This window comes from Microchirus variegatus (assembly GCF_963457635.1).
Source record: "Microchirus variegatus genome assembly, chromosome: 10".
Classification (NCBI taxonomy): Eukaryota; Metazoa; Chordata; class Actinopteri; order Pleuronectiformes; family Soleidae; genus Microchirus; species Microchirus variegatus.
In genome coordinates, this window is record NC_139811.1 from 27,263,181 (window position 1) to 27,335,269 (window position 72,089).

The 72,089-nt window shown below is 41.0% G+C and overlaps 4 protein-coding genes across 4 annotated transcripts; 3 read left to right on the forward strand and 1 right to left on the reverse strand.

Annotated features, from left to right (window-relative positions):
- Nucleotides 1–6,353: 6,353 nt before the first annotated feature.
- On the reverse strand, nucleotides 6,354–16,993 carry LOC310932760 (actin-related protein 2/3 complex subunit 1A-A). The gene is made up of 10 exons (XM_083896111.1): nucleotides 16,871–16,993; nucleotides 16,110–16,242; nucleotides 14,112–14,216; nucleotides 13,499–13,721; nucleotides 12,515–12,622; nucleotides 11,838–12,044; nucleotides 11,167–11,242; nucleotides 9,947–10,137; nucleotides 9,085–9,175; nucleotides 6,354–6,516 (listed from the first exon to the last, which is right to left on the reverse strand). The coding sequence occupies exons 2-10, from the start codon at nucleotides 16,171–16,173 to the stop codon at nucleotides 6,511–6,513; spliced, it is 1,071 nt and encodes a 356-aa protein (XP_083752237.1). The 5' UTR covers nucleotides 16,174–16,242; nucleotides 16,871–16,993; the 3' UTR covers nucleotides 6,354–6,510.
- A 1,053-nt stretch (nucleotides 16,994–18,046) lies between these two features.
- LOC310933177 (cAMP-dependent protein kinase type I-alpha regulatory subunit-like) lies at nucleotides 18,047–37,239 on the forward strand. The gene is made up of 11 exons (XM_083896601.1): nucleotides 18,047–18,160; nucleotides 20,535–20,721; nucleotides 22,007–22,174; nucleotides 22,971–23,062; nucleotides 23,148–23,209; nucleotides 23,289–23,335; nucleotides 27,764–27,922; nucleotides 28,008–28,068; nucleotides 28,464–28,585; nucleotides 29,123–29,204; nucleotides 32,501–37,239. The coding sequence occupies exons 2-11, from the start codon at nucleotides 20,548–20,550 to the stop codon at nucleotides 32,671–32,673; spliced, it is 1,140 nt and encodes a 379-aa protein (XP_083752727.1). The 5' UTR covers nucleotides 18,047–18,160; nucleotides 20,535–20,547; the 3' UTR covers nucleotides 32,674–37,239.
- Nucleotides 37,240–39,508: 2,269 nt separating this feature from the next.
- On the forward strand, nucleotides 39,509–45,994 carry LOC310932809 (ras-related C3 botulinum toxin substrate 3-like; the record flags this gene model as incomplete). The annotated part of the gene is made up of 6 exons (XM_083896173.1): nucleotides 39,509–39,594; nucleotides 41,965–42,036; nucleotides 42,136–42,253; nucleotides 42,674–42,736; nucleotides 44,871–45,030; nucleotides 45,861–45,994. The coding sequence occupies exons 1-6, from the start codon at nucleotides 39,560–39,562 to the stop codon at nucleotides 45,992–45,994; spliced, it is 582 nt and encodes a 193-aa protein (XP_083752299.1). The 5' UTR covers nucleotides 39,509–39,559.
- Nucleotides 45,995–48,510: 2,516 nt separating this feature from the next.
- On the forward strand, nucleotides 48,511–49,224 carry LOC310932580 (zinc finger C2HC domain-containing protein 1A-like; the record flags this gene model as incomplete). Its single annotated transcript, XM_083895906.1, has 1 exon — nucleotides 48,511–49,224. The coding sequence occupies one exon, from the start codon at nucleotides 48,511–48,513 to the stop codon at nucleotides 49,222–49,224; it is 714 nt and encodes a 237-aa protein (XP_083752032.1).
- Between the last annotated feature and the right edge of the window lie 22,865 nt (nucleotides 49,225–72,089).

Genomic DNA, 72,089 nt, shown 5'->3' on the forward strand with positions numbered 1-72,089 from the left:
CTTGTTTTATTTTACAGATACAGTGTGATAACTGTGACAGGTGGTTCCACATGCAGTGCCTGGGGATGAGCAAGGACCAATTCCGAGACGCCAGGACAAGCCACTGGAATTGCCTTGTCTGTACATAAGACATTTGGTAGATGTTGTCCTAGATTTTTTTTTGTTTTGTTTTGTGTGATTTAAAATGTAAATAACTACATGTATATAATTCAAGGTGTTCATATTGTTTAATTGAAAAAGAGAATCTTTAACTATACTTTCATATTTTTGTATTAATTTATTTTAACAATGTGCAAAAATGTTAATAGTATTTTTGTATGTGCAATAGACCGTTCTAATTTAAGCTTGCTCTCAACTAGTCTTGGCAGCGACACTGTCTTGCCTTCCTCCTGATTGCCAGCTAAAACCAGCTGATTGCTTCCTTGCCACAAATCCAGCCCAAAATGAAGGTGAAAAAATACAACTTCAGTAGTGTATGAATCTTTTTGATAGCTGACTACTCAAAAAGTACACAGTAAAAGTACTTGATATTATTCACGTAGGTAGTCTAGGAAGTACTCAGTCCAATAGTGTCTGAATCTTGGACTACTTATGGGAAATAAGATTTTTATTCCATGTCAAAGTTGGGTGAAATCAACTTAATCATGTACTCTGTAAAGGATTTTGATATCTGCCCGAGAGGTGACGACATGGGTTAATTAACATAAACGTGCTGATTGATCGTGTCAGACAACCAACCGGTATCACCGAGAGGAATAAGCCAAAAAATAAAATAAAAATAGATAAAGCGGTAGATAATGGATGGATGGATGGATGGAATAAGTAATAGTTGAGAGGATTATATTCAAGCAGATTACTCAAAAAGTACACAGTAAAAGTACTTGATATTATTCATGCTTTTTATTCAATGTCAAAGTTGGTCGAAATCGACTTAATCTTGTATGATGAAAAGGATTTTGACAGAGGATTACTCAAAAAGTACACAGTAAAAGTACTTGATATTATTCATGCAGGTAGTCTAGGAGGTACTTAGTTGAGTCGTGTATGAATCTTGGACTACTTATGGGAAATAAGCTTTTTATTCCATGTCAAAGTTGGGCGAAATCGACTTAATCGTGTACTCTGTTAGGTATTTTGACAGAGGATTACTCAAAAAGTACACAGTAAAAGTACTTGATATTATTCATGTAGATAGTCTAGGAAGTACTTAGTCCAATAGTGTCTGAATCTTGGACTACTTATGGGAAATAAGCTTTTTATTCCATTTCAAAGTTGGGTGAAATCAACTTAATCGTGTACTCTGTAAAGGATTTTGATATCTGCCCGAGAGGTTACGACATGGGTTAATTAACATAAACGTGCTGATTGATCGTGTCAGACAACCAACCGGTATCACCGAGAGGAATAAGCCAAAAAATAAAATAAAAATAGATAAAGCGGTAGATAATGGATGGATGGATGGATGGAATAAGTAATAGTTGAGAGGATTATATTCAAGCGGATTACTCAAAATGTACACAGTAAAAGTACTTGATATTATTCATGCAGGTAGTCTAGGAGGTACTTAGTTGAATCGTTTATGAATCTTGGACTACTTATGGGAAATAAGCTTTTTATTCCATGTCAAAGTTGGGCGAAATCGACTTAATTGTGTACTCTGTTAGGTATTTTGACAGAGGATTACTCAAAAAGTACACAGTAAAAGTACTTGATATTATTCATGTAGGTAGTCTAGGAAGTACTTAGTCCAATAGTGTCTGAATCTTGGACTACTTATGGGAAATAAGATTTTTATTCCATGTCAAAGTTGGGTGAAATCAACTTAATCATGTACTCTGTAAAGGATTTTGATATCTGCCCGAGAGGTGACGACATGGGTTAATTAACATAAACGTGCTGATTGATCGTGTCAGACAACCAACCGGTATCACCGAGAGGAATAAGCCAAAAAATAAAATAAAAATAGATAAAGCGGTAGATAATGGATGGATGGATGGATGGAATAAGTAATAGTTGAGAGGATTATATTCAAGCAGATTACTCAAAAAGTACACAGTAAAAGTACTTGATATTATTCATGCTTTTTATTCAATGTCAAAGTTGGTCGAAATCGACTTAATCTTGTATGATGAAAAGGATTTTGACAGAGGATTACTCAAAAAGTACACAGTAAAAGTACTTGATATTATTCATGCAGGTAGTCTAGGAGGTACTTAGTTGAGTCGTGTATGAATCTTGGACTACTTATGGGAAATAAGCTTTTTATTCCATGTCAAAGTTGGGCGAAATCGACTTAATCGTGTACTCTGTTAGGTATTTTGACAGAGGATTACTCAAAAAGTACACAGTAAAAGTACTTGATATTATTCATGTAGATAGTCTAGGAAGTACTTAGTCCAATAGTGTCTGAATCTTGGACTACTTATGGGAAATAAGCTTTTTATTCCAATTCAAAGTTGGGTGAAATCAACTTAATCGTGTACTCTGTAAAGGATTTTGATATCTGCCCGAGAGGTTACGACATGGGTTAATTAACATAAACGTGCTGATTGATCGTGTCAGACAACCAACCGGTATCACCGAGAGGAATAAGCCAAAAAATAAAATAAAAATAGATAAAGCGGTAGATAATGGATGGATGGATGGATGGAATAAGTAATAGTTGAGAGGATTATATTCAAGCGGATTACTCAAAATGTACACAGTAAAAGTACTTGATATTATTCATGCAGGTAGTCTAGGAGGTACTTAGTTGAATCGTTTATGAATCTTGGACTACTTATGGGAAATAAGCTTTTTATTCCATGTCAAAGTTGGGCGAAATCGACTTAATTGTGTACTCTGTTAGGTATTTTGACAGAGGATTACTCAAAAAGTACACAGTAAAAGTACTTGATATTATTCATGTAGGTATTCTAGGAAGTACTTAGTCCAATAGTGTCTGAATCTTGGACTACTTATGGGAAATAAGCTTTTTATTCCATGTCAAAGTTGGGTGAAATCAACTTAATCGTGTACTCTGTAAAGGATTTTGATATCTGCCCGAGAGGTGACGACATGGGTTAATTAACATAAACGTGCTGATTGATCGTGTCAGACAACCAACCGGTATCAACGAGAGGAATAAGCCAAAAAATAAAATAAAAATAGATAAAGTGGTAGATAATGGATGGATGGATGGATGGAATAAGTAATAGTTGAGAGGATTATATTCAAGCGGATTACTCAAAATGTACACAGTAAAAGTACTTGATATTATTCATGCTTTTTATTCAATGTCAAAGTTGATCGAAATCGACTTAATCTTGTATGATGTTAAGGATTTTGACAGAGGATTACTCAAAAAGTACACAGTAAAAGTACTTGATATTATTCATGCAGGTAGTCTAGGAGGTACTTAGTTGAGTCGTGTATGAATCTTGGACTACTTATGGGAAATAAGCTTTTTATTCCTTGTCAAAGTTGGGCGAAATCGACTTAATCGTGTACTCTGTTAGGTATTTTGACAGAGGATTACTCAAAAAGTACACAGTAAAAGTACTTGATATTATTCATGCAGGTAGTCTAGGAAGTACTTAGTCCAATAGTGTATGAGTGTTGGATTACTTATGGGAAAAAACCTTTTTATTCCATGTCAAAGTTGGGTGAAATCGACTTAATCGTGTACTCTGTTAGGTATTTTGACAGAGGATTACTCAAAAAGTACAAAGTAAAAGTACTTGATATTATTCATGTAGGTAGTCTAGGAAGTACTTAGTTCAGTCGTGTATGAATTTTGGACTACTTATGGGAAATAAGCTTTTTATTCCATGTCAAATTTGGGCGAAATCAACTTACTCTTGTACGCTGTAAAGGATTTTGACAGAGGATTACTCAAAAAGTACACAGTAAAAGTACTTGATATTATTCATGTAGGTAGTCTAGGAAGTACTTAGTTCAGTCGTGTATGAAACTTGGACTACTTATGGGAAATAAGCTTTTTATTCCATGTCAAATTTGGGCGAAATCAACTTACTCTCGTACACTGTAAAGGATTTTGACAGAGGATTACTCAAAAAGTACACAGTAAAAGTACTTCATATTATTCATGTAGGTAGTCTAAGAAGTACTGAGTTCAGTGGTGTCTGAATCTTGGACTACTTATGGGAAATAAGCTTTTTATTCCATGTCAAATTTGGGCGAAATCAACTTAATCGTGTAGTCTGTTAGGTATTTTGACAGAGGATTACTCAAAAAGTACACAGTAAAAGTACTTTATATTATTCATGCAGGTAGTCTAGGAAGTACTTAGTTCAATAGTGTATGAGTGTTGGACTACTTATGGGAAAAAACCTTTTTATTCCATGTCAAAGTTGGGTGAAATCGACTTAATCATGTACTCTGTTAGGTATTTTGACAGAGGATTACTCAAAAAGTACACAGTAAAAGTACTTGATATTATTCATGTAGGTAGTCTAGGAAGTACTTAGTTCAGTCGTGTCTGAATCTTGGACTACTTATCTTCCTTCAAATTTCTTAAAACCTTTCTTCAACAAAACTCCTATTTTGATGCATATCTGTTGATAATGAACCAAAGCGGCTTGAATTGTGTGTGTGTGCTGCTGTGTGTGTACATAATTCAGCCCAATGATATTTAGTTATATATGATAGTTTTAGCATATTCACGCTATTTCATAGCATAAAATTGCATTTATCCTGCATATTCCATCACATTTTTTAAAAGGCTCATCGCCAGGTGAACACCGGCAACAAACATAGCGTAGCTAACGTTAGCTGGCTACGATTTCGCTGGTGGATATAAATACAGTACAGTAATATTTGAGTCACAAAATACAACCAATATTAATGTTCAATCCTACTTGTGAAAAGTAAATCCCTCGAGCCCTGTTTTCAAACGTCCGTCTATTAAAGGTGAAGTAAGTAGTTTATAGTGCTAATCTAAAGGAGAGGCTGAAATTTACAACAAAGAACTGCTCCTCTGCTCACCCCCTCCCTGCCCTGAGTGCTACGGTATCCGCAGCTGGTCAAATGTCGTCCTCGTCGTCTTTCTCCGTGTCAGCAGATGAGGTTCGTGAGGCGTGGGAGAGGGCGAGCTACCACGGCCGTAGCAGACGAAGCGGAGAAAGTGGAGGCGGGACTTCCGCTACAAGTAAATCGACGCTTGATTTGTTCTCTTGCATTTGTCTATACAGGCTCCCGTAGAAACATGGTGTCTCGCAACAGTGGCAATGCAACCGCGGCCCGCGACCATGTTATTTTACATGACACTACGAAAATTAGTAGTGTCATGTCTAGTCGCCGTAAAAACTATTTTACGGCGACTAGACAATGCAGGAGCACATAATATGTATAAAAAAAGTGGATTTTGGGTTATATAAACCCATAAATACTACACAGTGTCCCTTTAACGCAGGAATATGCTGCACAATGTTCTGGCATCGTATTGCTTCCTCTGCTCAACTAATTGTAGAATGACCGGTCCAAGATGGCGGCCGCATTTCTTGCGCTCCAGCAGCGAATGCGGCGTCTACTCTTTATATGTCTATGGAGGAGACGGCCTGAAAGCAGCAGCTAACTAGCCAGCACTAGCATTCCTTTCTTGATGTGCATCCATTAAACCTCTGCACTGTCAGAGCGACTGTTTTCTGCACCGGAAAATATTACATCACAGTGCAGTTCTGAGTTCTGAGCATGTGGATAGGTTTACTTTCCTTCATTTTAACCACATTATAAACTCACTCACTCGTACACACACACACACACACACACACACACACACACACACCTGACTGTTGTACAAATGTAACAGACTGTAATCTTCTATCAGTTGACAAAAACTGTGGGTAATCATTGGAAGAAAAAATCTATAACCATCAATAGTTTGAGTTAAGATAAACACTGACAGCTGCTGTCACTATCACTATGAGGACTTTTGTTTTTGTGTTTAATCCTTTACTCAAATGTTTTAAAGTTAGGCTCATTTTAGGCATGAGGAACTGATTCTGAAAGTTAAAGTTTTAAGTTAAGATTTACAACCCAGTGTTTGGCACTGGGATTATTGTTGAGAGTTGAGGGTAAATTTCAGAGAAGAGTGGGTGGAGAGAGCTCTGTGGTAAACATCATAAGCACCCTTGCTGAGATGTCATTGGGCCCTGGAGCTTTGCCTAGCTTGCACCTACAAAGTTGTTGTTGCATGTTTCTCTGAAAAGGGTCAAAAGTATGTTTGCAGTAATAACTTGGAATCACTCACAGATACTGTATATATACCAACAACATACATCAAATATGTAAAAACAGTGATTAGACAACACAGAAATGCAAAGAGCACATTAAACCAATCTTTATTTATGTGAAAGATTCTTTATTCACAGACATCACAAAGCACATACGCTGATGATGTTTTCAACTTTCTTACAAGCATATGCTTAGTTCCACATACAGTACGTCTTGGGTGACTAACAGATACAGTCCTTGGTATGGCTGCAATTCTGCAATTCAATTCTTCTCACTTCAGTGCTGCAAAGTAAGAGTAGAAACATGTTAGAACAGTTGATCCTTCATGGTTATGCTGACAGCTAAGAGTCACTCAACAATGAGTTTGCATGCAGAGACGAGGAGAAGCCTTTGATCAGTACTTTAAAATTAAGTTATTATTGGTTGTGGTGTCAATCAGTTTGTAAAAATAAATGGCAAATTTGACTTGGTATGTGGGGTGTGGCCTGTGCTGTGCCCGATGGCCGTGTGGTGTCATAATGGTGCGATAACAAAGAAAGAAAGCGTACGCGACTAACAGACAAGAATGGAGGACATTCTGTCATGGGTGGAGTGTCACGATCCACACTCTCACATTTCCACAAGTTCCTTGTTTTGTCCCCTGCTGCTCCGTGTCTTCTCTCTCTCTGCAGGAGGCGTGGTTGACCCACTTGCAAGACGACGCTGGTGATTGTCTCCACCTGCGCAGCTCCTCCCCAGCTGCTTCTGATCAGCGATCAGGAGGACTCTTAAGGCGGTGCTGCGCTTGACCGACGTCAGTCCGTTGTTTAGCTTAGCTGGTAAAGACGTACTTACTTCGCTGCTAGAAACTTGACTCCCTGAGAAATACCCTTTCCTGGGGTTCATTGTTGAACAAGGTTGTCTCTCTCCGGATCCCAGCAAGATCTCGGCGGTGTAAGACTGGCCTACACCCTCCACCAGCAAGCAACTCCAACGCTTCCTGGGTTTTGCTCATTTCTATACACGCTTTATCAAGAATTATAGCTGCATTGCTGAACCCCTCACTTAACTCACCTCTCCTAAACAGGTTTTCTCCTGGACCAACGGAGCTGAAGCCGCATTCCTACGGCTAAAGCAGATGTTCACCTCGGCACCCATCCTCTCCCACCCTGATCCAGAACACCAGTTTGTCGTGGAAGTCGACGCGTCGGACACCGGGGTCGGGGCGGTCCTCTCTCAGCGGAGCCATGACGACCAGAAACTGCATCCTTGCGCCTTCTTCAGTTGTCGCCTCTCTCCAGCCGAGAAGAACTATGATGTCGGCAACAAGGAACTCCTGGCAGTCGTCTTGGCCCTCCAAGAATGGAGGCACTGGCTAGAGGGGACCGCACAACCCTTCATCGTCTGGACAGACCACAAGAACCTAGCTTACCTACAAGATGCAAAGAGACTGAACTCTAGACAAGCCTGATGGGCCCTCTTCCTGGGCCGCTTCAAGTTTACACTCACCTTCCGTCCTGGCACTCGTAACGTGAAACCTGACTCTCTCTCCCGCCTCTACGCTCCCGACACCCCTGATCAGGAGTCTGGACCCATTCTACCTCCCTCATGCATCTTGGGCGCAGTTTCCTGGCCAGTGGAGACGAGGATACGACAGGCCCAACGAACCGAGCCTGACCCTGGTGGCGGATCCCCCAACCGTCTGTTCGTTCCTTCTGCCATACGCTCCGAGGTCCTTCAGTGGTCTCACTCCTCCAAACTCGAATGTCACCCTGGAGCCGCCCGCACCCTCTACTTCCTCAAGCAGCGGTTTTGGTGGCCCACCATGTCTCAGGACGCAGCCACATTCGTCTCCGCCTGCCCTATTTGCTCCCGAGGGAAGTCCTCCAACCGCCCCCCTGCTGGCCTCCTGAATCCCCTCTCCATCCCTCACCGCCCCTGGTCTCACATAGCGGTCAACTTCGTCACTGGCCTTCCCCCGTCCAACAACAACACCACTGTCCTTACTGTCGTCGACCGATTCTCCAAATCGGTCCATTATATTCCTCTCCCGAAACTGCCCTCTGCCTTGGAGACCAGCGATCTACTCGTCCAACATGTCTTCTGCCTCCACGGCTTCCCTGCTGACATCGTTTTGGACCGTGGCCCCCAGTTTGCATCCCAAGTCTGGAAGGCATTCTGCTCGGCTCTGGGGGCCTCTGCCAGCCTCTCTTCAGGCTACCATCCCCAGTCCAACGGTCAGACAGAACGGTCGAATCAGAGCATGGAGGTGGCACATGGAGCCTGTTTCTTCCTTGGATTGAGTATGCACACAACTCCCTCATCTCTGCTTCCACTGGCGTCTTCCCCTTCATGGCCTCCCTAAACTACCAACCACCCCTGTTTAATTTCCAAGAGAGGGAAGTGGCAGTCCCTTCAGTGCAGGCCAACCTTGAGCGCTGCCAGGCGGTATGGCAGCAGGTAAGATCATCTCTCCAAAGAGCCTCTCGACAAGCCCAGAAACAAGCTAACCGACATCGAATCCCAGCTCCCGAATACCAACCTGGCCAAAGAGTCTGGCTCTCCAACAAGGACCTCCCTCTCCAAGTGGAATCACGCAAGCTAGCACCAAGGTTCATCGGCCCCTTCCCCATCGATCGGATCATCAATCCCACCTCTGTTCGCCTCAAACTCCCACGATCCCTCAACATCCACCCCACGTTCCATGTTTCCCTTCTCAAACTGTTGGTGGAATCCGACCTGAGCGTTACAGTCATTTCCCCTTAAAGGGAAACGTAACATGGAGCTCCACCCTGACATACCGTAAATGACCTCACATACCTAATACTTGACATTCAAACTAAGTCTTTATTTAATAGAATTTTGACATACCTTAAATTCCCACAGGACCATGGCTCCATCCAGACCTACGCTGCTGTACTTCTCCACTTTATCTTTCTCCCCAGAAACAATACGCAGCTGCCTGCAGGACACAACACACAAGCACAAATCAAACAGATTAAATGAGTAGCTTGTGGTGTATTTAAAAATCCATTTTGAAATCATTAAGGATTGCAGCACATTGTTAACATGTAAAGGAGTTATGGTACCATTATGGAATTTCTGGAAAAGTGATGCAGTCCCTGAGGATTTTTTGGACTGTCCTGTCGCACAGACCATTTCTATGTTCAGAAGGCTTTCTTAAAGAACATTGCTCTGCCTGAACAGGGACTTGAAACCTGGAGCCTTCATTTAAATTGTGACTTTTTCCCCTGAAAATAATCTACACTTAGCTTCCCCAAAGATTGTGCCTTGAACAGAACACTGATTACTGCTAGTAGGCATTCCGAAGATTGTGTATATGTAAATGGGCACTTGTTTTACAAAGTGAGTCTTTGGTGGATGGCTAACATCTGTTTTCAGTGAATGCGCTTGCTGGATTTTGGGCAGGTTGGTGCACACAGGTTCAACCAGGTATAACCACACAAAAACACATGCAATATCCCTTTAAACTTTGAGTCATGATTGTTGGATGTTTGTTGAGTCTCATTTTATACTTATGTTTTCCAATAGCCCCTCTGTCTTGATCCCCTCTAATCATGTTTAAATTGGCTGTTTTAGTTGCCCAATTATTTCCCTTATTTTACGGACTACATATGCTGCAAAGCAACATTTGCACTGAGACAACCATTGAACAACCGCTTGAAGTGCAAAGGTTCTTGGTGGATGTTGTAGAAACAGCAGTGTTCCTTACGTGATGCTGTTCTGATGAAGGGTCTTCAGCTCATTGCTGTCGTCCTCAGTAGCCCTCTTGTCCAGGTTGCGGAAGTGCTGCATGGCCGACATGCTGGTCTTAGACGTTTGTTTAGGGATGTCAAGCTTCTTAACAAATACCAGACTTCCAGGACCTTTATAGGTGAACTGGTATGGGCAACAGTCATGACCCTGGCATTGACACACAAACATAGAATTATACAATTAAAAATGACACTGAATAATTTCTCTCAATACAAATGTGTTTGGCTTTATAGCCATAGTTTAAGTCTTCACTTGTATTTTAGGAAAGGGCCATGCTACACCAAGGTTTGTGCTGTCATCAAGTGGTTTGTATTCACATTTTGAAATCTTCAGATGTAAATATTAATATTTCCCATTTTTAAATGTAGTTTGTTTTTATGTAAAGCACATAAGCACATTGTGTATGAAGTGTGCTATACAAATAAAGTTTCCTTGTCTTACACAGAATCAAAGTAAAACACTTCCACCCCACCTTCAAAATAAAACACAATATGCAGGTCATATAGCCGATCACAACTTATTATACTAAGTATATGAAGATCTTATTCATGATCTGTTGGAACCGACCGCCCATCACCTAATTTACCTGGCAACAGTTGTATAAGGGGAGTACTGGCACTTATTTTTTTCCACTTAAAGCAGTGGAAAAGGCCACTGTAGTTCCCTGACACCCTGCCTCTACACCTTTGCTTCCAGATATCTACTTGATCCCATCACCTGCCATGTCCCGTGTTAGGTGTTAGTCAGTTAGTTTATGTTTACTCCTGTTTTATTTTAATGAAGGGTGTTCTGTCCTTCTGTTTTGCACGTCATCTGTCTAGTTAGTCTCGTGATCCCCTGATTGTCTGCACATGGTGTTAATCAGCCCACACTCTTTAAATGTTCCCTCTCTCCTTCGTCCTGTGCCAGTGCATCTTGTGTGCTACGCCGAATGGAACTTGTTCAAGAAACTTCTTGACTATTCATCATTACCTGAGTCTGGCTCCCTGTCGTTTAGACATTGTTTGGAATTTTGGAACCTTGCCTTGTGTAAGACCTTGTTCTGATTTTTGTGATATTAAATCACCCTTTTTTAACTGAGAACTCTGCCTTCGCCTCATGCTTGTGGCTCCAATTTTGTTGTGTGCGTACGGTCTTGACATCACCCAAGACAATTCTTAAAACAGTAATAGTTACCGCAGCAACAATCTCACTGGGGCTGACATAGAGGACACTCAACAGCGGCAGATGTTCAGTGGTCAGCTGGGTAACCCTGGAGAGACAAAAAGGTTACTTAGCAGATAAAGTATGATGTCAGCAAACGCTGATGATACATAAAGACAGACGAAACAGGTCAAGAACAAAATCAACTATGCTTTTAAGTTCAAGTATTGGAGACATCTAAGGTTCTGTTGAATGTCAATATCTTAAAAGCTGTTTGAGGACATGAACTCTGAAAAATAACCATAGAAATGGGTGAGGACTTTATCCCATGTTTGCTGTTCACATTTTGACAAAATATGCAGGAGATTCTTTGGATGAGACATGTTCTCAACAGCAAAACAGCAGAAGCTTCAGAGGTGAGGAGCCGGAGCCTAGCAGAGTGTGTAGGTGGAAGAAGACTGCATCCCATTTACATCAGAACTTGGAACTGGGGGTGACGTCACCCCTGAGTTCACCACATTGCAGTTGAGAAGTCAGAAAGGCAAACACTAGCTCAGGCTAGCCATGGTTTGCTATTGTTAGCAATAACATTCAATGAAGATGTTCTACATGGTATTGGCACACACAAACAATGTAGCAACATTTTAACTGATTGTTAACACTGGTCACACTGATGAAGCAAGAGGCTGAGCAGTAGAACTCACTCCTTCTTCTGGGCAGCGTCAGCTACAGTGATGCTGCTGTTGTGGGCAACCCATGCAAGCTGGTCTCCACTGGGGGAGAAGGAGACACTGTGCACCCAGCCCCCACAGTCCTTATGCTCCAGCAGCACCTCGCCAAAAGGCATCTTGGCCCCCCAGGCAGTGGGTCCAGGCTTGTCCTCAATGTCCTTAATGTAGGCAGAGAAGACCCTTAGAAGCAAAGAGATCTGTTAGACAGTAGGGCATGGACAAATGGGTCTTTATGCTGTGTTTGCATCATGGTATGGTTCGGTTTGGTACAGTACAGTACGGTTTGGAATGTTACAGCCCTGGGTCAGGCTTGCGTTTTGACTGAGAACAGTACCTTTACTTGGTAGGGGGGGTGTGGACTGTGCCTGAAGACAGCAAAACATGACATTGAACGCAACACTACAGACAATAATGGAGGACATCCAGCAGCTCTTTATTGGACTGCTCGGTAAGAGACATCAAGCTTTGTTTGAAAATAGACTGCAGGCGTTTGCCTTGACTTCCATTGGATATTTACACCGATTGCAAGGGATTGATGTTTTTCTGTCGCCCAATCACCTGACTTTCATGGGTGAAGCTGGCACTGTACCAAAGTGAACCACTCTACTCGGTGGAAAACAACTTAAGACTCTTAGGTCTGCCGGTCTCACCTGCAGTGAAGGTCTGCAGATCCAGCAGCCAGCAGGATGTTGTTGGGATGCCAATCCAGACTCAGGACTGTGGAACGAATAAGCTTCTTGATGTGCTTACTCAGCCACCTGACATGGTAAATGGATTTAAATGAACTCCACATCAATTTGTGTACAAGATAAATATATCAAATGAAAACATTGCATATTGTTATTTTGTGTTTGCGTTTGGATGCCTCATAGTTTTCCCATTATAATTATATTATAAAGTTTTCGAGCACTCATGGGGAGAACATGCAAACTCCACACAGAACGATCCTAATCAGAATGTTATCAGGCAATGTTCCTGCTTTGAGGCAACAGTGTTAAGCCCAATTTATACTTCTGCGTAAAGTGCTCTGCGTAGGTTACGCAGAGACTCTGCGTCGACGCAGAGCCTGTCAAAGAGCCTCTGTGTGTCCGTCACTCCGTCAAGGGACAACGGAGACGGCAAGAGCTGCGATTGGTCCTCAGGACAGGCCGAGCTAAGCTGCTCTGTGCCGGCTCACAGTGAGCACCGAGCGTCCACAGATGCGGAGCTCATCCCCGCCGATAACGCCGCTGCCAAACTATAAATACGTCATATCTTAACACACACAGCACATGTTTAGACTCTAAATGGCCAATTTCTCACCTCAAATTATCTTAAAACTGCGTTCCGTCACACAATCAAGTGAGAAACGGCTACTGTTTCAACAACAACAGTCTTTCTCTCTCTTTCTTTCTCGGACGCCATTGCTCACTGTAGCCTGAAGCAGAACAACCTTGCGCAGCGACCCCTACTAATCGGGCGGGAAATTGCAGCGTGTGACCGTCACCACGACGCAGAAGTATAAAGGCTCGAGGCGTCCCCGTGGTGACGCAGACGGATAACGCATACGCAGTCGGAGAAGTATAATGTGGCCTTTAGCCACATAGTCCATATTAGTGTTACACTGACATGTAAATTTAATTTGTTTTGCTCACCAGTCGTTTTCCTTCTCGAAGTAGCAGACAGAGATGAGACGAGCTCCGCTGCCCAGGGCAAACTTGTTCTCCAGTGGTGACCACTTCACACAAGTGGCTGCGCGGTTGATGCGCACCAGGACCAGAGTGGGTTTCCACACACCATCCTTTAGAGTCCACACATAGGCATTACGGTCAGACGCACATGTCACAATGCGGTTGGTCTCTGGAGCCCAGTCAACGCCTGGGAACAGAATTATGAGACTGTGTCAAAGGGACCAAGATTAAGGCCCCTTTCAGACCTGGTATTAACATATGTCCTCACTGAACCAAGCAAATGCAAATAGTTCTGTTCTCACTAAGGCGGGGTGATATGGCTTATAAAGCTGCACACAGGTTGTTTCTGAACTCTAGAAAAGTTTTCCTTTGAGATGCTTGTGCTTCTCAAAGGAGAGTGACATTAGACTGTAAATACACTAAAATATCTACTGTTTATCTGTATTAAATAATCTTAAAATACACTTATTACCTTTCATTTAAGATAATACATACTTTAGTTATTTGGCTTGTTGCTGCTCAAGATAAGTAGGATATTGAACATCAGTCAGACGCTCTTGGTTATGAGGTGCAGTACCTGTGATTCGTCCACTGTGCTCGTTGAGCTCATGGATCTTGACCCAGTCTTTCCCTTTTTTCTCATAGATGTTCACCATGTTGTTGTTAGGACTCACTGCAATCTCTGTGGGTAAATGTTTTAGTTAAAGTTTCAGTTAAAGTGTCTCTGTTTGGTCTTCATTAATAGAAACAATAAAACATTATTTGGGTTAGGATCTGGATTGTCTGTTGCAAGATGGTGGTCTCTGTGAAGCAAGGCCCTTGTCTCAAGAACATATTAAAGGCTTATTCAAAGACTACTTCGAGAAGGATTGTTTTAACAATGCCTAATCCCTTTTACGACTTTGAACCGGGGTCGGACCCAGAGTCAGAAGAAATTGTCGCAAGTGAAACCGACGTTTTTCTTCTTCTGCGGTTCAATGTATGCAACTGGATGTGCCCCGGACTAGTGCCCGGAACAGGAGGATCTGCTGTTCAGGACTCCAGGCTTTTTCAGACTGCTTGCAGAGTCCCAGAATACAATAAATCCCAGTGTTTGTTTGTTTCGAAAGTTTAGGGCTTCATAAACGAAGTAATTGTGCAGATACACACCAAAAACAGCGTTAATTGGAACTTCCGGTCCATCGGAGCTTTAAAAGATTGTATTTTTTTTATATGGAGTTTATAATGGAGCATTTAGCAGCAGTGATGTTTATTCATATTTATTGATTTTTTTGTCATTGTATCTCTCTCTGTGGCCAAGTCCTTTTTAAACTGTTAATTTGCTTTAGCCAGCTTTTGTTCTTTGTGTAATGAAATTAGTTTGAATGTATCTTACTAGGTTTTAATTATTTTACTGTCAAATACCCAGATGGTAATGGACATTGTGCAACCAAAGTACAGTTGGATGCATGAAAGCTTTTTGTGTCCACTTCCTGTATTGATAATCAGATTCCCCACCATCCTCCAGGCAACATTCATGCAATTAGAGGAGGGAGAAAATGATTCAGCAGGCTGTGTTGCAACTGTAGCTTGTGTTAAAGCTGTACTAGGCAAGATCTGGATTTGTGAGTCTCATTCACATTTGTGTAAAAAAATGACTTGATTATTGACGATCATGTTTTCCATGACTATACAAAACAGGTGCAATAACCTTGTGTACATGTCTGAATTCAAGTTGGAAATATACACTTTTATTCAAAACCCATACTTGCTAACTTAAGAGAAAATGGCTCCCTTTGTGTCAGGCCTCAATCAGGACCAATTCCAAGGCCCACAACATAACTAAGCTCACTGTGAAACAGACAGAACTGAAACTGAATTCAAAAGTCGACTATGGTCATATGACCCAATCCCATTTGATATTATTACCCCTATCCGTTATCACCTAAGCAGACTTGACAAGATTCAAGAAATCTGAGTCATAAAAACATAGCTGTCAGCTTTATTGCTACTGTGGACTATAGACATTTTTATTTGCCTTTTATCTTCAACATCTTGGAATATCAGTAGACAAGTTTATGGTATGTACAATAGACTGTGAACAAGTTTTGTTGTGGCTAGCATGGCTACACAACATGCTAACCAATGTTAGCTTTAAGACCATAACATAAGGTTGTTTGGATTTTTTTAAATATGTGAAAGAGGTGCTCAGAAAACAAGTTTTCTCTCATTTACATGGAATTATTGCTCAATAACTCCAAATCTATGTTGGCTACACCAGCTTTAAGCTCACAAGATACAATGATACACAGGTGAGGTCTATGCCCAAACAATCTTAGGTATTCATATGTACACTTTCTGTGCAGACATGTGCAGATGAAATGGTATGAGACAATATATGGTTCCCTGTAATAGTGTTGGTCTGAAAAAATGGTTAATTGGTGGTAAGAAGTTTAAAACGTAAAAAAAAAAACCCACTGTACACACAAGGTTGTGATAACAATATTGGACCATAAAAAGTGGTATCGAGCCGTAACCAAAGTTTGTATATTATAACTTCATATTGTATGGCAGTGCAGTTGAGCAGGTCACTTACGGGTTCTGTCTTTGTTCCAGGCATGACAGGAGAGCGGCTCCAGGCCGAAACTGTGCAGCGACATGTCTGAACAGGGGCAGAGGAGGCTGCTGGAATGCGGCTGTGGTCACGGCTGCTCTGGAGAGATGTGCTCCTACAGGTACATGAGACAGGAGACTAAGACAGGGAGGCATTTTGTTTAAGTGATGGTCTGTGGTATTAAAAGTTTTTAAAAAATCTGTATTTTTTAAATTGAAAGACTACACACTCTGCTCTTAAACATGGGTGAATTCGTAGACTACAGGCACACATTGTTTGCTGTGTGAGTAATGAGTGTGGGATAATGACACCTTTTATCAGCTGAGGTGCACAACATGCAAACATGCTTTGACTGTGGCGTCTGTAGTTCTGTCTCCCTTCTAACAGGTAACTAAACTTGTCCAACTCACCCAAACATTTAAATGTGAAATATATATATATATATATATATATTTCACTTTTATATTATTCTCATACTACAGAATACCTTTTAAGTACTGCCTAATAAATAAGTACTTCCTCAGACTGGTGCACAGAAATACACTCCCAACATTCCTTTTGTTGGAGTACTGGGTTCTACCCCGCCTTCTTAAACAAACAATAAAGCATTGAGAAACTGATGAGAAGCAACGTAGATTAGATTAGACATGAATGCTTATAATGGAGTAATAGACTCCATTACAACTGCAGCAGATGGAAAGACAAAAAACAGTTTTACCTGCTATCAGAGCCTAAACTCTTACCTTTGCTGTGAATGATGTAGTTATGTTGAGTTGTTGTGGTTGTTGTTGGTGGTTGAAGGTGCTGTGCTGTTGTATTCGTGGACTCTGGGCAGTCAACACGAATGGAGCTGTGCAGTCTGCACTTTGTGAAGGAAGTGACTGTGGTATGACTGAAGCAGGGAAAGAGAGGTGGGTGTGTCTGCCCTCGAGCTGTTGAGCAATCATCTCGTCTGTTGTGATAAACCTTTGCCTGTCACTCTCAGGTTGGTATGCCACCGGTTAGTTCTCATGCAAACATACAACCTCCCCCATTTAAAGTCTATTTTCCTCATTTTGTTTTTTAAATATTATTTTTTTAGTTTATATTCTGGTTTCTGTCTAAATTACATTAACCGATTGCTTTCTACTGTTTCATAGTGATATAAAATACAGTAGGTGATACATTTAATAATGTATGAACAGCATACAGTGTACAGAAACAAGGTTGTTATTTGTTTTTTGTTTGTTTTTGTTTTACAAACGTTTAAAAAACATGTAAAACTGTTTTTAAACAAACAAACAAAAACATTATTCTGTTGCCAATCATCCATGGTTCTCAAACTGAGAAACCAGTGTGTGATCCTGTATATACCAGGGTGTGTGATGGAATGGAATGGAATGTTGACCATATTGCACATAAAATTAAACAAAAAACAAACAAAACATTATAAAATAATTATTATCCACTTTTTCTTTCGTGCCATCTTTATCTAATTTCACTATACCAGTGTCTGAAGTTTGTGGGTTAGGGTTCAGTTTCTCAGTCGTTTGTATTTCGTGTGGGGTGCCTTTATTGTGAAAGAGCTCAGGCGGATGCTGAGCATATCCGCTCCGCTGACAATAAGTAAAAGTAGAAAGAGGACGACGCTTGTGGTTTACAGTGAACGTTTTATTCAACTTGGATTAGGTAAATTGGTGACGCTTAATTGTCTCTATATGTGTCCCTGTGATGGACTGTCGAACTGTCCAGGGTGTACCCCGCCTATCGCCCTATGCCAGCTGAGATTGGCACAGCACCCCCCGCGACCCTCATGTGGAGGATAAAGCGGTAGAAAATGGATGGATGGATGTTTTATTGAATTTATCCGTGTAGAGTTTCTCAATCCTGTTTGTATTTCTTGCTTTGTATGGATGCTTTTATTGTGAAAGAGTTCAGTCGGAAGGGGGGCATTCTGTTGAGAAGTAAAAGTAGAGACAGGACGACCTTTTGTTTTTGTACACGGTGAGGTTTTATTGGACTTCTCAAAGTGCGGGGTTCATCGTTGCACATCGGTACGTTCGTTGGTTTAAAGCTTTTCACATATATACTCGCTATGTTCGCTGTTTGTTCCTCTGTGTTCAAGACTACTGTGGATGGCTAAACGCGCTAAGCTAATTGCATTTTGCTTCCAATATGGCTAATTTTCTGCACACCCTATTTTTTAATGACACGATTTTGTTGTGTTGCTATTAAACTGACTGGAGTTGCATTTCGCCCTCAAGTAACGGTTAGCTTTAGTTATCGTACCGTTAACTTGCCTGTTAGGTCATGCAGAAACTAAACGTTAGCAGTGAGGAACATGACCAGTAAGCTAACGTGGCCAGTACTGAAGCATCCTGTACTGTTGTTTACTTGTATGGTAGCAAGTTGGCGAGGTAACTGCTTAGTATACTTATACTTAGTTTAACTGACTGAAACTTGACCTTTAAAATATATTACGCCCTTATAACAACATTGTTGAACTTGGTGAGAGGGCAAACAGTCTGTGACCTGAATGTAATGGGTATTTGCTGATGTTGCTAGCCCTCTTGTGTAGCTGGCTAGCATAAACTGTGTAGAGTTAAGGGAGCTTGCCTCCCACAATCCTTTTGTGTACTCGTCAACCCGTGTTAGGTCTCACTGGGTCTCTGCAGTGCAGCTGGTGAACCACACTCCGGTGCAGCAGCAGAGAATGCTCCCTATCGTGCTCTAGTAAAACTTGACTAAGAGATGAGAATTTAGCATTTTTAGAGAGAGGGGGGTTCTGGTCTTCCACAGGGAAAGTCCACAACAACCCCCTTTTTATTTGGTGAGTTTCAGGACCAGGTTACCGTCGACACATCTCTGGACCAGTCTCATTGTCCTCTGTTATCTGTCCCACTATAGTGGTGTTGTCATTGCAGTGAGTGGATGGGTGTGCACTGATGTGTAAATAAAGTGAGGCCTTATCCACACGAAACAGGACTTTACCTGAACAAACTTTTTCTTTGTCTTCTTTAAAAAGTTCTCTGTAAACACAGGGCGAGCGAGCAAGCAAGATGTATATTTTTGGCATGTTAAAACTGAAATAAAAATACCTATACAAGTAGTTATGTCTCCTTGTATTAGTTTGTCCACCTGTTATTGACATAATGCACAAAAATAGATATTCTTTAGTTTAAAATTATGGTTTTTTTGAAGGAATATTCAAACCTCATTTTGGAGCAATTTTGACAGCCCTATTGTTTATGTTTCACTCTACCTCCATAGGTGGCGCTGTATCTCTCTATAAGCTAGTGTGTATTGAATCAGTTTCCTGTTGACCTTTATATCGCAGAAAATCAAATGGCGAATGGCGAGGAGTAATCGGACTATGACATTTTCCAGGTATGGTAGTCCGATTAAGACTGACTTGATTATAGTCGGGCTATCTTTTTTACATGACATTAAGAAAGTCAAATTGTCTTAGTCTGACTAAAATTAGATTTTTAACATGCATGTAAATGCACTGTATTACATATGCCAGGCCTGTACATGGAGCTGTAATGCTGCTACACCAAACATGGAGAAGTGGACATTGAGCATTGCACTCAAGGAAAGAAAATACACTTTACCATAAAGTGAAAGGACCAAACAATCTATAAACACTAGAGAAGGACAATCTTGTAGAGCGTCAGAGTGTGTCAACGAATGCGATTGCAAGAGAGGTGGGATAATGACAAAACCTTAATCTTAAAGTACACATGAAAATGCAAGGGTTGAGTTTTGAGATTTCCCCACTATGGGACCTGTTTTCAAAAAATAGTTTGAAGCTGGTCCGATAAGAACATTGGTGGGTTCATCCTTAACATTTGGTGTGCATGGTTCCTGAATCACTTTCTCCCAACTATAGACTGAACTGTGGTGTACCATAAGGATCCATTTTAGCCCCTACTCTTTAATCTTTACACACTGCCTCATGGCGAAATCATCAGGAGACATGCTATGAATTTCCATAGCTATGCTGACAGTTAATGCCAACTGCCTCCAACTGCTTTTTGTACATCTAGTACTGGACAACAGAGAATGTTCTTTTTGCAATCTGTGGGGTCGCCCCTGGTAGCTGTTCAGTGTATTTTTATTATTCCACATAGAACCAGAGCGCTATATCAACTTTTTATGCATGGCCCATGGCAATATCTTAAAAACTTAAGATTAAAGGGATTTGGACTGCAATTCAAGTAAAATTGGTTATATAAATACATCATGTGAGTCTTTTACTACCTTTTACTGCCTTTAAATGTTAACTGTGACTTTTTGTTTCATCGTTTTTTACTTATACTTGTTTGTAATTTGTGTTCTGTAAATCAAAAACTGATTGACAACACAAGAGAAAGGGTGGGAGAAACTGCTTTCTTAGTTCATCAGTATGATTCCTCTCTTTTAAAGTCCAAAGACAAAGATGGCATCAGGCAGTACGAGTGGCACGGAAGAGCGGAGCCTCCTAGAGTGTGAGCAGTATGTCCAGAAGCACAACATCCAGCAGCTGCTCAAGGACTGCATCATCCAGCTGTGCACGTCCCGGCCTGAGCGGCCCATGGCTTTCCTCAGAGAACACTTTGAAAGGCTGGAGAAGGTGAGTGCAAAAGCTCTCTTATTACATGATACTGTCATTCATATCAGTGCCAGTTGGGCTGGTATTTATTGACAATTGAAGGGATGATGGACAATTGTATTTTTCTCTTACACTGAACACAGATTTAATGATATTTTATAGCAGCTGTACCTTCCTTGCCTGCTGCTGCCTTGAACTGACTTTGTGTCTCATACAGCCACACATCAAAACACCTCAACTGTTCCGTTAAAGACATAATGGAACAATGAAGCTGTGATGTTGCTGACTTTTTTTATTTTTTAAAGAAATGGAGCAGTTGTTAAAACAACTTGCACTTGGTTGTCAGCACCTGCACTGCAAGAGGTGCAAGCTTAAGGCAGTTTTGCAGCCTCAAATAAAAAGATGGTAGACATTGTTTACATAGCCTACAGGCTGTGTAGGATCCTTAAGCTTATCTACGCCATGTGAGTAAAAGCCATAATATTTGTGAAAGTAGGAGATGTCAGTAGGACTGGGCAGTATATTGATATTATATCTGTATCATGACATGAGACAAGATATTGTCTTAGATTGATCGTGCTGTGATATCCTATGAGGTGTCTGTGGTGACTTTCCCGTGTTTTAAAGGCTTTTGCATTGGTAATAATATGTATGTTTTTATAATAGATATGCTAATATTTTAAAGTAATTAATATAATAATAGTCAATTAAAAAAAAAAAAAACTTAAATGAAATATGATAACTGTATTTTAAGATAATTTAATACAGATCATAAAGAGTAGATATTTTATTTTAGAGTGTATATTGTCACTCTCCTTTGAGAAGCACACACTTTTCTTGAGTCCAGAGAAATAACCTGTTTGCAGCTTTATATCCCTTATGGAAGTGTATTGCTATCACAGTGGAAAAAAGTTTATTTGGATCAGTATTGTGTTGTGATAACGTGATACTATATTGTTACTATATTGTATAAACATGATCACTACATTGTATAAATGTGATCCGTATCTAGAATTCAAACAAGTTCTCTCATTTTTTAGCTTCTTAAATATTAATATTTTCTGGTTTCTTTGCTCCAGATAACAAAGAAATCATTAAAACTTTGTTTTGTGGTTTGTAGACAAAACAATGTATTTGACAACATAATTTCCAGGTTTGCACTGATTAACATTTTATCACATTTTATGAACCAAACGTTTAATCCTGAAATGAATCGACAGCTTAAGCGATTATGAAAATAATTGTTACTTGCAGCCCTGATATGAACAGTGACACAGGTATGTTGTTGGTATCTGTTGTCAAACAGGAGGAGGTAAAGAAGATGGCTTCACAGCAGAAGTCCAGCTCATGGTCAGACTCCCGTGAGGATGAAGTTTCTCCCCCCATGAACCCTGTGGTAAGGGGTCGGAACCGCAGAGGAGCCATCAGTGCTGAGGTGTACACTGAGGAAGATGCTGCCTCCTACGTCAGGAAGGTCAGTGTTATCTTAAATGTATACTCAACAAAAATATAAACGCACAAACTTGAAATGGTAAACAAAAATAGAATGTCATGACATTTGCTCAGATTCTTGATGCATTTGTTTATGGAATGATTTGTTTTGCTCAAACCCAGTAGTCCAGTGTCACTTGGCCACTCCTATTGATTACAATCTCAGACTGAGTATTTCAAGTCACGTGAGTCATGGAACATGGCAGAGTGGTGGTCAATATGTGTGACCAGTACACAGACACTCCTTATGGTCTGGTCAATACAAGGGCACATCAAAATGTGGACTTTTGTCACTTGTCAATATGCCACAGATGTCACAAATCATGAGGGAGCCCCCCCAAGATGAATTAGCTTATTATTAGTCATGGTTTTTTGAGGTCATTTTATAATTTAAAAAGTCCAACAATCCCAGTTTTTTTTATGTCTGATACTGATGTCAGTCCGACACAGCCATTCTTCTTTATGAAAGAACAGTCAAAAATAATGAAACAGTACTCAGCTAAAATGCCGTTTCTAATTTTTATTTATATTTTTACACTCTGAACATAGTGAAGCATGCAATATATGAGATTTTATGTTTACATTTTTATTTGTCTGATATTCGATCCAGTGATTTTGACCAGTGGTGGCCCAATACGATACTGAGTATAAGAGCATCATCCAGATTACTTCAGAGTAATTACTCTTGATGTGTACATCCCAACTGTGGCTGAGTATATGAATATGGGCTCACAGTGTCGTTCTGCAAAAGATGACTCTTAAAACTGCTGTTTTTTTAGGTTGTTCCTAAAGACTATAAGAGCATGGCGGCCCTGGCCAAAGCCATGGAGAAGAATGTGCTGTTTGCCCATTTGGACGACAATGAGAGAAGGTAATGACAATAATCGCCTAAAATGGTTAAGAATTCCTCAGAAAATCTCAGGTCATCAGCTAATTTCCCTTTACTACCTTTCCAGTGACATTTTTGATGCAATGTTTTCTGTCAACTACATTGCTGGAGAAACGGTCATTCAACAAGGTGAGTTTAACACCCTGTTTCATGAAGACGTTCACGTTTCTCTGCTGTTCATTCATTCTCACAACTGTTCCTGTTGCAGGTGACGAGGGTGACAACTTCTACGTCGTCGACCAGGGAGAGATGGATGTAAGATCTCTTTTTTTTTTTTCAAGTCGTAAACCTAAACTCCAGAAAACACCTGCCAGTGTTTATGAAGAATTAATTTAGTTGAATTTATTACTCACTGTTAAGCTACACATGCTTTACACATGCATTACAGAAACATTAAATCACATTATTCACATTAATGTGATAAAATAAATATATTTTTAAACATTCAGATCAGAAATTAAAGGCAATACATATTACAAATTTGGGGAAAATAACTGTACACATTTATTAAATAATTACATATACATTTGCATAATCTTGCATATTTCAAACCAGAATATTTAAGCTCTAATCTTATTTTTTTTTTAGATAAAGTCCTGTTAATTGTTGTAGAATACATACAATTATACATATCTCAACAAGATTTTGCTTTTTCTGACTGTAAAGTGAAAATTGTGTCGCTTTGTACACCGCTCACTCCGTGCACCAAAGTCCAACACGGAACACGCACAGGCATTTTGAATCCACTGCTGCCTCAACTACAAGGTACAAATGTGTATATTTAAAATGTAAAGTCTAAAACATTAAAACTAGGGCTGTCAAAAGATTACAATTTTTAATCAGATTAATCACAGGGTAGCTGTGGATTAATCATGATTAATTACCATTCGTAAATATGCCAGAAAAATTCTAATTTTCTCTTTATATTGTTGTAGGAAACGGAGAGATAAATAAAGTATGTGAAAATATAAATGTAAAGAACAATAAAATATTGTAAATAACTTTTTAAAAAACCTATACAAACTTAGTAAAAAAATAAACATTACAGTGTAAAGAACCCACATTATAAGACAATGTAAATATATAGAAAAAATAAAATACTGTAAATAACTTTAAAAAAACTTTAAAAAAATTATACATTGCACTGTAAAATAACTCACATCATAAACAAAATATAAAGTATAGAAGTTAAATAGTTTTCTTGGGGCACTAAACCCACAGAAATTCCTCATCACCACCATCAGCAGTGCGCTCGTCACCGGCTCGTTCTCTCGCATCCGTGCGTGTTTGTGTGTGTGTGCGTGTGCGTGTGCGCGTGTGCGTGTGTGTGAACGAGGTTGCGCTTAAGTTTGGGACGGGAGTGGGGGACATAACACAAGCGCTAAATGAAGACAGCATCTCACCCAGTCAGGATCACTGTACTTCACTCTGGTGGACACCTAACGAGCGCAGGTTCAAAAACCTGAGTCGTCTGGCGAGTGGCGATACACGAGTTCCAGCAGAGAGTACGTTTTTTTTCCCCCTTTTTTGCCCCTCATTTTTATTATCGCTGTTCTGATGGACATTACAGCCATGTTTTTGAGCATAAAATTAAGTATGGTATAGTGGTATGGTATAGTATGGTGTAGAATAGTTTACACCCCCGCATTGCTGCTGTTGATGCTGCTGTAAAAATAAAAATAAAAATTTGACACGTGGACCTCTACAATCGAATCTAAAAAATTGTGAAATTCCCATCTCTAGTTATGATGATATCATCATCTGCGCCAGCAGCGCCACTTACCTTGGATTTCCACTGGACGCGTTACAGCCGCGGAACGTCAGTGGCGCGGTCGCCGTTGCAAATCGCTTCCATTCTAATCAATGAGAGCATTTCCACTGGGCACGCTGCGGAGCGTCTCACAGCGCGACACAGAATCAAACTAAAACATTTCTGCCCCCTTTCAAAATAAAACACAATACGCAGGTCATATAGCCTGTCACAACTTCACATCGACATTACGTCGTGACCTGTGCTACCAGGTCAACAGTCAATTAATCAGAGCGTCTCTGAGAGTCATAATGTACGACGAGAGACTGATTGTTGAAGTGGAGAAACATAAAATCATTTATGACACCAGATCAACAGTTCTTCCACGTCGGAGAATGAAAGAAGCTGTGTTGTTGTTGTTGTTTCCTTTATACCAGGGGTTCTCAAAGTTTTGATACCAAGGCCAATTTAGGGACCCAACATTGTACCGAGGACTGCCAAAGGAAAAAAACCCGAAAAAAAACCCAGAAAGAATTTGTCCCATTACATCCCATTTGTAATAATTTTAATGCCTAGATTGCAGTTTAGCGTTAAGTAATATAAGCGTTGATATAAAGTAATTTAAGCATTAATATAATAATGCTTTATAATTTACTGGGTAATTACCCAGTATTTTGGCCATTATTCTTACCTTCTAATTACAGGTTAAAACCAAGTAACACATTTCTGTTACCATATATTTACTGGGTAAATAGCTAGTAATTGGGGGCTGTAGCTACCTGCTTATTACCAGCTTATAACCCAATAATGCACTAAAATTCACCATATAGAAACCAGGTAAATACCCAGTATTTTTGTTTACACATATTGGTCTGTATCCAGTAATGTCTAATAAACATATAACAAGCTTAGTCGCTCCTGGATTAAAACTATCAACTGTAATTCATTGCGGGCCGCCAGAAATGTTTCTGCGGGCTGCCATTGGCCCCGGTGCCGCACTTTGAGAACCAATGCTTTATACACACAATCTATCGCGGGATCTCGCGAACTCGCGTCCGTTTGAGATTATCGCGCGATCTTCCGTGAATACCGCTGGCTCCCAAGGCACCGCGGCGCTGCCGTAACGCGCCCGGTGGGGACTGACACCGGGCAGAGGACGAAGCAGAATTGCGCCGCTGACGTTCCGCGGCTGTAACGCGTCCAGTGGAAATCCGGGGTTGCAACTGAGTGTCTTTCTTTCTTTTTTCTTCATCCTCTTTTTTTTTCTTCCTCTTCTAACTACCTGATTGATTACTCCTCTTCATTTTCCTTCAGCCTCATTTACAACTTGCAGAACGATAACTTCACACAGGTTAACGTGAGGTGACGTGGGGCCCCTTTAGGGAGGTTTCCTACTGAGATGTCATTGTTTTTTAAAGGGGACGGGGATGCGGCTGCTCACTGATGCATTTAGGCAACAGCCCTCAGGCTCCGAGTGTCGGGTGCCCCCTATCGGCTCGGGGCCCCAAGCAGTTGCCTGCCTTGCCTGTTCATAATCTGCACGTCTACCCATAGCGCAATGAAAGTGAGAAAGTGAGTAATGCGTTAAAAAAAATGTACGCGTTAATTCCACAAATTAATCATCCTGCGTTAACTATTTAATTTTGACGGCCCTAATTAAAACAAGAGTTTTTGTCCACAAACCAAAATTTTTCACATTTAGGAAGCTGAAAACATAAAGAGCTTGTTTTAATTATTAAAAAATATTCTTAATGATTGAATTGATTAAACTTCACTACTTCAAGGTTAATTTTATTAATCGATTAATTATTGCGGGCCTATTTTAAAACATTTTGTGAAGAAAATTTACTGATGATTAGGAAAATAATCATTAGTTGCAGCCCTACTAACAATGAGATACAATTATGAACATATCATTAAGCAGTTGGTGGCATAGATGTTAAAGGAGAGCATTTTGTTAAAGCGGACCTAGACCGGAAGTTCCAATTAACGCTGTTTTTTAGTGTGTATCTGCGTCATTACCTTGTTTAAGAAGCCCTGAAGGTTCAAAACAAACAGTTCAGCCACTGCTGAGAACGCTGTGTTTTATTGTAAACTCGGGCTCAGCGAGATCTCTGAAAAAAACCCTTCTGGTTACCAAAACAGCAGTTCTCCTGAACAGCAGATCGTCCTGCTCCGAGCACTAGTCCGGGCACATCCGGTTGCGTAAATTGAACCGCAGAAGAAGAATAACGTCCGTTGTGGAGGTGTTTCACGAGCAACAGTGTCTTCTGACTCTGGGTCTGACTCCGGGTCAAAGTCATAAAAGGGAGTGCGGCGGGGAGTTGTGAAGAAAAACAATGTTTTGATAATGAGTAGCAGTGCATCCACCGTTCCAGAGGGGGGAGCTGCGCCTCTGAGAGCGGGTGTGCTGAATATGTCACTTCCGGGTACTGGCCAATCACAAGACAGTTGCGAAGGCTCTACGCTGGTTGGCAAATCACAACACACTCTGTCTTCTGGGGGTGAGATTTATGTCTGAAATATCGCGGCTGAGCACAGCGTCAGAAAAGAGGATTTCTATCGGCTTGTTTACAGCAACTAGGAGGTTTTTGACCATAAAAACAAGTTAATGTATGTAAGTAGACCTCCATAACTAACATATATGTGCAACAGGACCACTCTGTGAGCTTTAAAATTCTAAAATCTGTCCTTGTGTGTCTGCTGACAACCATTTTTCAGTGAGAATGAGGCCTCCATCGATAAGGGAGGTTATTGCAGCAGGGGACCTCATACAACCACACTTAAAACACCTGAACTATCTCTTTTAACTAACAAATACATGTTACCCTAACCACCTTAAATATATTTTTCCAGATATCCAGAAAAGTTCTGAGATGTCACTAGTAAACCAGGCTAAGAGTAGCACCTCTCTGCTCTCCGGCTTCTTGCAGGTGTATGTAAACAGTGAGTTGGTTACCAGTATTGGTGAGGGAGGCAGTTTTGGGGAGCTGGCTCTCATCTATGGGACTCCCCGTGCAGCCACAGTCCAGGCCAAGTCCGATGTCAAGCTGTGGGGCATCGATAGAGACAGCTACAGGAGGATACTGATGGTGAGCTGTGCCTTCACCTCAACTCTGTGGAGAAAGAATGATATTGTTTTGGATATAGAAGTAATGACCATGATTTTCCTTACAGGGCAGCACACTGAGAAAGCGCAAGATGTATGAGGAGTTCCTCAGCAAGGTGTCCATTTTAGGTGAGAATTTGCACTTTTCTGTGGTCCATCTTGCAAAATTCCAGACATTCTTCCATCACCTGACATCACACATGTCATACATAAGAGCCCAAGGACTAAATCAAGTTTTGATGATACAAGATAGATATGGTAGATATTTGATCTATGGTGTTGAAGTTTAACTAGGAACTATTAAATCAAAATTGTAGCCAACTAGCTGATAAACCAGATATGCTAAATGTAAGCTAGCTAGTACCATTTCGTTTAAGATGAAAAATGTTTATATTTGTATCTTTAAATTATCCACTATTTCCAGTTCATGCTCATAATTCCATGTACATTTACCGGTCATTTTCTGCTCTTTTGCAACCCTACAACCGAGTGAATGTGTTAACCTATATGTTGTTCCTGAGCAGAGTCTCTGGATAAGTGGGAACGCCTGACTGTGGCTGACGCCTTGGAGACGGTGCAATTTCAAGATGGTCAGAAGATTGTGGTCCAGGGAGAGCCTGGAGACGAGTTCTTCATCATCCTGGAGGTACAGAGAACCTTCTAGACGAGCACTGAACTGTTGCAGTTTGACAATATGAATGTTTGTCCCAAACCGGTCAATGCAGGATGTTTTGTTGGACATAGCATTCTCTGCTGTAATACCAACTGTGAACCTGCGACATTTAGCTTTAGGCTCAAATAAAATTCCTTCTTCTACCCTGAAAGTTTTGCTTCCCTTGTGCACTGCATGTGAGAATGTAAAGCTCATATAGCCATCATTACAGGTCTGATAATTATTGACAATTATTTAGTTGGTTTGTGAACATAGCATAGATCCATGTTGTTGCTGTTGATGGACTGTAAATGTGGTAACAATTCAAATTCTCTGAGATTAGCCAAATAGATCCAAATGCCAAATGACAAATAGATCTTGGACATGTAGAGAAACACGATGTGAAGTTCTCACATTGTGCAAACGCAGATGTTTCTCAGGAAGCTGTAATGCACAATTATTCCATCAGCATCTTGGAGTGCTGTTGACGTCTTGCATATGTAGTTTAAGATGTCTGTGTTGTGTCATCAGGGGACAGCAGCAGTGCTTCAGAGGCGTTCAGAGGATGAAGAGTTTGTGGAGGTTGGCAGACTCGGACCATCAGACTACTTTGGTAAGTTGAACAAAACTGAAGCATCTGCTTTACCCTGTTTAACCCATTAAGGCCTGAAGCGCCTTGAAAAAATGCCTCTAAAACCTGAGCTTCAATGGCTACTAAATGACTGATTTCTCAGCCTCTGTAGCAGATATAGGAACACAATTCAAAAAGTATTTGAGAGCTCACACCTGTGGCTTTCCTGTGAAATTTAGTTTATTTAGATACAAAAATGTAAAAGTAAAGTGAATAACTATTTTCAATTAAAAAACAGTAAGAAAATAAAGTAAAATCAACTTGTGTCAGTGCCTTGATTTAGTCCTGATGATGTAACAGTCTGCTTCACATGTGACGGTGATGATGTTTACAGCGCTGTGGCATCTGCAGGTAAATCCACTGTCGCCCCTGGTTGCGGTTGTAAACACTCCGTCGATTACGGTGGTATTTATCGTCATCATCGCAGACCTCGTCGTTCAAACATAATTATGTCTTAACCATAAATCCTGGTCAATTTTTTTCAGTGTGTTCGAAATTATCAGCGATGACGTCATTGAAGACGAAACTCCTCAAAATCACTGCCTTCAGAAATCTCTCCTCTGTCAAAGTCCTCCATGTTTGCGCGAAGTAATTTCAAAACAATGTCGCAAGGAACCCTTATACTCCCGAAAATTGACATATCCGCTTTCCCGCCGGCTATGAGAGAATAAAACGCGCAGCCGCTCTCCCGGCGTCAGTGGTAGAAGTGCGGCAATGCTTTCCCGGCGTCAATGGGTTAAAAAGCATGGTGGAAACAGTTAGTGCTTTGAATGTGTGGTCACTGTGTATTCTGTATGTGTACTGCTGCTGAATTCTGTGTCAATTCTGGTGAAATATAATCAGACTTTAGAACGTTTAGCTCTTTTCATTGCAAAAAGTCTGTGTTCTCGCTGCCCGCTTATGTGTGTGAAAGTCAGATGGCAGTAGCCAGCATAAACAGACAGAAGGCTGACAGAGACACACAGGTTTGGCTGGTCCTGCGACTTATACTCAGGTGTGACTTATTTAGATAAAATATATATTATTTCTTAAAATATATTATAATATACTATATTATATTTTATATATAATTTCCCATGTTCTTTATTTTCACACTGACAGCAACGAGAGGGCGCTCTAGGCTTCTGTGCCAGTATCTGCTACTCCTATTAGAAGAAGAATATCATATTCTGCAGATTACAAGCTTCAAGTAGTGAGATATGCAGCAGAAAACGGTAGTCAAGCAGCAGAAAGAAAGGTTGGAGTGAGCGAGTGAACTTGACTGGTGAAAAGTGGAGCATACTCTTGTAACAAAGCGTCTGAGGGGCGTCGCCTATACTGTACATATACTGGATGATAACACAAGAATAATGAGGCGAGACACGAGTTAAGCGAGGTTTATACTCGCCGTAGTGTGCCGGGCGGCGAATACTGCTACGAACAGCATGGTGAGTATAAACACCTCTGTGCAGCCCCGCACCACATCACACATGCGATTATAAACAAGGCAGCTGGTTCGGGACACCGCTTCCCACTCTCACTTTTATTATAGTGTAGAACAGGGGTGTCAAACTCATTTTCACTGAGGGCGACATCAGCATAATGGCTACCCTCAAAGGGTCAGATGTAATTGTCATACAGAAGAAATGTAACTAAATGTAACCAAATGTAAAATAAAGGTAACTACTCTGTAACATATTGCAAAATAGCTTACAAATATTATGCATCATAGATGTAACCCGGTCCATGATGGTGTTTCTTGACAAACTAACAGTTTTAAAAGTCTGTCTGGTCGGGGCAGACCTGCTCACACACCTTCAGCATGCACTGCTTCAAAAACGCAACCTCAGAAACGGTACATTTTTTCAACCACAATAAAGCTAGCTTTCACTGCCACATTGTTTTTGGTTGTGGCTTTTGTGAACACATTCTGCTGATCACAGTCTCTCTCTCGCGCAGGCCACATAAAATGAAGTGGCGGGCCACATCTGGCCCCAGGACCTTGAGTTTGACACATGTGGCGTAGAACAAGAGCACAGTGGTAGTCCCCCAACACAACGTCATCACAGAGAGATGAGAGAACAATCTGTTACACTCTAACTGCAATGGAAAAGCTAGATAGCCACAGTGAGAGCGACAAGTTCACAACTGCATGGGTGCAGTTAAGTCTCCACGTGTCTTTGTTGTTACTGCTTCATGCAACGCAACTGCCTCGCTACACCAGATCATATTATTAACATGGACGAGGTCCCCCTCACGTTTGACATCCCGAGAAAAAAATGCGACTTATAGTCCAGTGCGACTTATATATGTTTTTTTCTTCTTCATTATGCATTTTTTAGCTAGTGCGACTAATACTCTGAAGCGACTTATAGTCCAGAAAATACTGTAAATGGAATGCAGTGTGAGTTTTAGTTACATCTATCAAGTTGGTTTTAGAGTTTTGGCTTCCTCACAGGGTTCTGACTTAAAACAACTAAACTCGGCTTTTTCTGTGGCCTAAAATCTTGCTCGTCAGCTAAGCAAAGCAGAACTCAGAAGCTGCGTTTTCTCATAAGTGAATCTTAAGATATTTTTTGGAGGAACTCCACCTGGGTTTTGAAGCTGACTCCGCCCAATGCCTGATTTTGAATATCTTCAAAAGGTGGGCAGGGAGTTATCAGTGAGTGGGGAGGGAGGGGTGAGTGTAGAGCTGAAATAATTAATCGATCACTAAATGAATCGTCAACTATTTTGAAAAAAAGATTTCTGATTGTTTCAGCTTCTTAAATGTGGATATTTTCTTTGTTTCTTTGCTCTATATAACAACAAATTATTAAAACGGAATAATTTTGGTTTGTGGAAAAAAAGCATTCAAGAACATCGTAATTTCAAGGTTTGACGAACACTAATCAACGTTTTTTTTTCTGACATGTTATGGATCAAGCGATTAATCGATAATTCGATAAAATAATCGTCAGATTAATCGATTTTAAAATAAAGGTTAGTTGCAGCACTAGGTGAGTGAGCACCCTCACCCTACAGCAAGCACACAATGCACCAACGTCACTGTTTCTGTACTCACTGTACTCTGACACTGTAGGATTGGCACACTTGCATTACCCTTTAAGATATTAAAATTGTAAATTGAATTCATGAAAAATGCATATAAAATAATGGTAATAATAATTTGAACTTGCTACCAAAAACCTGCTGTATGGAGTTGGAAATTTAAAAAAATAGGTTAGAGAATAATGGTTGAAATAATATTAATAATGAATCTAGGATTTTACATATATGATCATCCCTGTGTCCTCCAGGTGAGATTGCCTTGCTCATGAACCGGCCCCGCGCTGCTACCGTCGCAGCCTGTGGACCCTTGAAGTGTGTGAAACTGGACCGGCCGAGGTTCGAGCGAGTCTTAGGCCCCTGCTCTGACATCCTGAAGAGAAACATTGAGCAGTACAACAGCTTTGTTTCCCTCTCCGTCTGAGCTCCACTCAGTCTCCTGCAGATTCTGCTTCATATGTAAACCACACCCACATCATCACTTCCGTACATAGGTTTCTCTTCTGTTTATGTCCTATTTTTTATTACGTGTCTACTCAGAGGACTGAGGCCTGAGAGAGGACACAGATGAGTATTACTGAATTACCTGAAACCCCAATAAGTGTTTGCATACAGATGGAAACAAAACAATGGAATAATAGTGTATGTCTGATTAATGTGAGACCTCTGACTACAAAGCAATGAGAGACAGACAGCTGCTTCAATGTAGCAGTACTTATTTCAAATACATGGTCAAAAAAAATCATGTGAACATTTTTATTTCACTTCAGCTTAAGTTTATCTGAGATCACATCGATCTCAGATAAACTTAAGCTGAAGTGAAATAAAAATGTAAAAGACTTTTATAGCATCAAGTTAAAACATATTAGTTGGCATGAGACAATAATGATTCAAATGAGGTCTGCAACAATTAATCGAGTGTTAATTGATTGCTAAATTAATTGTCAACTAATTTTCTAATCGATTAATTAGTTAGTGGTTAGCTCTCTTGCCTTTGCAGCAAAAAGACCTGGGTTCAAGCCCCAGTTGGAGCGAGGGCCTTTCTGCATGGAGTTTGCATGTTCTCCCAGTGTGTGTGGGTTTTCTCCAGGTTCCCCGGCTTCCTCCCAAAGTTCAATAACATGCAATATGGGGATTAGGAGAATTGGACCGTATAAATTGACCGTAGGTGTGAGAGTGAATGGTTGTTTGTCTCTATGGTGTCCCTGTGATGAACTGGCGAACTGTCCAGGGTGTGACCCCACCTATTGCCCTATGTCAGCTGAGATTGGCACAGCCCCCCCCAGTTCTAAAATCAGTTCTCAGATGAGGTAAATATTTCCTTGTTTCTTTGCGTCATATAGCAAAGAAATAATTCAAACTGATTACAGTTTGTGGACAAAGCAATCATCATTTTGAGGTTTAAAAAATACCCAGTTGATTATGGAAACAAGTGGTTAGTTGGCAATTTTAATTTGATAATAAAAAAAATAAATGCAACATTATGAACATTTTGTGTATGCAAACATAAAGACTGTTTTGGTTGCCTGCTGTGTCCTCCTCAGCCATTTTCATCCTCTCACTGGAAACATTTAAGATTTTCCAGTCATAAATGACCCAACAGTGGAAATTCACCATGATTATCTTTTCCCTAAGTGCATATGATCGTCGCCTACCCATACAAGTTGTTTTTTTATATAGCTCTGATGATCACCGAGAAACCTTTGTTTTAAGCTTTATTTGTGCTGCTGCTCTTTCCCTTTTGTCCACACCAGCAGATGGTAGTGTTGGTCAGTTAGTGGCACAGTGGCCCTGGCTGCAATAACATTTTTCCATCCGTCTGTCAGAAATGAGGTGATACTCTGACTTGTCATCTGGCACCACTTTCAGGTCAAAATATTAGTTTGTCCTAAACACTTTTATTTTTGACCAAACACCAGCAGATCTGATGTCATTCTAGTCAGACAAATGACTCGTGATGATAACATGCTAAAGCAACATTCAGGGTATGTTAGCATGCTGTCATTAGCGATTAGCTCAAAGTATTGCTGTGCCTACGTCTACACCCTCTGTGGCTGTTTACACCTCACAGTCCTAGTTTGTTTGTTTATTGGTTTTGATGTATTTATAAAAGCTGTCGTGCTGTTGTACTTTTTTGAACACTGTGATTCTCATTCCTGTATGTTATCACCAAAAAAAAGAAAATCTACAGTCATATTTCACTTGCATTTATGTGTGGAGGTCTTACGTCATCATCAATCTTCTAGTCTTCTAGTATTATTTATTGTAAACAAAGCTTTTATTTCAGTTAAATGGTCTTCCATTTCATCTCTGCATGTCTTGGTTTTTTTTAGATAAACAACTGGTTAACATCACACTTGTACATTCTGGTACTAAAAATAAATGTTTGCATTTGGCAAATTGTTTCAACATAACAATTAGAATATCAACTAATTGAAATTGGTTTGCAAGTATTTGAAGAAATACTTGTTGTTGGTTGGTTAAAATAGAGAGTGAGGTGGTGCATTTGTACCTCATTGACAGTATTAGGAGGACATACCAGTGTGTTTCTATAGACCATTGTCTGTTTTTTATGGAGAGGATTTTTTGATGCACATCTGTAAACATGTAAATAACACCATTTTGGTTCAGAATCGTACAATGGCAACATCATGTTGTTTGTTTTGAACATGTAGTTGATGGTGTCTTTATCTTAGTTTTCTTTCTGCTCGTAAGATTTGATATCTCTGTGTAAAGCCTCATATTAACTTTTCTGACTGTTCAAATATTCTGCATATGTATATCTCTTCAACACAACGATATATGACAAATGACTATATTTTTTTGCACATTTTGTGATGTACAATACTATAAAATCAGAGATAAAAATGTTTTTATGCTGTTAAATATTTAGTGTAGTTTTCATCATTTGAAAGGAAACAGCAGTCAATACTGTATACTGTATCTAATGTCTTAAGTCTTAAGTGTGTTCCAGTTTCCACACAACTTTTCAAATCTTTTTAGCATTTTAGCTGAATTTCCTATCATGTTTATCAAGACCATTTGATAAACACATGGTGTTTCACACATTCACAATTGTGCGACTAATTTAATTGGACACAGTTGAGAAAATGTATTTTGTTTGAGCCATTGTTGGCAATACCAGTCCATATCAATGCTCTGTAGTATTTTGCTCACTCAGACAGCGTAGAAACATGTCTGCGGTAAAAACAAACAACTGATTTACTGTGAAACAAATACAACAGACATGCTGTTAACGGTAAAAGTAGCAGTGTTTATACGCTGGCAGCCATCTTGGAATCCTGAATCCAGAGTTTCCAAGTCAAAAATCCGATTTTGTGGGACGCTTTCGCTTCACGAATGCCCCCTTGACCTCAGAAATTGTTTGTGGTCCCCAAAATAATTTGCCAAATCCTCCACCCTGTTAGCCAGGATTTATGTGTATGCAGTACGTTTGAAATAAAATGAAGCTTAAAAGGTGCATTATGTAATAAATCTAAAGCAACTGGTCATAAAATCCTCCTAATATGTCACAGAGACTCAGGAATAATGTTCATATAACAAACTGAACTCACCAACAACAACAGTACAGCCAAAATGTTTGCATTAAAAAAAATATTTTGCAGACTGCAAATCATGTTAATGTTTTGAAATCATGTTTTGGCCTGTGGCGCCACCTACCGCCGTCTACCAATCATTGCAGTCAGTCGAGTCTCAGCTGCCAGACAACCACGGGTTGCCAGTTACGTCAGAAAACGAAACCTAAAAGACCTCAGTATTTTGAATTCGAATGTAGAAATCGTTTTTGGCCACATTCTTACATATGGCACCTTTAATGATTTATTTACCAATTGTCACAGACATGGCTACATTAGTTGCAACATTATGCACAAATTTGCTCTCGTGGTGTTTTATATCATGGTTTGTGTCACGTTATTTTGCCATCTTGAAAAAGTCGGTGGCCATGTAGAAAGTTTGGGAAACTGCTTGAGAGTATAGTGGCTAATATTGTGTTGTAAGTTGCAGTATATGTAAAAAAAATATAATTTGGATTCTAAGTAGCTTATAGAATTGAAGGTTTAGGAAATCATCAGCTGCTCTCAGGGACACCCTGAATGTGATGTTTTTGTTACATCACAAATAACATAATAATAATTTCAAAACTGAAAGGTAGACCCACTTCCTCGCTAAATTTATTTCCAGCTTTTTCTTTTTTAAAATGGTCTCTGTGGAGAAAACTCGGCTTTTCCATTTTACAGTTCTATCACGACTCGACTTGGTTTGGTATCAGGTATCGTTTTCCATTACTTCATAACACCTCAACGTGGGCGGTGTTATCATTGCACGGCTGCGTTAAACCGCCGTGACATTGTTTTACATGCCACACAATCTCACACTAAATACACTGTTAAATATTGAGGTTTTTCCTTTGACAATGTTGTAGATTAACACATGCTTTCAGGATTTTTAAGTCTTTTTAACTGATCTACAGATCAGTATTCAGCATTGCTTGCTTTGATTCTTGTGTCAGATATCGCGCTCATGACTCTTCCAGTGACAGGCGGTCTGTTGACATCACATTTTGATGGAAAGGCAAAAAAAACCAAGTCAATTCAAGACGATTGACAACTGTTTAATGAAAAAGCGCCATATACATTTTTTCCTCCATGGTGAACCAACAATGAGTGTGACTGGCCAACAGGATGTGACGTGATGTCATGGAAGTGACATTGGTGCGAGAATCTCAACGCTAATTAATTTTCGTGTCGTTTTATGAGGCAAGGTTTTCACCAAAGTATAAATGTTTGATATACACAATGCTGTTGTTTTTGACTGTATATGTTTGTTCATATACATGCAGTATTTATCACTTGATTGTGTTGATCTCTGCTCTGCTCAGTCACACCTGCTGTGGGTTGTCTTTTCTACACTTTTCACAGGTTGTGCTTTTAATGTGTAATGCTGTGTTGGATTCTCTCCTTCCAGAACAGTCAAGCAATAAACAGATCAGTTTTTTCATTGTATGTCCGTGTCCTTGATTTATGTGTATTATACACATTCCCAAACATTCTCTATGGGGAGCCACTTTTTTTTTTTTTAAAGGTACAGTGTGTAAAATTACACAGCATCTATTGGTGAAGTTGTATGTTGCAGCTGAACATCCCTCACCTGACTTTATTCTCACAGTTCTGACTTTAATCTCAGAACTGTGACTTTATTCTCAGAATTAAAAAAGTCAGAACTCAAATATTTTCTTCCTGTGTGGCCCTAATCCTCCTCCGTACTATTGTGATATGAATCTTGATGAGCAAATTTGTACATAATGTATCAGCAAATGTACCGTCATATTTGTAACTAAATGTTTGTAATAATTTCAAATTGATAAATCCTTTCCAAGAGACGTATGATACATTTTGTGTGAGTACAGGTTGTAAAATGTAGCACCATTTATTGGTCATATTGCAGCTCCCTTACATAGACTCACTCACAGGATGCTGTTTCCTTTTGATATCAGTGGCAGTTTGAAGCAGCTCTGCTGGACAGGAGATGGTTTGTTGTTTGTCCACAGCTCTTTGTCCATTCTCTCTTACAGACTGTACATGCATAGTGTTATGACAGTTGGCAACATTTTATCACCAGATAAGGAGGGCTATGAAGAGTCCTCTGTCTGTTACCTAGTGTGATACTGTGTTCCATTTTCATTGGTACTTCACTGGCAGTGATGTCACCTATGAGTTCACTGTGTTCCAGACTAGAAGTTGGAAGAAAAAAAACAGCCCTGCGGTCGTACACTAGCTTTAAAATGATCATGAAAACTGTCCCAAACTGAGCAACAGTGAACAATAGTTTTATGATGGTAATAATAATAATACATTAGGTTATGTATCACATTATTAAATTCAGCATCGAATTATATATACTCAGCAAAAATATAAATGCACAAACTTGATATGGTGAACAAAAATAGAATTGGCCACTGCTATTGACTACAATCTCAGATTGAGTATTTCAACTCACGTGAGTCATGGAGCATGGCAGAGTGGTGGTCAATTTGTGTGACCAGTACACAGACACTCCTTATGGTCTGAACAATAAAAGGGCACAGCAAAATGTGGACTTTTGTCACTTGTCAATATGCCACAATGTCACAAATCATGAGGGAGCGTGCCATTGGCATGCTGTGTGCTGGGTTGAGCGTTACAGCTGTGGCAACACAACTGAATGTGCATCATTCCAGGCCATGATCGACAACCTGGTGATGTCCATGCGTCGCCGGTGTACCGATCTGTGTGAGGCTAATGGTGGACACACGTTTGTGAATTTGAATCATCGACCCTCATTGTGTTCTTCCTGCCATTACTCCAGGACTTCTGTTTTGAAATTGATCCTAATGCTCGCAAATTAAAGCCACTTTATTGATAAAGTTTTACTGTTATGTTTGGATAGTTACTCTGTTTTGTCACATAACAATAACTACAAGTTTTTCTTTGTGCGTTTATATTTTTGTTGAGTGAGTTCATATAGTTTTTTAATTACTGATTTTGTTAGCAACCTCACACACTGTTAATATCACTTCTCGACTTGTACTGCTTGTACAATGATGAGCCCAAGATACCTTTGCATTTCTGACGTCAGGGTCGCTCCTACCCCGTTTTTCTTCACTCTCCTTCTCCTGCAGTCATGTGACCCCAGAAGGGAATCAAGAACAAAATAGTGTTGGAATATATTTAAAAAAAAACAAAAAAAAACAACATAGCATGAATGTAAACACACCAGATTATAGCCAAAGGCTATTTCCATCTGTTCTCCCCAAAGACGTGCATTCATTCATTCATTCATTCATTCAAGATGTTTAGTTGGGTTTTAAAAGAGTTACACATTCTCTTCATGTTAGAGGTGGGATATTCCACAGGAGAAGACATATAGACTGATCTTCATCTAAGTCACAACAGTAGACAAACACAGTCTTATTAAACTAAGACTAATCAGGGCCTGGACACCTTCTAGTGGCCTAGAGAGTCCTGACCTCAACCTGATTGAAATGCTATGGTATGACCTCAAGAGAGTGATTTACACCAGACATCCCTGGGATATTGCTGAACTGAAACAGTTTTGTCCTTCAAATGACTTGCATTTTGCCAGTGTCCACCATGTCTCCACTAACTACAATGGACTGGCCCTTTAAATGGTTTGTTCATTTCCGGAACACTTTGTGTGTCTGTCGATCAGCCCGAGCAGCAGCAGCAGCACATGTCACACAGCGAGAAGAGGAGACACAACAGAGCACCTCAGTGACTGGAAGTGTGTAAATGCAGGCCATCAAATGTGTGGTGGTGGGCGACGGGTGAGTGACAGCAGGGGGTGGGGCTTATATCATTGTGTGTGTGTGCGCGTGCGTGTGTACTTGAATTGTCAGGACCAGCAGTCCTCATGGGGACCAAAGCCTGGTCCTAATGAGGCAGAACCTCATTTGTGAGTTTAACCAGTAACCAGTTCTGTTTCAGTTCACTTAAACTGTTTTTTGGCATTAATAAAATATTCAGATTCTGATAATAAAACATTTTATTTTATTATATAGCACTTTTCAAATAAAATAAGGAATGCAATATCAAGTAATGTTAAGAATATTATTAACATAATAAAATAAATATTATTCAATAATATGGATGTTTATATAAAGCTCAGGAAAATTTACTACAGTAAAGGACTGCTTTGAATATAAAACCATGACTGTGTGTGTGTGTTTGAGCTTGTAATTCCACCCTGTATGTTTTTATTTAGTTGTATTTTTTGTTTCATCATTTCATTAATGGTGTAGCACTTTCAAAAAACAAACAACAAAAAAATAGAAATTACACAAAAAAAAGATAAGAAAAAATAGGGAAAAGAGCACTCATCCAAAGAGGAAACAAACATATCATAAAGAGAGTGGTACAAAAAAAGGAAATTCACAGTGCAGTGGTTTGTCATTGTATATTAATGTATATTTAATGTATATTAATGAAAATATTGCAGATGTTCACAAGACTTAACATTCTCTTGTTGTCACCACATCCAATTATCTAAAGGTCCATCTGTGTCCATGACCGAATATATGGGTCCTTTAAGAACCACTGCAGTCACAGATCAGTGGAAGTCGTCTTTTAACACCATAATGATAAATGAAAGCTTTACACTGTGACTTTTTACAGTATTTTAAATGTACTTCATATACATTTCACATGGAGTGAGAACAACTATATTATGTACAACCCAAACACAAGCAGTGTCAAACGTCCATCACTGTCTTTGAAACGTCACCCCCATGATATTCGTAGCCTCATCAGTTTCCTTTGTGATTCCTCCAAACTTCCTCAGAGATAAACACAGAGTCTGGTGTTATCAGCAGAGGACACTCTTCTTTTTCCTGTTTTTAACTCCTTCCTTTCCCCATATGTGTGTGTGGAACATGATGAACAACACAATTATTGGACAAACAGTCAACAAAATGTGTCATTTTTATTATTATTTTAAATAAGAAAACACATACAAACCATGATCATTTGCTGACAAATCATTTTAGTTATATAAATTGAAAATGTATATTGTGTTATGTTATGTTTAAATATTATATATTTGGTGTTTATGTATGAATACTGGCTGCAAACCTAATTGCCCCTTGGTGATAATCAAGATACACTAAACCAAGGCTATTCAACTAAAATTTTCCGGAGAGCCAGCTTTTCAGAAGGCTGTCCAGCCAGTGGGTCGGTCAACCCCTGAACTACTATTTTGTGTTGCATGTACAGTAAACGGATACAAATAGATACAAAATGTTATAAATGATTTAGCACTTATTTATTGAAATAGCTGCTAGTTTTGTGCAAAAAAGGTAAGTAACAAAACCCCCAACATTCAGGTACAATACAATTTGCGTACAGTGCAAAAAGGTTACAGTTACAGTACATTTGGGTATAACAGTCACAATTGGCTCTTACAAAATTAGAGGTAACAATATCAACAACATTAAAGTGCAATGGCCACTAAAGGCTATTTTTGCAGGAATAAAAGTAACAGTACCAACAAGACACAGGTACGGCTGCAGTTGGCTCATAGTGCAAAATATTCTGGTTCATACGTAGGCTGCCTACAATTACAGCTGTACTCGTATTTGCCAAAAAGGGACGCCAGAAATAGACAAAGCTATGGATTTATTGGCGTTTTAATAATAATAATAATAATAATAATAATAATAATAATAATAATAATAATAATAATAATAATAATAATAATAATATATAATAAAAAAAAAAAATCATTATTTATGGGCTAATGGGCCACGAGCCGGTCCAAATTGCTTGAAGGGCCGGTTCTGGTCCTTAAGTTAAAAAGCCTTGCACTATATGGACAAAAGTATTCAGACGCCTGACCAATTAACCAACAGGGATTGTAAGTACTGGACTTCACTATGGAGTTAAAGGGAGTTTTGCAGCTGCTTCTTGTAAGATATTCCTCAAGATTATAAAGTGTTTCTATGTGAATTTGTGTAGAGCACTGATGTGGTCAGACACTGATGTTGGAGCAGAAGATCTGGCTCATAATCTCTGTTCCAGTTTATCCTAAAGGTGCTCGATGTGTTTGAGGTCAGGGCTCTGTGTGGGACAGTCAAGTTCTTCTACACCAAACTCATCAATACCACATTTCCATCCATTCTAATTCTCTTGTCTGTTTCCAGTGCAGTGGGTAAGACATGTCTGCTCATCAGCTACACCACCAATGCCTTCCCTGGAGAATACATCCCCACTGTGTGAGTACAGCCACAGCTCACACTGCACCACCGCGCGCAACTGTGTCAAACTGTGTGATAGTCACCACTGTACTTGTGTTGGTCTTGCGTTCCTCTCAGCTTTGACAACTACTCTGCTAATGTGATGGTGGATAGTAAACCGGTCAACCTGGGCCTCTGGGATACAGCCGGCCAGGAGGACTATGACAGGCTCCGCCCACTGTCCTACCCTCAGACGGTAATACACACACACATGTTCACAGTCAGCTCCACACCTCTCTCTCTGTGTTTCTCAGTATAGATCTGGTGTCACTCGGTGACATTGCTTGTACAGACAACATGCAAGTAAAGCAAGACATCTGCGAACATGTGGTATCTAACTATGCAAAATGTGTAACATAAGTGCAGTTTTTATTTATTTTAAATAAATAGGTTCTGTAAACATCACTAACATTGTCTGGTATCTTTTATTTAGTGAGGATTTTCATCATTTTCTGCACTTCACACACTGATCATATACAGTATTTGTAAATAAAAAGTGTAATTGAATCATGTTTCTGGAATAGTTTTAGTTGGTCTGCATGAGGTCCCTGGTGTAGTGTCACTGTTTACAGAGGTAATACATTTAACTATCCGTCCTCACTCTCTCTCTCTGCAGGATGTCTTCCTGATATGTTTCTCGTTGGTGAGCCCCGCCTCCTTCGAGAACATCCGAGCCAAGGTACTGATGTTTGATTTAGTCAATAATTAATAATTAAAAATAGTGTTTGTATGAGAGAGAGACTGGGGGGTGTTGTCAGCAGATGTTCACAGGGTAAGGTTCTGTAAGGTTCTGAACCAGGTGAAAGGAATCCAGTTAGGTGGGGTAAGGGTCTAGGGTCCAGACAGATGAGTAAAGGGAACCTCAGTATCAGAGTCTGTGTGAAGGAAAGTCAGCTTGAAGTGGCAAGAGGTGGAAGGTGGTTAAAGCAGAACTATAGTTGATTTTTACCCAAATTTAAAGCTTCATAGTGGGGCAGATTGCTGAAACAATCTTTCACTTGGTGACACAAGTACCATCTTTGGCAAGTGCTTCAGAACCTACTGTCTTAGAAAAGTACACTATCCAATTGAAAATACAAAATGGCTGTCATTCGAAGTGGTTTTTTGCGGTGTTTGAACTACATTTTGATTGAATAACCCTATTTTGATGGTCTGTAAATCAAAATATATGTTAACGAGTGTGAGAAATCCAAGGGCCAATTCCAATTCCTATGTTAACCCTCAAGCTCAACCCTTAATCTTAACTGGCCCTCAAAACCAAGTGTTGAGGGTTATTTTGTCACTTAGAAATGGGACACACCCTTAAATGCAGATACGTCTTCAGACTGCGGGAGGCAGAATAACGTGAAAGCTGCGTCCAGTCTGTCAACTCCAAAAAAGAAGAAGAACACATTTATGTCACGATTATTTATTTATTATTTTATTTCAGTCAAGTTATTAGGTTGTCAGTTAGTTATAAGATGATACTCATACAAATACCACAACCACGGACATATTCAGCTGACAGTTACCACACACCACGGCTTATTGAAGGGTAAACCATAGCAAACAATTGCGTGTGCGCACCGGCCGACTATTGACAAAATATCGTAAAATAAAAATAAATGTTACGCAACAATGACGTCAGTAATCCATAATATGGGTCTAAACTAAGATAATACAATGGTTTTCATCATTTTTATATCTCTATTAACAAAGAAAATACTTAATTTGTATCGCACTCGCTTCGCTGCTTTCGACGCCATCTTTCTTATGTGAAAACACGCAATGCATTCTGGGTACAGGCCAGATACAGGCCTTAAACTCGCCTCTCAACTTAATTTTTAATCGGGAAAGCACTTGCACTAGAGGGAGCGCGCATTTTTGAGATTGAGGGTTAAGATTGAGGGTTAAGCAAGGAATTGGAATTCACCCAAAATTCTGCATTTAGAAAATCAAAATGACTGAATATTATGATGATTCAATGGGAATTACACTTTGCCGATATTTAGGGTAATTAAGATAACATAGTCCTTTATTAGTCCTGCAGTGGGGAAATTTACAAACTTAACTTAACTTAACTGTGTTGTTTGAGTCGGGAAATGACTTACTGTTGATGTACAGCGTCAATTGGTTCTTCTTTTAGTCCTCACTTTTGCAGAAACAACTGTGTATACTTCAGGCTGAAGCATATATAATAATAGCATTTGCATTGTCCCCTGCATTCACTCTTGCAGCTTCATTTTGTCAGCTGCTCACAAGTCTGACTAATGGATGGAAGGGTTTTCAAGATAACTTGCCAAGACCTCACCATCTTTTTACTGATGCACTTTGACAGTGAGGGGATTTTATTTAAAAATTAAAAATTAAAAAAATATCTTGAAATGACTTGAAATGTTCTATAATAATAATCAGCATCACCCTGAACAAGGATCCATTGAAAATATTAGCCAACCTCTTCAGGAATAATTTTAATGATTTTTTGAGAGGAAATGATCCATTTGCCCTGTATCAAAGTCATTATGATGGTTAAAGTCTTGTTGCGGGGAGACAGTCTCAACTGTCTTAACAGTCTGTTAACAGGAAACCAGCTTTGGAATTAATTATGTTGAAGTTAATGTTAGTAATAGCTCAACTGGAAAACGCATAACAAGCTGAAAGGGGGCATATCATTACCTCGTGTAGTGGAAGCAGACACATTTCATCGAATAAATTGATAACCCACGAGTAGTTGTAACGGGTACACAGACATTAGTCCAAATCAGTAGCTAAACTTAACTATGCATGGAAACAACATGACTGTTTACCATTGAACTCTGCCTCCCTCTCCTCAGTGGTATCCAGAGGTTCGTCACCACTGTCCACACACACCCATCATCCTGGTGGGCACCAAGCTGGATCTAAGGGACGACAAGGACACCATGGAGCGACTGAGAGACAAAAAGCTCTCAGCCATTACTTACCCACAGGGACTGACCATAGCCAGAGAGATCAGTATGTGCAAAGTTCATTTGAATGAGTCATTTTATGTTTTCTGAATGGTGCCAATGAAGTTTCTACATTGAAGTGTGTGGAACTCTTAAGAAGCAGAAAATGTGTATGTGAAGAATTTTCCCTTTCATTTTAATAGGGAGAAATGTGCAAAAAAGTAATGGAGTAAATATTATCCTAAATGAGCTGAATGTTTTGAAGTTTCAGTTAAGTTTCTATGTTGTGTCTAAGTATGTGGAAGTAGAACAAATACAGTAGTTGGATTGTTTGCATCAATCCCACTATTATAATCTATAACTATAATAATGTTACTGAAACCCTATGTGACCTGCATCATTTCTGACTTTACTCTCAGAATATCTCAAATATTTCTTTCCTGTTTGACCCTAATACTCTTCCATAGTCCTGGCATGTCCTTGCGAGGTCAAGGGCGGGACAAGGTACCCAATTGTTTTCGACACTCAAATGTATTCCAGTCACAGGGGTTGGACCAACCCAGTGCACTCCTAGTGCTGGTCCCAAGCCCAGTTAATGGCAGGGTTGTTTCATGAAGAGCATCCAGTGTAAAAAAAAATCCCTGCCAAATCAAATATGTGGATCATCTGCTGAGCGACTCTTTCCAAGATCTGGTGCAGTGATTTTGACCAGTATCGGGCAGATTCTGTAAAAATAACTCCAGGTAACTCACCGTCAACCAGTCATTGCTGCTCATCTCATGCACTGAATTAGAGAGAATGGAAAGCAATACGTGCAGAAAACAGATGGATTGAAGTTGATACGTGCGATGTTCTGTCACCTCCAACTCCTCACATCCTCTGCTTCTCCCAGCACAGGTGCAGTCAAGTACTTGGAGTGCTCGGCTCTGACTCAACGAGGCCTGAAGACGGTGTTTGACGAGGCCATCAGAGCCGTTCTCTGTCCTCTGCCCGTCAAACAGGGAAGAGGGAGGACGTGCACTGTATTCTGACTGGAAGAGAAGCTGCTTGGAGACAAAAGTGCAGTCTACTGTCTGTCCAGAAGATGCATGTGGTGATGAGTTCATGATGTCCTATTTAATCCTGTGTTTTGGGCACAAAGAAAAAGTCTGTATGATGTTTGCCTGTTTGCCTAAATTATGATAGGAACCTTTGTTTGTAAGTGACATATGTATGATGTATTTAATGTTATTTGTTGATCCAAGTGTAAATCTTCAGTTTAGTGTAACTATTGAAATTTGACATAGATCATGTGTATCTACTGCCCTCCTCTGGTGAAACACCAGCTACTGCATTCAAATGTTGCCACTGGCTTTCTTTGTCCACTTCGTCACTTTCTTGTCCAATCAGTGTGAGGCTCGCTGTCCCAGACTCCTCCCCTTTTATAGATTATCTTGTGAACATATTTTTATAAATGTATTTTTTATATTGAGCGTGGACAATTTACATACACAGAGCAAGGACAGGATCCCTGGAACAATGCTCTCATTAAGTTGCTAGGGTTTTGAATATTTTCAATATTTACAAATGATTTGCCATGGATTTTGAAGCATGCCACCATGGCAATATATGCAGATGATTCTACTGTATATGTGTCTGCACAATATCCTGGAAAACTAAGTCAAATCTTGAAGAAGGAATTAGAGTTAAACTGTATTATGTTGAGTGTTGCATTGGAAGTACTTTGTAGAGCACTATTCCAAATGTCCTTCTCCTCTAACTCATTCTCCCATTCAGCCCTGATCTTTGCAAGGGATACGATTTTAAAAAGGGTTATGTAGTCATTTATTCTTGAAATTAGACTTTATGAGTTAAAATGAGAAACTTTCATGAAATCCAAGAAAAAAAAAGACAGATTAGAAGAAAAACACTGACAAAAAAACTCAGGTGGCAATAGTCGGTGCCTAGTGAATAGCCAGAGGGAGTGAGTTCCAGAGGGAGTGAGTTCCAGAGGGCGTGAGTTCCAGAGGGAGTGAGTTCCAGAGGGCGTGAGTTCAAGAGGGAGTGAGTTCCAGAGGGCGTGAGTTCCAGAGGGTTGCAGCAGCGTCACTGAAACCTCTTGTTTATAAATGGTCCATGTATATAACATTACTTAATAAAGACTGTATTCCACACTGTATTTATCTCATCAGGAGCTATGACTGAAGCTGAAGATTGACCCTTCAATCTCTGTAACTCTCACTGTAAGAACTAACTAATCATGACAGCTTTCAGATTTTTTTTAAACATTATAATATTAATATTTCCCCAAGCCTGCCTATGATTCCCCAGTGGCTAGAAATACCGATATGTGTAAAGCAAGCCCTGGGTATCCTTCTCCACATTTGAGAAAATCAAAACTCAATCTGCCAATCTGGAATCTTCCCTTTGTGTCATGGGTGTAATTTGGCTCACTGCCTGACCATGTGAAAATGATCTACGACTGTGAGAGCGCCTTTTTGTTTTTCCTCGAGAGACATGATGGTTAGCAAACTACTGTGAGTGAGACAAGGCGCCGTGAAGCTGAGGCCGATGACGAACGCAGAGGTTAAGCGGGCTCCGCGGCAGACAAGGCACCGTGAACCCAACCGCAGACTTTTCCCTCCACTCCCCTCCAGGGGGCGTTACAGGTCTCTCCGCACCCAAACCAGCAGGTTGAGAGGAAGCTTCTTTCCTACAGCTGTTTAGCTCTGAATCTTGGTGACAAACAACCAACTGTTATGCAACCATGTATTTCAGTTTTCCATATTTATTTATTGAATGCCATTATGTCAGTATCAGTATTTACTTTCCACCATACTCAAATATAAATATCCATGTGTAACAGTAACAATGGGGTCAATGTCTGGGGTCTGAAAAACAGAACAAAGGAAGAAACAAAAAGAAAAATGATAATCTGTTAACAACATAACCACCATAACTGCCCTGCACCCACATTCTGAGGCAGTCCTTCCCTAGAGACTACAATGATGGAGATGATGTTGGTTCATTTATGCTTTCCTTCATGCACACTCAAAAGAAGGAAGCACAGGCTCTCTTTGTCTCTCAGAGCTGGCTATTTATAATATAAAAAAGTTGTAATATATTGATGAAATAATTACGTTATAATAACTGTCAGTGATCCTCCCCCATGGGCACGATGGTAACATCCTGTGAACCAGAACTTTGGAATTCTGGTATATTAAAAGCCAATGAAAGGCCCATGCCTTTGATTCTCAACACCCTTGATCCAGTACTGTATGATAAGGGCAGATAAGCTGTGTTTGCAATAATAAATCCTCTTGCTACATATCGCAGTTAGTGACAGTTGCTGCAGGGTGAGACAGACAGCACAAAGATGAATGAACAGAAAAATACTGCTCAATGCAACACCTGCCAACGATGGTTCTTCCTGCTGTCCTTGAACACACATGCCAAAATCTGTGAAAAGTTAACATCCAAAAAGAGGCAGGTTTTTGACTCCAGGAAACAGAGAGTTAAGGGCACAGACATCGCAGCGTTCTCTAAATCTAAACATTGTTCTGCTCCAATGACAGCAGAAGCACCCAAGAAGACTAACAACTGGCGTAAGACACATGAGGACCTAATCGCAACTGTGCGGGCTGCCAGGGCATGCAGCAAAGCCATGAGGGAGGGGGTACCTTTACCCCCGCCTCTTCCTGCTCAGATTAACCCAGATTACATTCAGTGCCCTTACTGTCAGCGGAGGTTTAATGAGATTGCAGCTGAAAAACACATTGAGTTCTGCAAGAAACAAGCCCTCCGTATGCCCAATAAAAGCAAGGTAGGAAGCACCAAGAAGCCCCCCAGTCGCACACAGTACAGGCCTCCTGCCCCTGTGAAGGTGCCCACTGCTCCTGCTATGTCTTCCATCCCGTCAACCTCCTCTAGTTTACCCCAGCGATCGGGTCCTAGACAGCCCACTAGGATCCCCTCCAGGAGGCTCTCCTCTTCAGGTTCAGATAATAGTAATCCTCCCGGCCCTGCAAGTCCTTCATCAGGTGTGGAAACAAAGACGCGATCGGGGCACTCTGGCTTTGGCTCTGTGAGGAACAATCCCCCTGGAATGGGTCTCAACAAGAAGAGAGTGGACAACGATGTATATCAGAATTACGCCAATGGTGCAAATGAGGAGGACAATGGTGGAATGAAGGGCAAGTTCTGTTACAAGTGTGGCTCCAAGTATCCTGTTGAATTGGCAAAATTCTGCTGTGAATGTGGGGTCAAGCGGTTGTATGTATGATGGCTGTCAGGAAGAGGAATCAGGGGAAAACATGGCGATCCGGCGGTGATCGAGGTTGCATCCCAAACTACAAACACCCACATGAATACCCTCACAAACACATCCTTACCTTGCAAACTCAAAAAGAGTTTATTATTAGGAAATGCTTAGTCAGCATTTTCCAACTGTTGTTGTCCAATGTATGTTTATGTTAAAACGATGGACTTGGTCAAGACAAGATATGAACTGCTGTGGTAAGGCAGAGTGGCCTGGATCAAAGTCAACAGTGTGGGCACTCGGCATTCCCAACTGCATTTTCTGGGAAAATGCATATTTCTCTCATTTCAAATGTTGTTTGAATAACTGCTAAATGTTGAGCACTGTTTCAAGAAAGGTCAAAATTCTGTTGCCCCAGCAACCTGTACAGAGATCAAATTATGTGCCCCAATCAGCAGCCATGTTCAAAATGTATCCACTTTAAATCAAGCCCTGGCGGCTCATCAAAACCACACACCATTGGCTTTCAGTAGAGTTCCCTATCACTTACAAAATCCCCTCCTCATCTACAAATCCATCCATACTCTCTGGGCCCCACAGTACCTGTCTTATCTTCTCCACTCCAATGCTCCATCCTGGAACCTTCAGTGCACAGATTCAGGTCTGCTCACATTCCCCCACACTACCCTGAAAACCGACAGTATATGGGTGTTCAGAGCAGAAGCCTCCACCCTCTGCATCTCATCCCCTGTTTCCATCACAAAACTTCTCCAAAACCACCTGTGACAAAGGCTTGTCACAACTCAACTAATTTTCCCAAGTATTCTGCAATTTTCTGCCCTTTTCTTTATATTTTCCTGACTCTGTGAAGCCACTTTCTATAAAAAATACAATGCAGTGTTCATCTTCTAAATTTTACCTTGGAGGAGCCAACATAAATTACTTTTCCCTAAAAAAGGAACTTTGTAGTATAAGCTGCACTCTACAGCATACTTCTAATGAAATGTTACTACCTGTTTTTTTTATATATAGATATAAATTATTTTATTACCCCCTGTTAATAGCATAATAAAATCTCCAGATTTGTTTCAGTGACTGCCATGTGAATGCTTTGTCCTGCAGATTTTCTCAAATTGGAGCTGCAGCTGTGTCCAGCTTTGAAGAAGAATCATTGGGTGTGGTATGTGGTCCTGCATCAGATATAACGATCATTACAGAATATATGTTTTTTTGAGTCCCAGGTGCTTTAGATTCATAATGATTTTTGGGGTTGTCCATAGAGTGGTTCTATCGCACATATGTTCCCTTGTAGAGCTCGAAAGAAAGTAAACAATCTCATGTGTGTGTACATATATGTATATATATATATATATATATATACATATATGTACACAGACCCATATGTGTATACATATGTACATACACCCATAGTTTTAGTCATGAGCTAAAAAGCTAAGCTCTTTAGCTTTAAAAGTAAAGTAGTAAGTATTTTTTTCACAGTCAAGAATTCACTATTATAGGATTAACATGTTTGCTCTTGTGCTGGAAAGATTCTTCAGGCAGGAGATTTCAGGCTGAGCAGAGAAGCCCTTCTGGACCTTCTCAACCAAGACATTTATACACCACCAGACAGGAAGTGCGACAGACTCAAAGTAAAACATTTCCACCCCCTTTCAAAATAAAACGCAGGTCATACAGCCTATCACAACTTCACATCAACATGACGTCGTGACCGGTGCTGCCAGGTCAACAGTCAATTAATCAGAGCGTCTCTGAGAGTCATAATGTACGACGAGAGACTGATTGTTGAAGTGGAGAAACATCAAATCAATCATAAAAAATAATTTATGACACCAGATCAACAGTTCTTCCACATAGGAGAATGAAAGAAGCTGTGTTGTTGTTGTCGTTTCCTTTATACACACAGTCTATCGCGGGATCTCGCAAACTCGCGTCCGTTCAAGATTATCGCGCAATCTTCTGTGAATATCGCTGGCTCCCAAGGCTCCGCGCCGCTGAAGTTCCGTGGCTGTAACGCGTCCAGTGGAAATCCGGGGTAACTCTGGGACTCACAGACAGACTGACAGAGGATGCCCAAATGTTAACATACTTATGTTCGGTATTGTCTCAGTTCTCCTCAGATCTGAGTTGCTTCCAATAAAGCTTTTCAACTTAACTCACCTCTGACTCCAGGAAACTCCATCTTTGGTCGATTCACTAAATAATCAAATCTCTGCAACAGATATGTGACATGAATACGGCGTCATTCTGCTGTAACGCTCAACCCAGCACTGAATTTGTGACATCTGTGGTATATTGAAAAGTGACAAAAGTCCACATTTTGGTGTGCCCTTTTATTGACCAGACCATAAGGAGTGTCTGTGTACTGGTCACACATATTGACCACCACTCTGCCATGCTCCATGACTCTCGTGAGTTGAAATACTCTATCTGAGATTGTAGTCAATAGGAGTGGCCAAGTGACACTGGACTACTGGCAGTGACGTGCAGTCAGGGTAGACATGGTAGGGTGCCGCTGTTTTCTGGTCAGGCAGCGGCTGCACAAGCCGTTCACCATAGTGTTCTATTACAGAGCAAAGGCACAGACCTCCTCTGCCTTTCTGTCTCATCAGTGTGAATGTGACTGTTTGCGCATGCCCACTCAGTTCCCCGTATAGTTCAAATGTACGTCAAAAAGCACAATGCTACGCTGCCTATTGACGTTACTGTACTATGTTTGTGCTGCATTTATGTTCACATTGCTTTCGTGAATTGTCAACACACCGTCACGCTCCCTCTCGCTGTTTTACGTCCAGCAATTTAGCGGGAGGTGTAATGATGGCTCTACAAGAGAGGCTTAACACATTTCTTAAGGCTGGCATTTGATGAAGAGGGAGACCCTCTAATACCTCAGACCTTCTCCAAAGGAAGGGACAGAAAATTATATGTTTTTTTCAAAAGGGGTGGTATAAGAAAAAGGACAGAGCAACTGTAAACTCTGTAAACTGAAGTCAGGAGACTTTTATAACTCTGTCATCGACAACTATGTGAAGAAGGAACGGCGCATGGACTTCATCTTCAAATGAAATAAGCAAGTGTACTCCCTCTCTTTAACACGCAACGCACACACACGCACGCATGCACACACACACAGTTTAAGTTTCTGTTATAGAACAGTACTACAATCTTGATATTCTCAGATTGCATGGTGCACTGTCTGCAACGTATGAAATACTAATTTAGTGTGTGTACGTCTTGGTCTATGACTGACTGCCTTGGTCTAGAGCTCACCGCACATCACTCACTACTCGGTTTTGGACAAAACAAATCATTCCATAAACAAATGCATCAAGAATCTGAGCAAATGTCATGACATTTTGTTTACCATTTCAAGTTTGTGCGTTTATATTTATCATGTTAAGTCAAGTTTAACTGAAAACAAAAGTTTTAAAGTTACGCCGTGATTGAAACGACTTTCACAGTTCTTGCATACAGCGGACAACGAAAAGCAAATCTGTGGAGGTTTAAGGACTGTTTAGGCTGGATAAAGTTGGTCTAGTTGTCAGATCTGGCCCTGGGGCCATATCAGTGCTCTACACTGATTATTACAATTGAGTTCATGGTAAAAAGTCACTGCTGAAGCTTCAGTCTTCTTCAGAGTGTCAGTTGATGTGACGACTTCCACAGAACATGCCGTAGAACACCACAGAAATTGTCACTTCACGTGAAGACTGCAGCTTCAGCGGTCAAAACTGTCAGGTATTTAATTAAATTTTAAGTGGTTTGTATAGATGAACCTTATTACTATTATACATAAGAAGACCAAATTAACCTGATCAATAATTTACCAGTATTTAGGCTCCGTCCCAATACCTCCCCCTTATAATTTCCCCTTGTTTTTGAGTGCCCTCAACCGTTAATTCCCCTTGTTGAGGGAAGTGGTATTGGGACATCACTACATGCAAATTAGCGTGGTGAACGTAATGAACGTGCTAACCTATGTCACATGTTGACAATTCTACCGGTGGAGCGTGCTACTAGTTTCATTCAGGAAAAATTCCGGCAGAACAGCTGTTTGTTTTTCTCCGTCAACGCCGTTTTTTCTCCGTCCTCGTAAACGCTTTATCACGAATGTGATTGAAATCTGGTATTCGTGTTCAAGTGAACGCCGGTACACACATCCACACACTGACAAAACTACCCAGATGTAGCAGAGCTGGCTGGGGGCTGTCTGCCGGGTGCTTTGAGAGCGTTTGCCCGTCATGCAGCTCTGCGTGGCGGGCGTGCTCTCTCGGAGCGCACCGTGGGTAGCCGCTCGCTAGCTAGTTGGCTAGCTGCTTTCATAAATCGTCACTTATTTTCTGACATTAGTGTTCAAAGCTCAACGGTCCTTTGGATGTATATCAAACCAACATATTCCACCACATTTTGACATTGTAACGTGCTTATTTGCGAAAATATATTACAACGAAAATGTTCCTCTGTAGATGTGGCCGCCATCTTTGTTGAAAAATATCAGCCGGCTCGCTGAATTTGCAAAGCATCATGGGTAATTTCATCTTCCACTTCATTTTAAGCCTGCATCAGAGCTCACTACATTTTGAGGGTTGATTATAAGGTCAAAATCGCATTTCCCCTTGCTCCCAGCTACATGTGAACCCACAAAATGTAGGCTTAGGGGAAAAATGTAGGGTTAGGGGAGGTATTGAGACAGGGCTATAGACTGGCCTTTTTGTGTGAAGTATGCATGTGATGTGGGTTCCCTCCAGGTACTGAGTCCAAGAACATGGACAGTAGTTGATCAACCCCCATGGCCCTCAGTTGGAGGATAAAGAAGTAAACAATGGAAAGATGAATGGTCCAGGTCCTGATCAAAACCAATACTATACTTGTCTGGACTAGATTATTCCAGAGAGGCTGGTGCCTTTTTACCATGAACACAAATCAATTGTAATAATCAATGTGTGTAGGGCACACAATGAAGTTATTACACTAGTTATTTTGTCCAGTATCTGATCTACACTGATCATGATATTATTCTATCAGCTCATCCCTAGTTTGAACTCTGGTCATTTTTCTGCTTCAGATAAGGCAAGAGGTATCTTTTTTAATTTTCTGAGGAGGCAAAAACTTTGCTTTTGTAGAATTTGGTGTATGGTATGTCTGCTTCTGTGTAGCTCTGATTTCTTTTATTCTATTGTTTCCCCCATCCCTTCATCTTCATATATCAGTCCTGCCATCCTTCATTACATCACAACTTGGATGTGACCTGGATGGAGGCGAGTAAATTCAGTTGGTAAAGAAGCTGGAGGAGGCAGCTGACCTATTTCCTCACAGTGATAAAAGAAACTTCAAGAACTTTTCTATGCTCCATTTAATCTTTAGTTTGCTGTATCTCTCTACATATCAGTCTCTCTCATATTTACTTCCTCTCTTCATTTTCTGTCCCTCATTGAGACTTCCATCATAGGAGGACATTGTACCCTGTTTTACAGACAGGCACACATGTCAATCATTCACTTGCATGGCCTCATTTGAGTTACATTAGTGAAAGGCCCTGAGCTCACGCTATGTATATATCTACAGTCTCCCTTTAGTTCTCTCTCACACAGTTTTGCTCTCTTTATTTAATACTGCATATTTGATGATTGTTTCTTTCTAAGAAATATCCACTGACTGAAACATCCCTACTGCTGGATTTATTGTGTTAATGTTCCTCTCAGGAAAAAACAACCATCTGCTTTGTGAGGCAATCATCAGATCAAATTTGTAAAAGTTCCAATACTGTGACTTTGTCATTTGTTCTGCAGGTCAGTTGTGAATCAGAAGAGCCACTCCCCACACTCAGGGTTACAACCCTCAGTTCTTTGTTAGCGCTACCTCTCTTAGCTTTTCTCAGCGTGCGATTATACAAGCATGTACGGAGGCGTTTATGCTCAGCACATTCAGTACGTTGTTCGTTGCCGCAACAGCAGGGGGCAACAACCAAAATATTCAACTTGTGCTGCTGGATACACGTTCGCTGCTTAGCAACAGTAGTAAACAACAACTTTATGCATTACATTCCAGTCTTCCATTAAAAATGAAGAGTTGGCGCCATAGCGCCGCGTCACCTTTTGTAGCTCACGTGCCCGGTGCGACACAGGATATGATGTCATTGTCTGTGCGTGCCCGACACACTACAGTGACTATAAACCTAGCTACGGCGACTATAAACCTAGCTTAACATGTTTCTTGATGTTGCTTTCGCTTGGAACTGCTTCATCTATCACCACTGCCGCGTTCCGCTGTTTGTGGACCAGTATGATAACGTGATCCATCACAAGTTTAGACTGGAATGACGAGAGATAAGATTCTGTCAGATTCCTACCAGCCGACTGCCCATCAAACCTGAGTTATCCTTTTTTAAATGATTTATTGTTCTCCATTTAGTGATTGGAGTTATAATCATTTATCTCTTCTAGACTTTGAATATGTGTATGTTCTCAATCTTTGTGAGTCAGTGGGATGGGTTACACAATTTGACAGGGTCACTTCCACATGTTATGATTATTGGCTTCTAAGTAATTATGGTTGTAGGATTTTACATTTAAATCTGACTACTTGATTTTTTGTTTTTAAATAGAGGTATTTTAATAGAGGTTAATAGTCGCTGTATAATATTCTTTGTTTCATTTTCGTAGTGTTTCAAAAAGTCATGTAAAATAACATGGTCGCGGGCCACTACTGCATTGCCACGATGCCATGTTTCTACCGGAGCCTGTAAGGACAAACGCGAGAGAACAAATCAAGCGTCGCTTGGAGAAGGGTCTAACTCCGGGCCGGAGTAACCACGCCATCCGTCCCCTTAGCATTACGGGCACTCCCCTTACACGCGGGCACGCCTCCTCAACACTGATTGGGTGGAGATCACGCCTGACGTGATGACGTTGTCGTATTTGAAGAAGGACGAGAAGCGAGAAGTTAGAAAGAGAGGAAAGCTGCAGAACAACACAAGTTCTAAAAATGACGGAAGGAAAGGTAAGAATGGTTTAATACACAGTTTGATATTGAACACTTTAATTATTGTCTTTATTTATACATTATAGATTAAGTCAATTAAGTTTAGTTTGCTAACCAGTCGTGACTCGTGTCTACATGTTATAACCGTAGCGACTGTATCAGTAAGAAAGAGAAGCGATTTTTTTTTCTAGTTTGTTTTAATGATTTCTTAAATGCCTTTACTCATACAGGTTATAACATTGACAAAGTGAGTCACATTTTCCACTAAGAAACGTTTACGATAAACAACATGCTCTTTATTTAGTTTTATCTAGTCATTTAATCTTTAAATGACTGAAGTTGCACACAGCTTTGCTAATTTGAAAACGTGACCTCAGTTCTACAATTGTAAAGATGAAACATTTGATAATGAATAATATATTTCACGTTTAGAGATAAAAAGTTCTGTTGAATCACAGTCAACAGTTAAATTTATTTCATTTCAGTTAGCCTACATATATTTTAGGACAGGTAAAGTCTTATAGGCAAATGTAATCCAGTTAATTTCTACTGGATTGTCGATGAAACATGTTCCCTATTAAAAATACAAAAGAAATGTAATTAAATATTAAATATTAAAATTATCTTACAGAGCAACATGACCTTTCCTGTTGGAGCAGGCCCTGAGCTGAGGCAATGTGACTCAGACACTTTTCAGTGTCCGATTTGCCATTTGAAGATTTGCAACATTTGCATATGACACATGCTGGCACAATTCTGATTGTGATGATGATCGTCTACAGGTGCCATCGGATGCAGATGACCATATTTACAGCAAGATGCCGTACATCTTTCCTGCAAAAGACTTGGTTAGTCTAAGCATTTCTTTCATACATCAGTAAACACACAGATGTGTTCTGTCTCATTCAAACTTATCTGTGTGTCCATTTAGGGCAGTGATGTTACTATGGTCAGCTCCGATGATGCATCCACAAAGAGTCTTGTGGTACGTAAGGAAGTGCAAATAATCAGGGAAAGAAATTGTCTTATTCAAAGTACTTGAATATATACATTGTTGCATATTTATGCATTGTATAATTTCATTTTAGGAAAGGGCCCAACAGGCAAGAAAGAAACGGCGTGAGTCCAGTTGCCTGTTAATTAAAGCTATTACTGAGGATCAAGGCATGCTGCAACACCTTCAAAAAGCATTTTGTGTGGGATTTATTTATTTATTGTATTTATATATGAATACCCAAACTAAAAACCTATAATATATTTATAGAAAATCATCAGCGGCAGCACAGTGTCTCCCTGGGCCAAGAAGGAGGACAGGGTCGTCATTCTTTTTGAAGACGATGACCAAGTGGACAAGGTGATGAGCTTCTTGTCTGGAGTACTTGAAAGTACACAGACAGACAAGAAGTACGCTGATCCAGTGGCTTTCGTCATGGATGTACTTTTGCCAGAGGTGAGATATCAGACACTGATTCAAAGACTACATATTTTATATAACTGTATATGTCTCCTTTTAACACATGGTCACTGTCCAACACAATCTTAATCTTCATGACATAGGCAACAATATTCGCCCTGGCAGTTGTACGCTCCATTTCCCTGGACAAAGCCACAGAGATTTACAAATGTGAAAATAAGTTTGACTCGAGGTAAGTCGGATAGTTTATAAAACTGTTAAACCAACTTTCACAGCAGTGTATATTCCCAAATGTATGTGAGTGTCATTAATGACTTCATTATTTTGTTGTATCATTTTGTCTTATCAGTGAGATAACGCTGCTCAGCGAACAGCTTCAGAGCCAGAGCCTGTCGGATGAAGCAAGGCTCAAACTCCAAAGCCTCTTGGCCAGATTCCAGAGCGCTTTAGAGAGTGAGGACTTTCTTCAACGACTGTGATTCGAGTCGAACTGTTTTCCATCCATCTGTCCATTATCTACCACTTTGTCCTCCACTGAAGGATCACGGGGGGTGCTGTGCCTATCTCAGCTGTCATAGGGTGATAGGCGGGGTCACACCCTGAACAGTTCACCAGTCCATCACAGGAACACATATAGAGACAAACAACCGTTCACTCACACTCACACACCTACGGCCAAATCACATAATCCCCAAATCTGCATGTTTTTGGACTGTGGGAGGAAGCAGGAGAACCTGGAGAAAACCCACGCACACACGGGAAGAACATGCAAACTCCATGCAGAAAGACCCTTGTTCCAGCAGGGGCTCTTTTTCAAAACCGAAAAAAGTGTATTTTGTTATATATAAATAAAATAAAATAAAAATAATATATCATTAATGTCTTGTATTCATTACATGGATTTGAAAGTTATACAACTTTCTGTGCAGAATCAAGTGTTTCAGAGCTTTTGTATGACTTCATTCATCAAAATATCCACTGATGTCCAACTGTGTTTGATTCAGATACCAGAGTTTCACATATCTACCTGGAAATAGGTAACAACTCCTTAATGACATAATCAGCAATAGTTTAGTTTATTGTTGATTTTGTTGAAAGCTTTGTTGAGTGATTTCGTAGTTGTACCTCATGGGAGTGTAAAAACAGAACAAGTAGACTTCTATAGTTCTAATACTTTTTCTGTCAAACAGACTAATAAGACATTCAAAAAGTGTAGGCTATTAAACACAACTTTTTATAACCTACAGTTTGCTGTGATCATGGAAGTTTGCAAAAATAAATTAAATTACTCACAAACGTTACATTTTACAGAAGCTATTGCTGTCACAGTGGAAATGTTTTTTGGGGATCAGTATCACGTTATAATGTGATACTGTAATATATAAACGTGATCATTATATTTTATAAACGTGATCGTTATATTTAATAAACGTTATAATTATATTTTATGAATGTGATACTTTATTTTGTAAACGTGATCATTATATCAGAAACGTGATAATTATGTGTATGTGTATAATCTGCATTTATATATTTTAGCAGTTTGGCTATATTATTTAATAGTTTACAAAGTGGCTTTAATTATTCATAAATTGCATACAAAGTACACTTATGTGTTCATAAATGTCAGCGAGTATTTTATTCGTCTCTATTATTGTCGCACACCGTGGTAAAAAGTCTCTGTCAATGAGTTTGCATGGGATACGCGTGTATAAATAAAGTTTCGACAAAAGCAAACGTCATCACGTCAGAGGAGAAGTGCCTGCGTGTAAGAAAAGTGTTGAGGAGGCGTGCCCGCGCGTAAGGGGAGTGCCCGTAATGGTAAGGGGAGGGATGGCGTGGTTACTCCGGCCCGGAGTTAGACCTACTTGGTCGCTTGTAGCGGAAGTCCCGCCTCCACTCTCTCCGCTTCGTCTGATACGGCCGCGGTGCCCTCGCCTCACAAACCTCATCTGCTGACACGGAGAAAGACGACGAGGACCGGCTGAGGATACCATAGCGCTCAGGGAAGGGAGGGGGTGAGCAGAGGAGCAGTTATTTGTTGTAAATGTCCGCCTCTCCTCTAGATGGCACTATAAACTACTTACTTCACCTTTAAGTAATTAAGTAATATTTTTCAGGGCTTGAAATGGCAACCATTTTAGTTCCATATGTGCCCAAAATGTAATCTGTGCGAGCAAACACTACATCTGGCACCTAAATAGGGATGAGATGGAAGGACAAACTCACAGCTGTCGCTGGCCCCTCAGCACCTCGCTGCGACGCAGGAGAGCACCACCACGCTACAGCAGCAGCAGTGCCCAGCTGCACACGGCGCCAAACGGAGCCTGAGGCTGTCGCCCTCCAACGGATTACCGCAGAAGATGATCCGGAGGCATATTGGGACATTTTCGAGGGCACGGCGGAGGCGTGTGGGTGGCCGGAGGAGGAGAGGGCGGTCCGGCTTCTTCCCCTACTCACCGGCACGGCGCAGATGGCTGCACAAAGCCTGCCGGCGGCCTCGCGCCACGGCTACACCCAGCTTTGTTTTAGTCCTAGTGGACTAAGCAACGTGCTATCCCGAGGCCGTGCCCCTGCGCAGCATCACTGAGAAGAGTGTTGCACAGGTACTGTTTCAGGTCATCTCCCGAATGGGGATCCCGAAAGAGATCCTCAATGATCAGGGCGCATCATTTATGTCACGTACACTACGCAAGCTATACGAATTACTGGGGTCCGCTCAATTCGGACTAGTGTGTACCATCCCCAGACCGACGGCCTTGTGGAACGGTTTAACAAGACACTAAAGAACATGATTCGTAAGTTCGTGCATGAGGATAGCCGTAATTGGGATAAATGGTTGGACCCTCTGTTGTTTGAAGTGCGAGAGGTTCCCCAGGCCTCCATGGGATTTTTCGCCCTATGAACTCCTGTTCGGCAGAAAGCCTTGGGGTGTCTTGTGCCTTAGTTAAGGAAAACTGGGAGGTGGGTCCAAGCACCAGCAAAAACTGACTGGTGTTGCCCCATTGTGCTGGTTCGCAAGTCTGATGGGTCAATACGGTTCTGTGTGGACTATCGCATAGTCAATGAGGTGTCCAAATTCGATGCCTATCCAATGCCCCGGGTCGACGAACTCCTAGATCGGCTAGGCACGGCTCGCTTTTTCACGAACTGGATTGGACACGGTTGGACGGAGGGAGGTTTGAGGTACCAGTTGGGAGGCTGGCAGGTGCGGCCGCAGATAGAAAAGACCGCAGCGGTTGCAACCTGCCCAATACCCAAAACAAAAATAGAGGTCAGGAGGTTTCTGGGGTGGCTGGTTAATATTGGAGGTTTATTCCAGCTTTCTCGGAGCTGACCATGAAAAATGCCAACAAGCGGATCACTTGAGTGGGCTTGAGGCCATCGGGACCCCAGCCTAAGTCGGGCGGTGGGGGTATGTGGCAGTGGGGTGTGGTGAAGGCAGCGACTGCTGGAGGAGAGGAAGGAGTGGCTCAGCTGGTGATCAGACAGCTGGACAGAATCAGATCACTTACAGTAGGCTGGGTTCGGAGACAGAAAGAGAGAGAGACAGAGATTGAGAGAGAGAGAGAGAGAGAGAGAGAGAGAGAGAGAGAGAGAGACACGCAGACACAGAGAGAGAAGCGGTGTTTGTTTTGACTATGAACTTTCCTTACAATAAAGGTTTATTTTAACAAAGCCGCACCGTCTCCCTGTCCTTCCACACGAAATGTGAGCGTGAACACTATACAGCAAAACTGTTTTCAGCTGTGCTAACATAATTGCACAAGGGTTTTCAAGGGTTTTTTAATCATCCAATAGCCTTCTAACACGATTAGCAAACGCAATGTACCATTAGAACATTGGAGAGATGTTTGCTGGAAATGAGCCTCTATACACCTATGTACATATTTCATTAAAAACCAGATGTTTGCAGCTAGAATAGTCGTTTACCACATTAACAATGTATAGATTGTATTTCTGATTCATTTAATGTTATATTCATTGAAAAAAGTGCTTTTGCTTCAAAAATAAGGAGATTTCTAAGTGACCCCAAACTTTTGAATGGTAGTGTACATTTAGATGTATTTTTGCTGCTGATTGTACTGCCTTTACTCCCATTTTAGACAAAAGCCAAATGTTGCATGTGACCATGGGTTTTTGACTAATACCATGTTCGCCAGCGATAAAGGTATTGCACAGGTGGAGAGGTTTCTGTGCCAAGTGGGAGCACACCTCAGCTAAAATGTACACACTAGCACATCCTGGATGGAACTTCAAACACTCACAATGATCAGATGTGAGGCATCTATTTACTGCTGCATCTTGTGCAGAATACCAATGTAAGCCCACGCAGAAACCCACACACAAAGTATGAGCGTGTGTGGGGGCACTTGGAGCATGCACAGGTAGAAGACAGGAATAGCTTGAGTGTACAGATGTGTGTGTGGAGGTCACAGTAAAAACACAGGGTTCTCAACATCTGAATCGGCATAAAAAATGAAACTCCACTCTCTGGGCTGACCACGTTCAAGACTGTGGTGAACTCTTCAAGGCCAGAGCAGCCTATTTCAGGACTGGGTGGATGCGCAGGCAAAGAAGCAAAGTGAGGACAGTGAGCTCTCCAGTTCCTCATTGCTGTGGATGAAAAGCAACTTTTGCTAGGAGACTTTTCTTGTGGCTTCTTCTTTCTGGACTGTGCTCAAGTAGTTCAAGTGGTTGTTTTGCTTCATCTGCCATACCATTGTGGCGGCACGAGGGACGTGCTCTGGGCAGCACTTGAAGTTTATTATTACGCCAAACAACGCCACCCTTGAGGTTTCACCCTGGGACCTTTTTATCTTTTAACTTCTCAACAATTCAATAAGGCACTCAGGTTCATTTTGTAATAGAGGCAGAGACAGCATATCTGTTTACAAAAAAAATATTTATTAATCTAAATTTTTAAAAGTCTTAAAAATTTAAGAAGTCACTCACGTGGGGGGCAACAAAAGGGGAACCAATCAGGGCTGAGACTTAGTGAAATCAGAAAACAGCAGGTGAAAACACAAACCAAAATACAACTAATCAGAAAACACAAGAAATCAAAAATACTTATTTAACAAATCTCTGATAACACAATATCAAAATGGAATTAATGAAATTTACATCAAATGAAATTCACCTGCAACCTGCAAAGAACATAACCGTAAAGCTAACAAATCCAAATTACAGGTTGCAGTGAAACAAATTATTACAAAACAAAAGAAAGAAAATACCATAAAGAGCGCAACGAAAATAAAATTAACTTTCCCACTGTTCTCTCTCTCTCTCTCTCTCTCTCTCTCTCTCTCTCTCTCTCTCTCTCTCTCTCTCACACGCACGCACGCACGCACGCACGCACGCACGCACGCACGCACGCACGCACGCACTCACACACACACACACACACACACACATACACACACACACACACACACACACACACACACACACACACACACACGTGTTTACAGGACTTATCAGGACATATGACACAAACGTGACAAATCAGTACATGCCATTCCCATTGACCTAGAGCCCTGGGAATCAAAATGCTTCTTATGAATGCTTCCAGGAATGCATTGATCTATTGAGATTTTGGCTACGGCTATATTTTGGTCATATTGACATCAAACAGTTATTTCAGGTTTAAGTGAATTGAGAAACCCATAGATACACACATTTTTCAAGTTGTTGTGACTTATAAAGACCAAGTATAGATGGAGTCAGTATTGCAACTTTGCTTCTGTTACATAAGTCTGAAATATCTAAATAATAATCATACACGTACAATATCATGCTCACTAATGAGGTAACCGGGTAAGAAATATCACACGTTCATACAACAAAAGTGAGCAAATCTGATCAGCCTAACTTTTATCATTTATTATTGTGTTGGATTGGATTTATGAAGCAGTAAATGTTCAAGTGAAAATGAGACATGGGAATACTTTCTGCCTTTCTTTCCTTTTAATGTTTGAAAATGTAAACAAGGCCCAGAATAGGCTATGAGCAACATACAAAATGTGCCTCCTTTCCTCTACTGCAGGTCATGCAGGGGATTCCTTTAGAATGATTTGAAAAAAAAAAAAACATTCAAAAAGTTGTGAACAAAATGATGAATGATGATTTTGTGGCCCAACTAGTACTTCAAGTACTATCTCTCTGAAAACATAGTAAGAATCAATCAACTTATTCATTTTTTAAAAGAAATTATGACTGGTTCTGTGAATAAAACCCAGAAGAGTGGGGAACAAAAAAAAACAACACCCCCCCAAACACTTTCACAGTCTTTTACAAAATATTAATCTATTCATCTTCCTTTTTAATGCTATGATTCGGTTATGAATGTAGTATTTGATAGCAGATCAATCTCTGTTTTTCAGAGCTTCCGACTCTGCCTGAAGTCCCTTTTACTACATTCCCTTTTACCTGGTACTTTTCAGCTTGTAATGAAATTAATGATGTGTCGTTCAACAGCCTTAACTTCATCACCTGTCCACTTGCTTCTCACCTTCTCAGCTGTCAAAAATGAAAGCACATTATAAATTGCTTAACAATGGTTAACAGCTGCTAACCTTTTTCAATTTTTTTTCAATTTTTTTTCAATTTTTTTTCAATGTGACCACTGTGCAAATGCTATTTTACCTTGCTTTTTGTTGGAGTTCTTTGAGGAAACATGGGCTGTGTCTTGCTGTTGATCTGGAAAAATGTATTCAAAACAGGTATATTTACTTCTTTCTTTCATCACATCCACTGTGTTGACATTGAGTCTACTTTATATTTTACCATTTATTGGTTGAATGTTGCTGATGTTTTTGAGCTGCTGATGTTTTTGAGCTGCTGATGCAGTCGAGTCAAAGGTGTCCTCCATGTTGTCCAACATGGCTGAGTCAGAAGCGTCCCCCATGTTGTTCATTGTGGTAGAGTCAGGTGCACACGTTGGGTCCCTAGTGGTCTCAGTTCTCGAGCCTTTAGAAAGTCACAGTAAAATATTGTTATGTGCTTTGCAGTAGCAACTACAAGCATCTAGTTAGATTTACCTAACCTGGAAGACTGATAAATGTCATCAACAACAACAAAATATGGTTATGATGTTATTGACATTAGCTATATTTGCTTTTTTTTGTTTTTGCGTAACTGTGCCACTACCAGCTTCCACCTTGCTTCGAGACCAGAGTGGCATGCCTGAATATGAATATAAATATTCAGGCATGAATATTATGAGTCACAATACCTATGTGCTGATGTGGGTCACTGATGGTTTCGTCACTGGAATCATCATCACTCATAGCTACTTCATCTGATTGAGCAAGACACAGTCAAGTTATTTAACACACATAACTGATACCATTGAAGCCTTAACAATTGTATATTACAATAAATTTAACCTTCAGGATGGATGTCAATGTCATTCAACCCTTTCCCCTGCAGGTCAGACAGTTTTCCTTTTCCATTGCAATCAATAGTTTGCAGATTTTTGCAAGTTGCAGGGTACTCTCTGGAAGCCAGTAGAATTCTCGGTGCACACGGATATCATGTCCAAGAAAGGTGGCAAGTTGATCCATTTCATTTTCTTTTAGGTTGAATACTGTGGACAAAGTTGCAACTTGTTTCCGCAGTCTTGTTGACGTGAGTGCCTCTGGGTTTTTTGCACCACATTGGTTGGCGTATTTGCGAAGGCAATCAGAGCCTCTGTAATGGGAAAGAACACCTGGGCGTGCAAATAAGTACACAAATTACACTTACCAAAGTTTACCAAAGTACAAAGTACAAAGTACCAAAGGTGAGAGCGTTGCCAGGTGGGGAAGAACACCAGACTAGCGTCTGGTAGCTTCATGGGGCACTTGTTGGCATTGCGGCCAAATGAGATCGTGGCCATGGACTTCACACTGTTGGAGCCTTCTCAAGGTGGTTATGAAAATGTTTTGGTGATAACTGATGTATTTAGTAAGAACACGGTTGCTCTCCCAACTCGGGATCAGAGGGCATCCACTGTTGCCCTGGTGGCTGCCGAATGGCGTAAAGAACGTCATGATCAAGGGGTACATGATACCCCGCTGCAAGTGGGCCAGTTGGTTTATCTTCGTGACCATAGCGCCAGGGGTCGCCACAAGATCCAGGACATCTGGGGCTCTGTTGTTTATCAGGTCCTGAAAGCTCCATCTGGTGGTGGCCCTGTTTATACCATTGCCCCAGTGGACAACTTGCAGAAGACCAGGAACGTGCACCGTGACCAGCTCAAGGCCCAGGTCGGGCCCGGACCAGTTCCTCTTTTCCATCCGTCTTCCCCTCCAGCAGCCTCCGAAGTTTCGGATGATTCTCTTGGTGGGGATCTATGGGTCCTGGTCCCCGGCACCCTAGCACCAACGGCCTCTGCGGCCGCAGGGTTGTCCAGATCCACAAGGCCCAATGGGGTAGCCTTGGTGGACAGTCGGCCAGTTCCTGAGGCCCCTGCAACAGCTCCCTCTTCTCAGAGGCATCCATCCACTACTGCACCCTCAGTTCTACGTCGTACCCCTCGGTTAACAGCGGGGCAACACTCAAATGTTTATCATCTTCCTACCATCTTGTCCCCCGTGGTGGCTGTGGCCTGGTGTGGCAGAGTCATGAGGACAACGGTGCCATTGGACTTCTAGGGTCTGTGTCAAATGCACAGTCAGCAGTATTTCGGCCTTGGTGCTAGTGCGTTTAGAGCTTTATCTATCATCGGGGCGACAATATACAAAACTAGGGGGTAGAATGTGGCAGGATGGTCTTTTCCTTCCCATTCCTCCCCCCCTCCTCCTTGCTTCATCCACATCAAGTGTGGATTTGCGCATTGATTGATGGGCAGCGCTGCATACTTTTCTTATACTGGTCTGGTCACACCTGCGGCCGCCCTTTCTTTCCGGTTCTGCTTGTCCCCCGTGGTGGCTGTGGCCTGGTGTGGCAGAGCCAGTGCAGGCGCTGGAGCCTTTGTGGTGTGTCTGGAGTGTGGTGAAGTCCTGTTTGGCGTGGTGGATCATCTTGGCGCACGTTTCCTCTTGTAAAAACAACAGCGCGGCAGGTTGCTGTTGCCGTGGGGCCGAGTTGTCCTGCTGGAGGCCGTCCGTTTTTGGTGTGTCTGGAGTGTGGTGAAGTCCTGTTTGGCATGGTGGATCATCTTGGCGCATGTTTCCTCTTGTAAAATCAACAGGTTGCTGTTGCCGTGGGGCTGAGTTGCCCCGCTGGAGGCCATCCGTGTGTGGTTGTGGCTCCTCGTGTTTGAATCAGGCAGAAGCCGTGCAGTAACTCTGCTACCTGGTCTGCTGTGACGCTGTGCCGGTGGTGTCCATATATGTCCATTATTGTCACGGCTCCCTGGACGACATTGCTGTTTTGTTCTGTTCTGTTTTCTTTTGTTTTTATTATTTAGTCTTGGCTCACTGTTCTGTGGCTCTTCGCCACTCCAGGGCCATGATGGAGCAGTGACTACGACAGGCTCGCCACAGAGCTGGTGTCAGGGCTTGTTACAGCCTCAGGAATTTGTTTGATTTATTAATAAAATTTAATTTGTATTTTGTTTAATGAACGGTTACGGTTCTGTAAACTATCACAAATGTTAGATTTGCACACTGTTTACAGAGTATGTACACATATGTGACCAGCCACGAGAAAACCATCAACAAGTCGGCCCAGCACAAGTCGAGTAAACAAAAATGTTTTTTTTTTTTTGCAATTTGAAATCATGAAGAAGCCACTCCATGCTTCAAATCACAACATTGCGGGTCTTGAAATAGGGTTTTTTGATCGCTGTGAACCAATTACAAGTGTCACAAGTGGTGATATCACATTCCAGTTTGGTTGTTTTTTCAGCCAAACAGCTGCCGTCCCAGTGAAAACACATACATACTTTATATGCAACCGCTGCTGCAGAGGCTCCACACTGTTACTGCTGCTTTGAGAAGCTGCGTGTGTTTTCACCATTGAAGATGGTGAAAGATGAAGATGGACAAGCAAAAATGCATTGCAGAAGAACTAAATCGTGGCTGTTACAGCGCAAATCTGTAGCATGTGCCAAATAATGTTTTCAAAATAGTGTTTTGATAGTGTCCAGTTATCCGATAAAGCATGTATTCAAGAAGATAGCACCATACAGCAGCTTCACTACTAGAAACAGAATGTAACGATGTAAAAAACAAAACCCACATAAAATAAACAGCTCCAAGCCATAGACTGTATATAAAAAGCCCCCTAATGCCCGCCCATGCCGCCGGGACTGAGCTCACTTCTGCTATGCTATGGAAATGTTATGGAAGAAGAAGCCACAACTTGTAGCTGCAAACTTTCTCTAGAGCTTATGAACAACAAATGGATGGATTCTTTAGCGGCCAAAAGAGAGTGGCAAGACATGACAATAACCAGAGACCACCAGACAGCCCCAGCGCCCTGTATCCCTGACTCGCAGCACAGTAGACCAACCAGCAAAGACACAGACACCCCCCTGCCCTAAGAGATCTAATCAATTAGTAGGGCCCACGTTAAATCAAAGTCAGCCGATTTTTTATGGAAATTCTTTCCATAGAGATGTGGTCTAATATTAGATTTCTGAATAGGCTTAAACTTAAGTGTTTTTTATTTATCCAATTCAGGAGGATAGTTTTATTGCCGATGCGTAGGCTAGTGATTAGTATGTGTGATATGTATTTGATTTAAATCACCCAATATGCATAGTGTGGGGGAAGGAGGTATGGTGTATCTGAGGCATGCTGGGAGGTCCTCACATACCCTACACCAGAAGGTACATACAGGTGTGCATAGCCATATAGCATGCATGTAGCTATCTACTGGGTTTTCGTTGCAGTTTGAACAGGTATTTGATTGTGAGAAGTTTGTCATTTTAAAAATTAGGTCCCCATATCGAAGGTTTTGTGAATGCTAGTTTATTATTGTAAAAATATGTTTTATTCTCAGATATGCCACAAATCCTATTAGTGAAACCAATTTCACAGGATTTTTTTATTGAGATTAACTCTGGGCTCACAGCCAGGACCAAATTCAAAGTTAGTTGCAGGGTATAAAAGTAAGCCTCGGGCTGGGGCTGGATAAATGTTGTTGAGTGTAATTAGTTAAAGGTGAAGTAAGTAGTTAATAGTGCCATCTAGAGGAGAGGCTGAAATTTACAACAAAGACCTGCTGCTCTGCTCACCCCCTCCCTTCCCTGAGCGCTACGGTATCCGCAGCTGGTCAAATGTCGTCCTCGTTGTCTTTCTCCGTGTCAGCAGATGAGGTTTGTGAGGTGAGGGAGAGGGCGAGCTACCGCGGCCGTAGCAGACGAAGCGGAGAGAGTGGAGGCGGGACTTCCGCTACAAGTAAAGAGACGCTTGATTTGTTCTCTCGCGTTTGTCCTTACAGGCTCCGGTAGAAACATGGCGTCTCGCTGCTAACAGTGGCAATGCAACCGCGGCCCGCGACCATGTTATTTTACATGACTTTTTGAAACACTACGAAAATGAAACAAAAACCATTATACAGCGACTAGACAATGAAGGAGCACATAATATGTATAAAAAAGTGGATTTTGGGTTATATAAACCCATAAATACTACACATTGTCCCTTTAATTTAAATTCACAGCTGTCACACTGACAGCTGATACAGCTCGAAGGCAGATGCAGGATAGTGCCTCCTGTGGTCTGTTGCTCAGGCAAGCAGCTGTGATGCATCAGTCATGCTGGGATCAGCTCTGAAGTCACACAACCACAAGCAAATGATGATAATCCACCCACCACCAATTATTCTGTTCAAATTAGAGACCCACACCCCATGAATATTTCACTACACTTTACTTATTATCTAAGAGCATATTTAAGTGATAATGACATATTTTGTAAGTACAGAGAAACTTACCAAATAACCAGAGGTGATCCTAGACTCTGGGGGTCCTCAGCTAAATGGGACTCAGTACTGTCACTCACAGGTCCAACAAGGAACTGGCTCATGTTGATGTCTTGAATAAGCCTAGTCAGGTCCACATCTCTTCTCATTTCACTCCAGCAGGCTTCAATTGTGGGGGGCTCATTACTGCCAGTAGTGTTGTGCCGTTTGGGTATACAAAGTGAACTGAATCACTTTGTTCATCTCACAGTTCAGCAGAGTTTGACAGCCGGCAACGGGCGGGGCAAATGTGCCATCAGTCACTCAGTGATGGAATTCCATTTGTCCCCCAAGCTAACGGCTAATGTATATAGGTGTTGGCGCAAGATGTGTACACCTACAAAGCCAGAACATAAACACACACAGTCTACTTCCAAGTCCTTATTATTCAGCAGCTTAAACTGTCAGAATCAGCATCAGCAAATCCAACAATAATGCTGAATTGTCAGCTGAGATGGATCCAGTGGAGGATAAAGCGCTACTACTACTGTTATTATTATTATCATACATGTCATCACCATTATTATTATGCTATAATTAAAAGTCAATATCAGTATAATTTTTATCAACAATTTCTGCTACTGCTTATATGAATGACTGTAATTCTATAAACATGTCATCACTGACTCTAACTGTCCTGTATAAACAGTGCTCCTGGTCTCTTTCTTCTGTCTCTACCATTTCTAACACTGTAGAATCACATAAAATGTATTTCACATCTCAATTATCACTGTGTTTGTCTCCTATGTGATATATTTAACTGAAATGTCTTATTCAACAACCAATGATTTATAAAGGAAAATCATGAACATTTACATGGGTGCCCAAACTTACATACCACTGTATGAAATGATAACAGAATAAGTTATATCTTATATTAGTTATTTCATTTCAAATCTTAAGAGGATATTATGTCCAGTTTTTTCATGTATTGTATATGTATTGTTCTGTGTAGCAGTGTAGCTCACAATAATAGTATCTGTGCTCATACAGAGCAGGGTGTGGTTTCACTGACAGCTTAGACCAGGAGGGGGTTGTTCTTTGTAAATGTGATGATTCTGTCTCTTGGCTCTCAGAAGGTGCAAATCTTTGAGGCTAAAATTCTCCCTAAAGCAGTTTGAGGAGTGACTACATTGATTTTATGTTTCTCCACTTCAACAATCAGTCTCTCGTCGTACATTATGACTCTCCGAGACGCTATGATTAATTGTCTGTTGACCTGGTAGCACCGGTCACGACGTATTGTTGATGTGCAGTTGTGACAGGCTGTATGACCTGTTTTATTTTGAAAGGGGGGCGGAAATGTTTTACTTTGGTTCTGTGTCGCTTTTCCTGTCTTGTGCGATCTGCTTCGTTGAAATTTACGAGGTTCAGCAGCAGCAACGGCAAAAATAGAACTGATTCCTATCGTTCCGTGGCCGTTCCGCGTCCAGTGGAAATCCAGGGTCAGATGGGGCTCATATTGTGACAGCCAGGCAGTCCATGCCCTGGTAGCCGCCCTCGCAGGGCGCTGTCTGGCGCTGATTTGTTGGTACGCCCCGGTGTCTCTACTAGAAATGTATCCGCCTCACCTACATGGGGAGTTGGAGAATGTGCAACGGCAGCGTCGGAGCTCTCATGCGTGGGATAATTACAGTGAGCCGCACAGCCAGTAAAAACAAAACAAAAAACGTCTTGTTCGTCGCCACTCACCCTCTCGCTCCTCTCTTTTTTTCATCCAGACCTGCAAGGAATTCATTTTGGGTCACCTGGAGGATCCACTATTCAAGGAGAAGCAAAGAGCAGGTTTATGGGAAAATGTCCTGTCAGGCTCCAATTCCCTACTTTTGGAGGATTGAATGACCCCACAGACCCCCTTCAGTACCTGGAACCATGTGAGGATTTCTTGGCCCTTAATCCGCTCACTGATGAGGAGCTCATCGCCACCCTGAGATATGTGCTCCACGGGACAGCACGAGATTGGTGGGACATGTCCCGTCTAAAAGTCCAAACCTGGAAGGAATTTCATGTACAGTTCCGTGCGGCGTTTCTGTCTGAGGATTAGGAGGATGAATTGGCAGAACGGGTGCGCAATAGAGTGCAAACAGAGGGAGAAAGTGTCCGTGACTTTCTATCAGGCCCTGTGCAAACGCTGGAAATCAAATATTGAGGAGGAACAGATAATCAAACTGATCTTGAAAAACATAAACCCACAGCTAGCCAGTCAGCTAAGGAGCAGCAGAGTCACTTCTGTTGATGAGCTTGTCCGCCTGGGTCAGCAACTGGAGAAGGACCGGGAGAATCAGCTGCAATATGAACAAAGGAATATTGTAAAGAAACCACCAACTAAACCTGCCTTGGCTGAGCCCCCCCTGCTGGCCTCCCCCAGAGATAACCCCGTGAGACAAAACCAACCCAGCCATACTTGACCTCCCCAAGTCTACTGCTGGCGCTGTAAAGGAAGCCATGCTCCAGCCTCTTGCCCCCAATTCAACTCCAACCGAGGTTCTTCTTCATCTAGGCACCAGCAACATCAACAAGATCAAGCATCCTATAACCAAGGAGGTCATGCCACTCTTGGCTCTCTTGTTCCCCA

What these genes read in the sequence shown, in the direction of transcription:
- LOC310932760 (XM_083896111.1), bottom strand. Translation starts at nt 16,173, where the DNA reads ATGTCGCTGCACAGTTTCGGCCTGGAGCCGCTCTCCTGTCATGCCTGG. An exon ending in GCACAGTGGACGAATCACAG is followed by an intron (nt 13,722 to 14,111) that starts GTACTGCACCTC and finishes TTCTGTTCCCAG; the next exon opens with GCGTTGACTGGGCTCCAGAG. An exon ending in CTTCATCAGAACAGCATCAC is followed by an intron (nt 9,176 to 9,946) that starts GTAAGGAACACT and finishes TGTGTCCTGCAG; the next exon opens with GCAGCTGCGTATTGTTTCTG.
- LOC310933177 (XM_083896601.1), top strand. Translation starts at nt 20,548, where the DNA reads ATGGCATCAGGCAGTACGAGTGGCACGGAAGAGCGGAGCCTCCTAGAG. An exon ending in TTGGACGACAATGAGAGAAG is followed by an intron (nt 23,063 to 23,147) that starts GTAATGACAATA and finishes CTACCTTTCCAG; the next exon opens with TGACATTTTTGATGCAATGT. An exon ending in CGGACCATCAGACTACTTTG is followed by an intron (nt 29,205 to 32,500) that starts GTAAGTTGAACA and finishes TGTGTCCTCCAG; the next exon opens with GTGAGATTGCCTTGCTCATG.